Raw genomic sequence first — 53,350 nt, forward strand, 5'->3', positions numbered from 1 at the left:
CCATTTGAGAAGCCTGACTGTTTAGTTTTTTTCCATCTAGATGTAAGGCTGCTCTTACTTTGAAAAAAAAAAAAAAAAAAAAAAAAGATGCAGATGAGACATCCAGCTATCTCCCAGATGAGGTGGGTAGGAAAGAAGAAAGTTCTTGCACAAGTCTCCAGGCTCAATTTATCACCTATTCCTCTTCCTATAGTGTTTGTAGCCCCCCCCCCCCACCGAACTCCATAATTGCCTTCAATTATGCTGGACCTTAGGATATAGGAAGAAAGATGGCAGGGAGAGCAGGGAAGAGAAGCAACCTGTACGACTGATTAAAATTCCCTCTGCCTAGTTCTTCATAGTGTAGCCCTGTACTTTCTAACATGCTAGTGACTAGCCACGTGTAGTTATTAAATACTGGAAATGTGTCTGGTACAACTGAAGCATTTAATTTTTGCTTTAAATAAAAAACTGGAGGAATATAAAATATTTTTCCCTTACACACTACATCATTTTTTTGATAGGACTACATTTTACTTTGTTGAAAATTATCATCAGAATTGAGATATGCTGTAAACGTAAAATACAAACCAGATTTCATTGAGATAGAATGTAAAATATGTCATTAAATTGTATATTGATTACATGTTAAAATGATATATTGGATATATTGGGTTCCATAAAATATATGTTAAAATTAATTTTACCTGTTTTTTTTTTTAAATGTGGCTCTAAAAATATAAAATTCCATAGGTGGCTCTCATTATATTGGAAAGTGCTGTTCTTGCCTCACTACATCCAATCTTATTTTCCCTTTCTTCCTTTGGCAGGGAAGTTTCTGAGGGTCAGGAAGAAGAATCTGTACCTAACTCCTTGAACACCAAGGGAGGCATGTCTGCCTGGGTCACTGTGAGTTATGGATTCAGAGGTTCTCATTAGGGTCTTAGAGTAGTTTTCCTGATTGGGCTGTTCATATCTTCGTTTCCCATCACCCCAGAAATACTTTGATCATAAAAGTAATACTAAGTGTAGTAATTAAGTGAACTGCTTACCACCAAACAAAGTAATGATTATGCATATTGTAAATATTGATGTATTAACTTTGTTTCAGATTTTATTAGATTATAACACTGTATATTCATATACACTTATAATCAGATACTCAAATAGCAGGGTCATACATTCACACTTTAAAATTAGAACAATTTGGGCCAACCCCGTGGTGCACTCGGGAGAGTGCGGCGCTGGGAGCGCAACAGTGCTCCCGCCGCGGGTTTGGATCCTATATAGGGATGGCCGATGCGCTCACTGGCTGAGCTGGGTACGGCCGGTCACAAAAAGACAAAAAATAAATAAATACATAAATAAATAAATAAATAAAAATAAAATTAGACCAATTTATGAAAATCCTTCAAAGCACATATACTATACATTTCTTTGCTAGACTTGTTTTCAACTTTTCAGCAAATACCAATAAATGCTTATTGAATAAGTGAATTTTGTAATAGATCAAAGAATATACCAATAAGATTTTTTACCAATAAGAAGATATTATTTTGTGTGGAGGGGTTACTTTTTAATATAATACTTGATTTAATAATTAAGTTCTGGAAATAGTTTGTCTTGTTCTTTAAAAAATTTGAGGCGGTATATAACATAAAATTATGCAAGGAGGAAAAAAGAACACCACAAACAGGTTATAAATTTGCATAGTTTGTATAATTACTTTCACATTTGGTTTTGAGTTCCATAGTAGCCAAAGCAAAATGGTATACAGAATCTTATTATTTGGGAAGAGGAAGTGTATCAGTTATCTGTCGGAAGCATAGCTTTTCCCAGCACTGAATTCAAAAAGCAATTTCTAATGTGAGTCATTGTCACAAATAACATTTTAATAGCAGTAACATTTCATATGACTCCATCTGGTAGTATATCATCCAATTAGCTGTTTTTATAAAATTAATGAGTGAGTGTGATAAATAATTTTGTGTTTTATTTTTACAGGAATCTTGGGAAACCAAAATGAGGCACAATCAGATGTGTTGTGAGATGCAACCTACTGTCCCTGTTCATGTAAAATCAGGATCAAATAGATCACATCAGCCTAAAAAACTCGTTCATCTAAAGCGCCCTGATTTTAAAGATAGTTGGCAAGCATCTGAAAAAAATGAACATAATAACAGCAAATCTATACACCCCAAAGGATCTTGTTTAGTTATACAGCATCAGGAAATGATGGCTTTCTTTAAATTATTTGGTAGGTTTAAAATATTCTACTAGCAGTAATTATAAAGTCCTTCAAAATTAGAATGTAAACATCTATTTTATCATTTTCATAATGAACAAAGAGTTTGCTGTAATTTTCTGTGTCAGATTTCCCATGTGCAATCAAATTTGTTTTGTTTTATTTAGTGGTTTTTTTTGTTTGTTTCTTTCTTTTTTAATGTAGGCTTTTTGTTTGTTTTGCTTGCTTATGGATTAAAAATTCAGACTCACGTAGCTTGAGGAGAATATTTAATTCCAACTGTCAAATGTAAATTCTGGGCAATTCAGGTTCATCGCATGGTTTTGTTTGACCTATAGTAAAATACTGCAGAAAGATTCAGGTGAGCTAACTCACCCAGTGTGACAGGGTTTCCCAGGATTTTCACTGCTAAAATGAAGCAAATCTGGAATGTTGGTCAACCAAGAGAAGTTTCAGTACTACGTCTTGGGAATGTTGTTAAAACTTAACTATGCTTTATCATCATGTTCATATAATGAAATTGAGTTTGAACTTGTTTATATCATGAGATAATGCTGTTTGCTGATAAATTTTGTAACAAGTAGGCAAAAAGAAACTTCTTTATAGTACTTCAACTAGTCAAGAAAGAGATTTTTTTGTTTTGTTTTTTGAGGTAGGGTAGTAAGATAGAGAGATTAAAATAAAGGTAGATGGGTTTTGGTAAATATCTGTAGGAATGAATGAAGTCAAGCGGATATTATAGTCTGCTAGATACAGGTAACCAGCTTCCTTGTTTATAGAGGAAGGCCAAATGCGTTCAGGCAAGCTGGTTAATATTTAAAGAAAAGCAAAATGAAAAGATGAGATCAGAAAAAATTGTAAGGAATATAAGTAGAAAAAGACATAAAAATGCTGTCCCATCAGGATCTAGAATGTTAATACAAGTTTCCTTTTTTATTAAGAGTAGAACAAAATTATTACCCACAAACTATTTGAGTACTCATAACTGGTCATGCGAAATAGGAGAAAAAACTTGTCTCTAACATTATAGGTAATTTAAGACATAGAAAATGAATTAACAAGGCAGAAACTAATTATTCTCAGGAAATCAGTAGCTGTTCTTAGAATTTTCTATATATTTGTCTCATTGATGACATTTCTAGGGTGTAAAAAAGAATATAAAGTAGTTATGCTTTGGTACTTAACTTAAAATGGAGGGGAGAAATGGAAAAAAAGATTTTCCAGATTATACTGACTGCTAACCAATATATTTTGAGATTTTATATTTTAGGCCTTTAAAATTAAAATAAGTGGTTTTAACTTGTATTTTATATGTTCTTTTTAAAACTATGTATAGATAGATAGATATAATTTTAAAAAGAACTATTACATATATATATATTTATATATATTAATGTTTATTTATTTATTTATTTATTTTTATTTATTTATTTTTTGGTGGCTGGCCAGTACAGGGATTGAACCCTGGACCTTGGTGTTATAAGCACCGTGTTCAAACCAACTGATCTAACCAACCAGCCCTAAAACTGTTTTTTTGATTGTTGATATTTTTGTCCTAATATTCAGTTTTTCCAAAATTAAGTGTCAATTATAAAATACTAATGAGTTATAAACCTTTTTATGTAGATACTCGTATATATATTTGAATGATAGATAAGTGGAACAGAGATAAGTGGAAGAGAAGAATCGAAAACTAAATATACACTGGAAACTAAACAATGAAATTAGTAGAAAAAGTGAAACATAACTGGAAAACAAAGTATTCATTAAGTCATTATTTCTTAAAGACTGAGTTATCTTTTATCGGATTCCATTTCCACTTTTTAAGATTGGTTTTTGGAAAGAATGAAAAGCTAGTCTAGAGTTACCCAGGACACATTTCTCAAAAGTGTTGTTGAATATTGAATAAACCAAACACTTCTACCATTCCCCTTCCAGTCTTAGCTATATTTTAAGGCAAAGCAAATGGGAAGATGGATGGTAAGACAGTAGCTTTTTGTACAGTTCTTGCAATATACTCAAGAACTAAAAACTACACCTTAAATAACACTGTTCCAGCCATTTTTGTTTGATTTCTAAACATTTACAATCTCTGGTTATAGAAATTAATTCATCAAAAGGAAACATTCTATTTTTAAAAGACAAGTCATAGGTATTTTTTGTTGTAGATGACGATTTAATTCAAGATTTCTTGTGGATGGACTGCTGCTGTAAAATTGCAGACAAGGTAAATTTGGTAGTGATATAATAATTAACCAGCATCATTATGTTTAGTCCATCAAAACTTTAAATGGGACCTTGTAAGAATTTTCTATCTAATTAAGGTTAGGAAAAGAGCCTGCATTGCTCCTTCAAAGCAGAATTCTTACACATTAATATTTGGAATTAGCAAACAGCATAGATTCATCTATAGTTGAGGAATTGTAGAATATTACTGATTAGATTTAAGTGGCTGTAGTCCATATCTGTTTGATCGAAAACAAGAATTGTTTAGGCTGAATACATTTTCATCAGAATTATTACCTTTTATCAGGCTGTAGAGAAAAAGAATTCTGACAATTCAGGACACTAAGACAGTTTGTGTTACATTTTAATATTTTGTAAGTAATTCAGACAAAACAAATCCCAATAATCTTTAGGGTAAAGCGTAAAATGGCTTAACATGTTATTTATTTAGGAATCAGTGTTTTATAAAAAAAAATGTCTAACATACTAGGAAAGTGATGTTTTCTGTGTTCTTTAGATTTAGCTGAATAGGTACAATTTCAGCTTTGTAAATGCCATTTTGGACCAGGCTTTCATATTAGAAAATTCAGCATAAGTTCATATCACACTTAAATAGTATAGAAACCAACAGAAAAGGGAGGTTAGCTACCAATTAAATAGCCGCCAATCAAATGTTTGAAAAAAGAAAAAATTAAATAAACACTCGTTAGTATCGATGTGAGCTTTTATCTCAAGATGACAAAGATAAAATAAGAGAAGGGTTTTTTTTTTTTTATCATTTTTATTTTGGAAATTTCATTTTGGAAAATTTCAAACACACGCAACCTAAAGTAGAATAGAACAAAGAACCTCCATGTGCCTCGTCTAGCTACAGTGATCATCAACTCCTGGCTATTCTTGTTTCTCCTAACCCCTGTCCTCAAAGACTGAATTATCTTGATCAGATCCTGGACAGCCTAACATTTTATCCATAAATATATCATGATGTACTTCTAAAAGAAAAAGGATCTTTTAAAACATAATCAAAATGTTACTAACACTTTAATAATAAATAACAGTAATGCTTTAATAGCACATGTCCAATATATGTGGCATTGTGAAGTTTTAAAATTTACAGTAGTAAGTACATTAAAGTTGTTGGACAGCAGGGGGAAGTGTTTGAAAAGTAACTAACCAGAAGTACTGTAACAGCACTATTTCAAGCGTCCTTTACTGGAGATTACTGTGAATACTTGGAATCATGTTTATGGCCAGTCCTATGATGACAGGATGAATAAGTATCTTACGAGAGAGATTCTCATACATTATGATTACAACTATTTTCCAGTTTGAAAATCCACAACCTGGCATATGTGCTAATATCAGGCTAGACATATCTTATACATATATGTACCTAATAATACATTTAAAATGTTTTTCCCCTGAAAATTGAGCCATATTACTCTAATGCCTGAAGTCATTTAGAAGTAATTTTTAAAGGTTTTTTTTTGGTTGGTTTGTTTGTTTTCATTTCTTTAGAAGATGACCGGTAAGGGTATCTTAACCTTTGACCTGGTGTTGTCAGCACCATGTTCCCCATTGAGCTAACCGGTCATCCCTATGGGATCGTGGCCTTGGTGTTATCAGCACCACACTCTCCCGAGTGAGCCATGGGCCGGCCCCTTAAAGTTTATTTTAAAAGTGAGTATGGATGACTGCAACTTACTTAAAGGATTCAGAAAAAAACTTATGTATGCACATAACAAACACAAATAGAGATATCAAGCAAATGTAGCAAAATATTAACAATTGGGGAATCTACACGAAGGATATATGGTTATTTATTTTATTATTAAATTCCCTATAGGTTAAAAATTTAAGTTAGGAAAAAAATGGGATTTTCAAAGCTTATTGGCTATAATAAAGTTTAGTAGTCCATTCTAGTTACTTGTGATAAATGATCAAGTAACTATTTGTCACTGTTCATATGGATTACAGGAAACTAAAAAAATAAGTACTCAAATAGCTAATTCTATAATAAGGATAAATAGTGCTTTATTGTTTTATTGTTCATCAGAAATTTTTTAAGTTAACTATTTTAAAGCAGTTTTATTTATGAAAGCACAACATTAATATTCCTTTTTAACTTTTTCCTTATAGTATCTTTTGGCTATGACCTTTGTTTATTTCAAGAGGGCTAAATTTACTATAAATGAGTATGCCAGGATAAATTTCTTTATTGCTCTGTAAGTATGCTATTTAGTGATTTTTATGTTAATTAGTTATAACAGAGGCTGTTTGCAACTTGATGTGTATTTTGAATTGGCTTTCCTCTATAAAAGCTATGTTTTTTACTGTAATAGAATATTTTTATGTTCTTTTCATTGAACTTATAATGCTGTTTACCTAAGATTTATTGTTCAGTATTCAACTTGAATTTGTATTGTGCTTTTTACATTTTTCAGAGGGCTCCCATATAAATTATCCCAAATTCCCCTCTTTATGACTGAGATATTTTTTAAAGCTGAATATTCTTTTTGAAATTTTCAGTTAATATATAGTAAAAAACATCATTATTGCCCTTTTACATTGAACAGCTTGTGGAAAATGTTCTAGACATACTCTTTGTGAATCTAAGCCTATAACATAGGAGTTATTCATATTTAATCCCTTTAGTATCCACTGACTGTCTTACTGAACACACTGAACTCTAACAACGGAAGATAGTTTGTTTTCCATTTTTTTCTTTGACTTTATATTAGCTTTCTGATCTAAGTGTTTTTAATAACACGGTTATCTAATCTATAGTTCAGAATTCAGCTAGAATCTGTGTAATTTAAGGATATATTTTCTTTCCTACTGTGTACCTGGATACAATGCTACAGTTGGGAATACATGAATATAATTTTAAGCACTTAACTAGGGAACTATATATAAAAATATTTAAGTTGAATACTATAGTAGCTGTCAGCACTGAAGAATAAATTTGTACTTAATGTCTATTTAATTCAAAATGAAAGAGTTAAAGAAATAGGACTAGAAGAAACTGATGTTTGCAGATATTCAGGAGAATATTTTCCAGTACATATGGAAAAATGAACTCTTTAAAATTTGTGATGATCGCTAAATGGGAAGAATATAATAATATTACGTAGTACTCTGTGCAAGGCAACGCATATTTTTTTATATATTAACTCATGTACTCTTTCCTATAAAACACATCTTTTATTATCCCCGTTTTACAGATGAGGAAACTGAGACTTAGAAAGATTAAGTACTTTCCAAGATCAGAAAAGTTGGTAGGCATGAGAGCCGGGCACACATTCATGTGTGGTTTACCAATGGCGAAATTGAGCCATTGACCACTAAGTTAAATTGCTATTTACATGTCTCAGTATTGTATAATATCTGTGTGTAGATGGAATATCTATTTTGTAGTTTTTTCATCTGAGAATTAAAAACAAACCAAAAGAAGTTTAAGTTTTACTATATGCCCGAAATTGGATTTGTTTTACTTATTTTATAAAGTTATTGCCAGTGAAGCACTATTTAACTTACACTATATAGTCATCTGTAAAGTTGCATTGCATGTTGTACTATAAATTCTATAGTAAAAAATCACATGAGTTATAATTTCCATTTTATGTCTAATCATACATTTTGTAGAGCCTGACTCAATATTTCTTCTCATGAAATATTTTCTTAGCCACAGTTCTAAAGCTCAAGTTCTTCTCCTTTCTATATAGTCTTATAACATTTCTTTACTATATATTATGGTAAGACACTAAACTTCTATTACTGTTCTTCCATGTTCTTTTTCACAGTTGTTTCCTATTTACTTGCCTCCTCTCTACTTTAACTGGCGGCTCCTGAAGGGCAAGGAATGTGTATCTTACTTTTCTATTTCTTCCTTCAATGAGTAACGTATAGGAAGTTCTCAGTCCTTTATTTGAATAAACATAATGAATTGTTGTGAAAAAGGCATGGACACTACACAAAGGAAATCTGTTTCAAATCAGAGGACAAATTCCGTATGTGTGATACAGATATTTTGTCATATTGACCCTGAAAAATTGTTAATGTAGAATAGAATCATAGTGTGGTCCTTATGTAGCATAATAGCGCATTGTAGATTTTCCATATTTTAATCGTCGCAGTCGTGTTAAGGGGCTAACCTCTAGCTCTTTCCATTCTTTGCTAAGAGCTATCAGAGAAACTAAAGTAAGAAATTACTATATGTAATTTCTCAGAGGATATTATTTGATCCATATTATATAATCTGAGTTGATTTAACAATTAGATGCTTTATAACAAGGTAATATTAAAATATGTGCAATTACATTAAAGGAGAATAAAGTAATGTGTAGGTGTTCATTTTATATTACTGTGAGTATGAATATGCACATGGTGAAAAAGTACAAAAGAAGGTATACAATTAAAAGTAACTGTTTCTCCTATTAACAGTTTCCTGTGTATCCATCTAGAAATAATTTTCTATACATGATCCAATGTGTGCATTACATAAATGGAAGTGTACTATATACACTCTTATGTGCTTTTATTTTTTAATGTGTAATATGTACAAAAGACCATATGGAGTGTGTAAGGAAGAATAAAATTAAAACAAATACTCGTGTACCCATGACTCAGCTTAAGAAAAGAACATTGTGAGAATCTTAGAAGCTTCGCGTATATAGTTTCACAATCAGAGCCCCCTGCCTTCCACAGTAATTATCTTCTTTCTTTTCTTTATTCTTTGTATATATCTCAAAAAAATGTTATTTGCTTTTTTTTTTTTTGTTTTTAGCTTTATATAAAAGATCCATGTGTATTATTCTTCTGTGGCTTACTTCTTTTGCTTTATAATGTTATGATTTTCAGATTTATTTATATATCTCTCTTTATATATAGCTGTAATTCATTTTAACAACTGAACAGTATTGTTGCTTTAAAAGAAAAAAAAAAAAAAAGATGACCGGTAAGGGATCTTAACTCTTGACTTGGTGTTGTCAGCACCACACTATCCAAAGTGAGTGATGGGATGGCCCCATATTGTTGCTTTTGCCTTTTGTTTTTTTGAGTAGTCCCATTTTATCTGGTTTTTTTTTTTTTTTTTTTGGACGTATATTTTTCCTCTACTGGTTTGGAAATTATGCAGTCTATGTCTTCTCTGCAGTTATCTAGTTGTTATTATTACAAGACTGTTGAGCATTTTGACACGAATCACCTCCTACCTAACTTATATTCTCTTACTTTACAATTCTGGAGTTCTGCCTTGTGCCCTTCAACAAGTTAGACATTATTATTATTGTTTTAAATATTCAATATTTGTTCAGATTTATCCACACATTTACAAGGGTACTTCAAAAAGCTCATGGATAAATAGAATTAACGGTGTCAGATCCTACAGGTTAAATTTTTTTTAAAAAAAGATAATACAAATCTTTCCATGAACTTTTTGTAGTACCCTCACATATCGTTGCTTACCATTCCTTTTTGTATCTCAAGAATCCACTTGGGATCATTTGCTTCCTTTCTGGATGCGTTTAAGACCTCTTTTTTCTTTGGAGTTTGGCACTGGTTTCATTTTTATAAACTGCTTGGGATTTGATGAGCTTCCTTGATTTAGACATTGATGTCTTTCAACAAACATCTCTTGGAACAGCTCTTGGAAAATTCTAGCCAGCTGTCTCTTCATATATATTACTCTACCCATCTCCTCTATTATCTCCTTTTGAAACTAGTTAAACATGTTATGCTTCACTCTGTCTTCCACATCACTTATTTTTAACATTTACTTTCTTTCTCTGGGCTGCATTTTAGATAATTTCTTTAGTTTGGTCTTTCAGTTCACTAATTTGATCTCCAGCTTATGTCTAATATGCTTATGAGTTTCATTATAAACATTTTCACTTATAGAAGTTCTATTGTCTGATTTTCCAAATATGCTTATCCCCTTACCATATTGTCAAAGTACTTTAAGTTTTTAACACGATAGACATAGTTATTTCTATATTCTGTGTCTATTAATTTCATTATCTTCTGACTTCAGCTTGTTTCAACTCATGGTGCTTTGTTCCCTTATGTGTTTTGTAATATTTTCATTGTAAAGTTGTCTATTTTTCTTTTTTTTTTTCCCTTTTCTTTTTTTTTTGGCAGCTGGCCAGTATGAGGATCTGAACACATAATCCTGGTTATACAAGGCTGTTCTCTACCCAACTGAGCTAATCAGCCAGCACCCCATTTTTATTGGAAAGTTATCCGTGGGGCTTGTGTGATGGAAAATTTGCTCCATGCTTACCTCTGTTCGTGTGTTATCTAATATGTCTCTTTTTTTCTCCTACTGCTTTTAAAGTTTACTCTTTGTAACTGGTTTTGAGCAATTTGATTATAATGTACCTTGGTGTAATTTTCTTCATTTTTTTCCTTGTACTTTAGGGTTTATTGAGCTTCTTTGTGGGCTTACAGTTTTTATCAAATTTCATTTATTTATTTATTTATTTTGGCAGCTGGCCTGTAAGGAGATCCATATCCTTGACCTTGGTATTTCCACCTGTCACCATTCAGAGACTCCAATTTTACCTTTATTGGGTTTCTTGAAGTTGTGCCACATTTAACTGATGCTCTATCCATGATTTGGGGGGTTTTTCTCCGTGTGTTTCATTTCGGATATTCTGTTACTATGTCTTTAAAATCTTTTCTTCTGCTGTATTTAATCTGCCATTAATCCCATTCCATGTATTTTTCCTTATACACATTGTAGTTTTCATCTCTCAAAGTACATTTTCAATGTGCGTACTCAACATTTTGAATATACGGAATAATTAAAACTATTCTAATGTCTTTGTTACCTATACCATGTGTATCAGTTTTCGGTTGGTTTTGATTGATTGATTATTTTCCTTATTATGGGCCATGTTTTCCTGCTTCTATGCATGTCTGGTCCCCCTCAAGTATTCAGCAGAAAGCTGATTTCCATATGTGTATAAAGAAACTACCTGAGTCTAGAAAGAAAGGATTAGGGGAACAGTGCGTAACATTGACATAGGGCTAGAAATAGTGCCTGTTTCCACTAGCCAGACTAAAAACAACTCATAATTCATGGAGTATTGAAAACAGTCTTCAGGAAGGTCTTGTCTCGGTAGTGGGGAATAATTAGTCCTAGACTGATCATTGCTCCAGATCCACCAACCAGTACCTGAAAGGATTCGACTGTTTTCAAGTTATTTAACTACATCCCAGAACAAAGCTCAAGATGTTTAGAAATGCAAAATATCGAGAACTCCTCAAGGTAAAATTCATTCTATCTCTATTTTTGATCTGCATTTCTTTAATTATGAGAAGGTTGAACATCTTTTATTTGTTTATAAGCCATTTGTATTTCTTTGTGAACTGTTTCTATCCTTTACCCATTTCTTTTTTGGGTTGTTGGTCTTCTTTGTTAGGTATCTTGCTAATACGGTTGAAGAAGAAGACGAAGAATCTAAGCGTGAAATTTTTCCCTGGGCTTTAGGGAAAAACTGGAGAAAACTGTATCCTGATTTTTTAAAGTTAAGGGATCAGCTCTGGTATAGAATTGACTATAGGGCTATTGTAAGCAGGCGATGCTGTGAGGAGGTAAGGATTTAAAATTGTCTTCTGTTTATCTAATATCTTTATTTTTGAATGCGCTTCTAATGTTTCTTTTTTGGTTTTTGTTGTTGTTGTTGTTGTTGGCCTTTGTGAGGGTAGACTGTTAACCTCGTTCATTAAATTGCCATGAATACAACTTTTGTATTACAGTGTTGCAGTTTAAATTTTTACCACAAAGATTAAAATTGTCATATCTGTTTTTCAGAGCAGCCTATTTCTGTAGTAAGTATTTTTATTTTAGTGTGTTTCTCCTGTCTAAAAGATCACCAGTATGTTGGGAATGGGTGGTATGAACATAGTAAAATATCTTATTAAGGATAGTAATAACACTGCAGTTGTAAATGACTAAAATGTTCTAGACAGCTGTAAACTCAGTTGTGTAAGGAGATTTACAGAAAGTTTAGACTTCGACTGAAGAAAAGAGGGCGTAACATAAGATTATACCTAAAATACTGTATTTGGTTCTGCACACCGCACTTTTAAAGAACTGTATATCCAGAGGACAACAACTAGAATAGAGGAGAGTCTCAGAAGAAAAATTTCATATGTGAAATAAGAAAAAATATCAGAGATTTTTAGTATAAAGAAAAGATTCAGAAAGCTGGCTACCCGTTTTCAAATATTTAAAGGACCACAGTGGGGCAGGAAATACATTTGATTTGTATTTTTGACAACATATAAAGCTGAGAACTAAGATCTGTGGATGGAAAACTAAAAGAGGAAGTAATAGCTCAGTATAAAGAATATTATTCTAACAGTTATCTGAAAGTGAGATACTCTTGCAGAGATTCCTACTGCTGATGTTTTTTTTTTTAAAAACAAGCAGCTGGTTGTTACAGAGGAGATTCGTGCTTTAGGTTAGCAATAAAACTAAGGTTCCTTTTCACTCTAAATTTTGAGAGTGCAAAGTTCTAATTAATAAATTTTTACAGCCTAAGCTCCTCCAAATGTAAAAAAAAAAAAAAAGCTCCTGCTGGGCAAACTAGGTTGTTCCTTAACATTTCTTTGAATTCATTCATTAAGTACACATTGATTTGATGAGTACTTAGTAAAAAACTATTAGACACTCTTATTTGTTTTAATTTAAAACAGGCTTGCAAGAATAGCAACATTAACATCTGGGTGGTAGGTATATAGATGTTTGTTATATTATTCTTATGCTTTTTTATACTTTTAAAATTTCTCAACATTTTTAAAAGATTAATGCAACTTAAGTTTTACCTCTTCAGAAAGTTCACTTAAATGATTAATAATCTCTTTATCCTTTAACACAGTACCATGTTTGTTTCTTTCTATAGCACTGAACAAAACTGTAAATATTTATTTGCTTGTCTATTGTCTGTTTTAACTATACACTGTAAATTTAATGAAGTCAAACAATTAGTACACTTCTAATATGTCCCATCTCTGTCCTCACACTCCATTGATAACTATTATGCATTCTCTTTACTGAGAGAACAGAAGCAATTTAAAAAGAATGTTAAACATTCTTCCACCATATATACTATCCTACCTGCATGTGCACCCATATATTCTGCCCTCCCTTTGTTACTATGAAAGAATTATCTTTGGTCCTGTCCAAGTCCATTCCCTCTATTGTGCACTAGATCTCATCTTTTCTTGCCTTCTCAGGGACATCACTCCAGTAATTGTCTCCTTTTTCCACATTTTACAGATTCTATATTTTTGGATCACTGACATTAGAATACAAAATTGCTTTAAAATCTCCATCAATTAAAAACAAACCCACCAAAAAAAACTTCCAGCTATTACTACATTTCTCTCTGCTGCCTCCATCCTAAGGAAACTCCTTAAAGAGTTGTCTTGAACTCTGTCTCTACCTCCTTTCTTTCCATTGTCTTTGAACCTATTCTACAAAGTCTTTTCCCCATCATTCCATAGAGTCTTGTCAAGGCACCAAATATGTCTGTATTGCCAAACCCAAAAGTTATTTCTTCATCCTTAACTTAGCATCAGCATTTGACACAGTCCCTCATTTCTTTCTGAAACACTCTTTTCACTTGGTTTTGAGGACACCAGAATTTTTTCAGTCACTTTTGCGGTCTGCATGTCAAATTGCCTGTTCATATTTCATTGTCTAATTCACTCCTCACACTTAACATGCCTAAAATTGAACTTCTCATTCTCCCACACAGACGTCCAAACATCCTCCTCCTGCGGTCCTCCACATATTAATAAATAGCAACTCCATCCTTTTACTTGCTCCGGCCAAAAAACTGTTACCCTTGACTCTTCTTTTTCTTTTTCAACATCCATACCTTGAAAAACTATCCAGCATCCTACCATTTCTTACCACCTCCAGCCCTCACACTGTACTTTGTCATCTCTTATCTTGATTATTGTCGTATCCTTCCAAATAGTCTCTCTTATCATCTTTCTCCTGTGTAGTCTATTTTTCAAACAGCAGCCAGAGTAAATCTTTTAAAAAGTAAGTCAAAACATGACTTCTCTACTCAAAAGCCTCCAGTGGCTTCCCGTTCTCTCAGAGTAGAAGACAAAGTCCTTGTTGTGGCTCTACCTTGCCTATCAACTCTCCTCTCCTATGTCTTTGACCTCATCTCCTATCCTTGCTCACTTCACTCCAGCTATACTGGCCTTCTTACAGTTCCTCAAACATGCCAGGCACACTCCCACTTCAGGGTCTTTGCACTTACCATTTCCATTACCTGGGATACCTTTACCCCAGATATCAGTATGCTTCACTTCCTCACTACATTCAGGATTCTGCTTAAATGTTACCTCAGAGAGACCTTTCTTTACCATCCTATATAAAGTATTATCTCCCTCAATGGAACAGAATTGAATTGTCCAGTAATAACTCTCACAATTATGTTCAATTGGATTTTGACAAGGATGCCAAGAAAATTCAGTGGGGAAAGACTAGTATTTTCAACAAATGGAGCTGGGACAACTGGATATCTACATATAGGACAATAAGTTGGACCCCCTACTTTATACTATATATAAAAGTTAACTCAAAATGGATTACCTAAATGTAAGAGTAAAAACTGTAAAACTTTTAGGAGAAAGCAAAGGAGTAAGTCTTCATGACTTTGAATTAGGTTTCTTAGACATGATACCAAAAGTACAAGCAACATAAAATATGAAGTGGACATCATCAAAATTAAAAATTTTGTCTTAAAAGGATACCAAGTGAAGAGACAACGCACAAAATGGGAGAAAATGTTTGCAAATCACCTATTTGATATGGGTTTTGTATCTAGAATATATAAAGAGCACTTACATTTCAATAATAAAAAGACAGCCTGATTAAAAAATGGACAAAGTCCTCGAATAGACATTTCTCCAGGGAAGCTGTACAAATGGACAACAGGCACATGAAAAGATGTTTAACATCATTGGCCATCAGGGAAATACAAGTAAAAACCACAAGGAGATACTACTTCACAGGCTCTATGATGGACATAAACGAAAAGACAGTAACAAGTGTTGACAAGGATATGGAGATTCATACACTTCTGGTGGAAATGTAAAATGGTGTAGTTGCTTTGGATAACCATCTGACAGTTCCTAAAAACGTTAAAAAGAGTTACTGTAATTCCAGTCCTTGCTATATACCCAAAAGAAATGAAAACTATGTCCACACAAAAACTTGTATATAGAATGTTCATAGCAGCGTTATTCATAACAGCCAAAAGTGGAAACTACCCAAGAGCCCAACAACTGATGAAAGGGTAAACAACATATGGTGTATCCATACAATGAAACATTACTTAGGAGTTAAAAGATGAAGTACTGACACAAGCTACAACATGGATGAACCTTAAAAACATGCTAAGCGAAAATAAACAGTCATGTATATGAAATGTGCAGAATAGACAGATCCGAAGAGACAAAGTAGAGAACTGGTTGCTAGGAGCTAAGGGGAATGAGGAATGGAACATCTTTCTTTATGAGGTGATGGGAATGTAAATTTGTGGTGATTGTTGCACAACTCTGAATATACTGAAAGTCGTTGTATTGAAAATTTTAAATGGGTGAATTGTATAGTATTGGAGTTACAGCTTAATAAAGCCGTTAAAATAAAATGTACTACCTCTCGCTGTTACCCTTATTCACTTTCTTAGTTCCAATTTTTTTCATAGCACTCAACCACAATATAACATATTCTTTTTTACATATTTATATTGCTAACGTCTATTTCCCCTACTAAAATATAAAGTCCAAGATGGCAGTTTCTTAATTTTGTTCTTATTGTATCTCTAGTGCCTAGAACAGTGCCTGGCACATAGTAGATACACAATAAGTACTTGCTGACTGATAGAATGAATGGAACTTAAGGGTTCCAATTCTTTTTCATGCCATATGTATGAAGTAGAAAAACAAACTATAAAAAAATTCACTGAGGGCTGGCCATTTAGCTCAGCTGGTTAGAGCACAGTGTTATAACACCAAGGTCAAGGGTTTGGATACTTGTACCAGCCAGTTGCCCCAAAAAGAAAAAAAATAATAATTCACTGAGCTCACTTTACACTGCCCCGTACTCCAATGCATGTAGATAAGCTGCAGGGTTTTGGCTATTCCCACCAGGTACATTTGAGTTGTGTTGGTGGATAGAAAAGGCAACTACATAGTAGATTTTATCTTGTTCTCTTATGTATTCATTTAAGAGCTAATCGATGAGTAACATTCCAAGTTCAGTGCTGTGGGGATTTATTATAAAGAAGTACATCATCCCTGCCCTGACGTTTGCTGAAGTAGCAGGACATGCTGTTAGAAATTTAGTTAAGCAGTATATGCTTTTGTTATTGAAAGCCTGGTATTGGCATACTGCCAAACAAAATATGGTTTTAGTCTCATATCCAAAAATAAACCCCAGTTTGGATGGTAGCTACAAACTGGTTTACGTTAATAATACTTTACATTTGCATAATGCTTTACAAATTGTAAATATTTTCATGTAAATTATCCTCACAAAAATGCCTGTGAGAGTGATGGCATTCTCATTTTACAGCTGTTGAAGCCGAGTGCCAAGTAGGTTGGGATTTACTCAAGATCATACAAGTAAGTGGCAAAGCCAGAACTTGACTTGACATCTAATGACTTCCCAGTGTTCTGTTTTCTCTGTGACATCTAGCCTCCATATAAACCTCTCATATTGGCTAGTTTAGAAAATGCATTTATATCTTTTTTCAGATATTAAATAGCATCTAATTCTTATTTAATTAAATTAAATAATTTAATTCTCGAGAATTAAATTAAGTATTCTTTCCATTTCACAGATGAAAAACCTGGCCTAGAACGGTTATGACTTGTCCATGGCCATAAAGTTAATAAGTGGCAGAGCCAGCTTTAATTAAGCTCAGTCCTTAATAGAGAGGACATGTGCTCTCCTTTGAGATGATAACGAGTTTTGTAATTTGTTTCTTCGTTTTTTAACCTTGGCTGCAAAGAAGCTAAGAGCCAGGTATTATCCAGAACCACATCAACTCTATTATGTTTTATTACTGGCGTGTCTGCTTTCCCCCTTTACCCAATTTTTCCTTTTGGGTCCCAGTTTAATTAATTTTTTTTTTTCCCTCTTTTTGTCAGCTGTCTCAAATGCTTTTTGAGAATGAGATGGAGTATGGTTAAATTGAAAAATACATGTAGGGCTTCTCCAGAAAAGAGTAAAGTCTATTCCGCTGCTTACTCTGCTCTTATCATGTAAGATAAGGTTACCTTCTTGCCATCAGCGCCTTTAAGGTGGGATGTATGTATGTTGGTGATGGCTTTGTTTCTAGACTGGTTCACAGATAATGGAGGATGCCTATCTAATGAGAGTTAGACTCCAATACTAGTCCCTTTCATGCATCATGGAGAATAGTAGTTTAATCAAGAGGAAGCTTTTCTCTATTCCTGTTACATACTCTGGCCTAGGTGCCACAGAATCATCATAGGTGAGTCCTCTGTTAGCTACTACTTGATTCCAGATTAGGAATTTAGAAAGCAGTGATGTAATATAAGCAGTGTTTTTGGACAGAATAACCCAAGGACAGTATGCAGAAGAGAGCCAATATAGGAACTGTACTGGGAACTGCTAGACTTAGCTCAGGAAGCAAGGGTGTGAACTGGGTTAATAGCAGTGCTGAAAATAAAATTGATGTTCGAGATGTTACAAAATTACCAGTTATTACTTGGTGACCCCTTGGATATAGGGCATATGGAAGAGGGATCTGGAAGTTTCAAATTTATATAACCGGAAGAGTAATGGATTTCTTAATGGAAATAGGTAAGGTTACAGAAGCAAGCGGGTTTATTGGGAAGATAAGGAATATGGTACTTAGACGTATAAATTTAAGGTGAGAACTGGATAATTAAATGCATGATCGACAGGTATGGTAGATGAGTTACCATATATAAGTGATGTTTAAAGCTTAATAAAGTAGATAAGAGATTTAAGGCGAAAGTAATGCCAATGTTGTTTGAGGATTGCAGTACACTGAGGTCCACAGAGACAGCGCAGGGCAAGTGAGAGCCAGATGGGCCCTGGGCGACTCTGTGCCTCGCTGAGGAAAAATAACTAAACATGGGCAAAGGAGATCCTAAGAAGCCGAGAGGGAAAATGTCATCATATGCATTCTTCATGCAAACTTGTCAGGAGGAGCACAAGAAGAAGCACCCAGATGCTTCAGTCAACTTTTCAGAGTTTTCTAAGAAGTGCTCAGAGAGGTGGAAGACCATGTCTGCTAAAGAGAAAGGAAAATTTGAAGACATGGCAAAGGCGGACAGAGGTCTGTTATGAAAGAGAAATGAAAACCTATATCCCCCCTAAAGGAGAACCAAAAAGTTCAAGGATCCCAGTGCACCCAAGAGGGCTCTTTCGGCCTTTGCCTTGTTCTGTTCTGAGTATCGCCCAAAAGTCAAAGAAGATCTCTGCCTATCCATTGGCGTTGTGAAAAAGAATTTGGGAGAGATGTGGAAAAACACTGCTGCAGATGATAAGCAGCCTTATGAAAAGAGGGCTGCTAAGCTGAGGGAAAACTATGAAAAGGATATTACTGCATACCGTGCAAAGAAAAGCCTGATGCAGCAAACAAGGGAGTTGTCAAGGCTGCACAAAGCAAGTACAGGAGGATGAAGACGAGGAGGATGAAGAGGGTGAGGAGGAAGAGGAACGTGATGATGGTGAATAAGTTGGTTCTAGAGCAGTTTTTTTTTCTTGTCTGTAAAGCATTTCACCCCCCTGTACACAACTCACTCCTTTTAAAGAAAAAAATTGAAATATAAGGCTGTGTAAGACTTGTTTTTAAACTGTACAGTGTCTTTTTTTTTGGTACAGTTAACAATCTACTGAATGTGTCTTTAGATAGCCCTGTCCTGGTGGTATTCTATAGCCACTAACCTTGCCTGGTATAGGATTGGGGTTATAAATTGGCATAGAAATTTAAAGTAGGTTCCTGTTGGTGCCTAGCACAAATTAGTTATAAATGGGGATGGTAGTTTTTTTCATCTTTGGTTGTCTCTGATGCAGCTTATACAAAATAATTGTTGTTCTGTTAACTGAATACTACTCTGCAATTGCGAAAAAAAAAGTTGCAGCTGTTTTGTTGACATTCTGAATGTAATTACAATTTTGTTATTTAAAAAAAAAAAATATATATATATATATATATATATATATTGTTTGAGAACTTGCCAGGCACTGTTCTAAGTACTGGATATGTATGAACTCTTACAATTCTTTTGTTTAAATTATTTTTTAATTGAAACGTATTGATTGTAGATATTTATGGGTTGCATAGTTATATTTCAATCCCTGTCTATGATGTGTAGTGATCAAATCAGGGTAGTCAGTAAAGTCATCATCTCACAACAATTCTGAGAGCTAGCCAGGTAATCCTAGATAAGGAAACTAAGGCACAGAAAGGTTAAGTGCTTCTTCAAGGACACATAATTAGTAAGCCAGCACACTGGTATTCAAATCTAGGCAGCCTGACTCCAGAGTCAGTGCTTTTAGCACCTACGCTATACCTCAAGATCACAGAGAAGTAGAGTATAAATAGAGAAAAACAGAGGGCCAAGTATTAAATTTTAGGAACACTCACCAAAGGCACCCCCCATTACTAAAAATGACAGAAGACTAAGATAAAGTAAAAAGGAGGATAACATTTCTAGTACGTAAGCTGCTACCAGTGCTTTAGAGCAGTCACATTCATGAATCATAGCATATGAGGACTGAAAGTGACCTGTTTTCTCATGTAGAAAAGACATTATGTGACCCAGAAAGTTGTATGATTTGCCCAAGGTCATAAAACTGATAGTATTAAGACCAAAATTCAGCTCTCAACCCTGGTACATTTTTATTTTTAATTCACTGCTTTTGTCACAGTAATACTCTAATTATATGATAGAGGGGAGAAAGATTATTGCATATGAGTGTATAAAATATATACAGACATATTAAAAAATAAACACGTGTGGGTATGTATTTTTCTACCTGGGTTAGCATATGGACAGACTATAATACCTAGCTTATTGCAAAAATAACAGTTGGTCAAACGTTCCATTTTGTGTCCTTTGCTTCCAATTTCCCTCCGCTCTTCTTGCTAGACTCTGCTATAGGATTCCTACAAAAATCATGTTGTTGAAGGTCCATAATGTCAATGGCCTCTAATTCTTAATTATCTTCCTCAATCACTAAAAATGATCTATCATCTCCACATCAGCCAGCTGCCCCCCCCCAAAAAATACTTGAAAGCTGGAGTTTTTGGAAAGTTGTGATTTATGCTGGGTCTTGAGGGAATATAATACTAAGACAAAGGGAGAGGACATTTCCAGACACAGGAAATAAAGATATAGAAGTGTTGAAGAAAAAACAGTAGATAAATATGGAAGGAATAAGAAATTTGAATTCTACTTCCTCATCTTAGGAAGCTTTGAAACTAGTTGTATATTGTTATAGAAATGTTTACAGTTAGAGTTATCTTTATTTTCTTCTACTTTTTTTTATATATGAAACTTTATTACGTGTCTTTAGTTGAAAACTTTTTTGAAGGATTATAAAATCAGTTCCAGGAAAAAAAATAGGATTATGTCATTATCTTGAGGGAGACCACATTAACCCCATTTTCTGGGAGAAGTAGTCTAAATCTGGAGTTTTTTCAAAAGGTTTTTACTTTTAACAGCAAAAGCTTTCTTTCCAAACAAAATTGTAGCCACAATCCCCCAAACTGAGCTGCTCTGCCTGCTCCATCTTCCCTTTCCCCCTCCTGGGGCCCCTAATAACACCTCCATGAAACATTAGGGCTCTCAAAACAATTTGCAAATCACTAGTCTAAGCAATTGAAAGTCACTGTTTAGCTCTCACATAATACAATTCTTATTTACTTTGTGTTGCTGATAACTGCAACTAGAGTTTTTGATTAGAATGCTTAGTTTTCGATTCCATGAGGTCAGCACATAGGTACAGTTTTTTCTAGCTTTACTTCTTAAATGGCTATCATTTGCCAGATGCTTACTAAGTGATAAGGATTGTACACATATCATCTAATCCTTAGAACAATCCTGTGAGGTAGATAGTATCCCAATGTTACAGATGAAGAAATGGAGCCTCAGAAAGATTAAATAACTTACCCAGTGTTATTCAGCTAGTAAGTGACAGAACCAGAATGAGAAACTTAAGTCTATCCTAACTTAAAGCCCATGATTTATTTAACAGATTTTACAGAACAATGCCTTAGTGAGGACTCTAAGTGTTTTATAAATAATACCTCATCTAATCCTCACAACAATCCTCCAAAATAGACACTCATTATCTCCGTATTACATATGAGGAAACTGAGCAAAAGAGAGATTAAGTAATTTACATGTGTTCTTATTCACCATATCCCTTGCCATAACTGCAAACACTTTAAGATTAGCCTAACATACATACGTAGTTGGGAACCTCAATTAAATTTTTTTAACCCAACGCATTCCAAAGTATTGTTCTGGCTAACAGTATTATCTTTCCCAAACTTAGAATATTCAGAATTAAAAAGAAATACAGTCTGCAAGTTTGCTTCAGTCCTTTTTCCTGTTTGGAATAATTTAAATGCTGTCAGCCCTCCATATCTGAGGGATCCCCATCCGTGGATTTAACCAACTGCAAATTGAAAATATTCAGAAAAGAAATTGTGTCTGTACTAAACATGTAGACTTTTTTTCTTGTCATTATTCCCTGAACAATTCAGTATAATAACTATTTACATAGTATTTACATTGTATTAGATCTTATAAGCTAGAAATGATTTAAAGTATATGGGAGAATGTGTTTAGGTTATATGAAAATACTGTGCCATTTTGTATCAGGGGCTTGAGCATCCATGGATTTTGGTATCTGAGAGAGCTCCTGGAACCAATCCCCCATGGACACCAAGAGATAGCTGTACTTTGTTAATTACTGTTTTAATGATCCAAAGCAATGAATCACTTTACACTTATCTGAGGGGGATACGTTTCCAAGACCCCCAGGGGATGCCTCACACTGCAGATAAAACTGAACTCAATGGTATTTTTTCCAGTATGTACATACCTATGATAAGTTTAATTTATAAATTAGGCACTATGGGAGATTAACAACAATAACTAATAATAAAATAGAACAATTATAACAGTATACTGTAATAAAAGTTATGTGAATGTGGACCATTTCCCTCAAAATATTTTATTGTATGAAATATTTGCAGACTGCAGTTGACCCCGGGGAACTGAAACTGTGGAAAGGGAAACCTCTGATAAAGGGGGACTACTGCTTACTAATACTGCCTTATCTGGAGATTTTTTTAAAAATCAGTAACTTAGATTTTTATCTTACTTTTAGAGACAGCTGTTCTTTTTTGTTATAATTTTTGTACTTAGTTTTACTAAAATCTTACTAAAATTCTAAAAGTATGCTTTGCACTATAGGTTATGGCCATTGCACCAACCCATTATATATGGCAACGAGAACGCTCTGTGCTTCACAGTGGAGCTGTCAGAAGGTACAACAGACTTGAAGTTCAATTGCCCCGGGGACCTAGTGCCAAACTAGTAGATTGTTCACGCTGTGGTAAAACAAGAAGAAAAAGATATGTTAGACTGGGATTGTCTACATCATCATCATCCAGTGATACAGTAGAGGTGAGGGAAAAACATTCTCAGGAGTTACACAACTCAATCTCAATGGACATAATAGTTGATCCTTCTCAAGCTTGTAGCTATTCTCAAGGTATGATTTAGTGATACACCAGAAATGGATTTATGCTTTTTCGTTATTGAGCTCAAGTTAGTCCTTACAGGCATGGATACATAAAAATTTATGTACTACAACAATATAAGTTAGGTTAGTCTTGGAATTTTTCCCCTTTCAGTTACCACTTTTTGTCTTGTGTCCTTATCTGTTTTGTGGTAGCGTACATATACAAAAAGGATTAATGTGATATATTAAATTGAAACCTAATGTAACATAAGCCTCAAGCAGTTTAAGAATTAAGTATTTTAAGAGACTGAATCATTACTTTGAAATGTTTATTTTATTAAAAAGGGGTTTCAAGGACAGGCCAGTTAGCTCACTTGGGACAGCATAGTGCTGGTAACATCAAGGTCACAGGTGTGGCTCCCTGTACTGGCCAGCCGCCAAAAAAAAAAAAAAGGGAATTTCAAGAAGAAAATTAATTTACTTGTAATCTCATCATCTAACTATTTGTTTCCTTTTATATACTTTATTACTAACAAAATCAGAACCATACTATATCAAGGCCTGCTTTTTTTTTTTTTAATCTTAAAGCATTTTCCCATGTCATTGTTTAGTCTTTGAAAACCTAATTTTTAATCTTGACCTGTTATAAGAACCATAATTTATTTGCATATTTCATTTTTGTTGGGGTTTAAGTGGCTGTAAACAATACCATATTAATTAGAAAATAATTATATGAATTGGAAATACAACCACACCCTAATTTTCATTCAAATTATTTTTATATAAATATAGTACTCTGACATTTCTAGATTCAAAACAGTACTAGATTAATATTCTACTATCAGTGATCCTTTTAACATCTTATAAAGCCTTCCAGATTTCCAACCAACTGAAGATAGGACTGACAGATTTCTCATGATCCTTTCTAACTCTGTCATGAGAAATTAGCAGACCCACAGTATTTCAGAATTTCACCTATTTATTTTTACCACGTCCCTATGAGATTAACAGTGGCTACCGAAGCTTTACTAAAGGGGGAAACTAGACTCTAAGACTTTTGAAGGTAGGTGTCATGCCTAGTCATTGTTCCCTTCCCTGGCAATAACAATCACTCAAAAAATTTGACTAACAAGTATAGTCTCTTCCTTTTCAACAATTCCAAGGATAATGTTTATTTTTTCACTCATGTTTGAAGGTAAATAGGGTCCACCATAAGCTAAATTAAAAGAATTGCATTTTATTATCCCTCCCCTTTCTCCCAGCTCCTTTAGCCTTTACACTCTTTGATCCTCATAATAGGTAAGATTTACTGGATATTTAAAATGCCACAGTCAATACAGCAAGCACTTAACATTCATAATATCATTTAATGTTCACAGCTAACCATAAGGTAAATAGTATTATCTCCATTTGGCAGATAAGAAAACCGAGACTTCCAGAGGTTAAGTAATTTGCCCGAGGTGGTGGAATGGCATTTGAATCCACGTCTGACCCTTGACTAGAACCAGAATTCCTAACTATTATGCTCTACTATGCTTCGATGAAATCCTGCCTTTGGCAGTGACAGTAAACTGCTACAGAAGTCGAGTGGTGAAATTAAGAACCAAGTCCTTGATGAAAGGTTGTATTGAGGGAGTTGAGGGAGAATTCCAAAGACAATCTGAACAGATATGTACAGAAAGCAGAACAGAAACAGTTACATTTTATTCACATTAGCTCCTGTAGATAGATATTTACAGTGGTAACACTATAATCTAGGCCTTGACATCACAACAGGAAATTGGAGCCCACCCAGGGAGTAAGAGACTCTGCCAGTCAGTGTGCTTTGGGAACAAAGCAGGTCTTTGACTATGGATGAAAAGTCAGGTGTTGATTTTAGAAGGAACTGTGATTTCATCCTGCCCCTGGATAAAAGCCTTCATTTAGGATTCATAGGTCCTATACAGGAAGCAACAAGTATTTACCCATCACTGTCTTATTCTCAGTATTAACTGAAGGTTAACTGTAAAAGCTTTTGTTTCAGAATACAAGTATAGGCAACACAAAGAAAAAGTATTGATCACACACACATTTGACCAGTAAAAATTTATATTCATTTTCCTCCAATAGGCTTAACAGAGAGTGAACTAATCGGGGTCGGGGGGAGGGAACAGTGGAGGGTAATAGGGACACATGATGTTATCGAGAGTGGGCTCAGTCTCTCACTGCCTAAGCAGCGTCAGATTCCCAGTAGTGACCTCTGCTAGCAAATTTTTCTTCCTTCAGTCCACATAAGGTTGGAATTACCTGATGATTTGTGGTTGCAGAAAACTTAATTCAGCATTCTCCAAGAGAAACAGAAGAGCTGATGCTCTGCTCCAGGCTTTTATACTAAAATTTAGTTTTGTTTCAAACACAAGCAACTTCTTCATTTTCAGGTAAAAACATGTTTTTCTACCCTTAAAATTTTTTTCTTAAAAACAACATGTTCAAAACACAAGTTTTACATAAACATGTTTATGACATTAAGAATAAAATGTTTTTTCAATTTGACAAGGTGGGTTGAAAACACTGTCAAAACATCTCACTTTGGGGGGTGAGGAAAAGCTGAATTATTCTTTACAAATTTACATACATCACAATCACCAATCATGTTCCAGGCGTTTATAAAGGTAATCTCACTTAACACTCAACCCCCAAAGAAATCTTGAAGTGACATTATGATGCTCGTTTTACTGATGAAAAAAACAAACTCAGAAAAGTCACACCGTTACCAGGTAAAAAAATAGCAATAACAAAAACAGGATGGGAACCCAGTTCTATCCGAATAAACAGCACATTTTTAAGTTAACAACTTTTGTTTCTCTTTACCTTATGCTGTCTTACGCCTTATGACACCTAGGCTGGTCCAGGTGAAACATGGGTTTCTATTATGTATTATCCTGGGACAACTGACATTTTAGAGTGAAGTCAAGGGAAAAAAAAATATACCAAGCCTTAGCCTGGGTCATGAAGGTAGTCACGGACCATTCCAACTATTAGATAATCTAAAAGCAAATACGTTTTCCTCAAAAATAGATCCTGCTTTGAACTTTCTCATTTATTTTTGTCATTACCACCGTCCTAGTTATCCATGGTTAGGATCTTTATACTTAAGGCATAATCAGGAAATATAAATTAATAATGTGATAAGGGCTATGCTAATTATATGATCAACACTTAGAAGCACAAAAAATTGCAGAATTAATTCTGTGAGATGTGTGATTTGGTGAAGCTTTTCAGAGGCAGTAATAAACGAGCTGGGCATTGACTGAGTCCTGTTATGCCCAGAGAAGTAAGGGAAAGGGCTTCTGAATAGCAGACGTCTGAAAATACTTTTATTCTTTCCCTCTATATCCAACAAGTCACCACCTTAGTTCTTCTACTCTCTCTCTTTCTCTCTCTCTCTCTCTCTCTCTCTCTCTCTGTGGTTTTTTTTTTTTTTGGTGACCGGCGCTCAGCCAGGGAGTGCACCGATCATTCTTATATAGGATCCGAACCCGCGGCGGCGGGAGCGTCGCCGCGCTGCTAGCGCAGCACGCTACCGAGTGCGCCACGGGCTCAGCCCTCTCTGTGGTTTTTTAAAAGATGACTGGTAAGGGGATCTTAACCCTTGACTTGGTGTTGTCAACACCACGCTCTCCCAAGTGAGCTAACCAGCCATCCCTATATAGGGATCCGAATCCATAGCCTTCGTGTTATCAGCACCACACACTCCCAAGTGAGCCATGGGCCGGTCCTACAATATGTTTTCTATCTGCCCTTTTCCCACTACTAATCCCGTAGTTATGTATAAGAGTACTTAGAAAAGTTCAGGGCAAGATTCATATTATCTTTTAATTCTATTTTTCTTCAAACATTTTGAAGTACCCTTGCATTACTATGAAATCTGATTAAACAGTTTTTTTTCCTCCCTTTAAATACTCAGACACCACTAACAGATCAACTTACTTAAAATATCTTCTTTTAAATGACCATGAATCTTTCAAAAGTTCCCACTGCCTCTGAAATATAAAGTTCAAAATCAGGGCTGGCCAGTTAGCTCATTTGGTTTGAGTGTGGTATTGTATCACCAAGGTCAAGAGTTCGGATCCCTGTACCACCCAGCCACCGAAAACAAACAAACAAAAAGCAAAGCCTTCCACAATCCACAATATACACAGACATCTAAATCTCTCCCTAGACCAACCAAGTCAACAGATGATATAACTCATAGTCCAGTGTGGGCTTAAAGCAATCAGCAAATGTTACTGGTCATTTACTGGATGGAAAAGGCAGGGCCTCTGGAAAGCATTGGAAAGACAGTTTTGAGACAGTCCCAAATCTCTGAAAGTTTACAGTATGATAAATGAGAGTCAGACATGGACAAAGAAGGCTAACATTAGAAGGCATCTGTCCTGTGAGCCAGATCATAAATATACGCAGTGTTCAGAGGAGGGCCAGAGAAAGGGCTCAAACCGGTCCTTCATTAAGTATATAAATAAATACTTAAGTAGTTTGGTCTTCAACTCCACTTAAAGTTAGAATGAACACTGTTAGAGAGGCCTTGTTCATTTCAACATCCACTGAGCACAATGTGCTGAACAGAAACTAAGTATTCTACATGAAACAGGAGTAAAGGGACGAACTTTTCTTTGCTCTTAAGCCATTCTCTCTCCAAGTAGACAATTAGGATCTGACGTATAACAGGCATTCAAAACAATAAAAGAATAACATAATTTTGCTAGTAGTTAAATAGAAGGCCAGAAAAAAAGGGAGTAGTCCATGATGGAATTTAAAAATGTACTTCACAGCTTCTATATATCTGGAGATGTTATGAAAACTTTAAAGGCATAATTATTGTATAGGTTTTCAGGTAGTTATACAGAAATGTAACACCGGAAAAATACTCTGCTACTGATTCAATTAGATCTCCAAATGCAGCTAGAGTGATTTTTTTGAAAACAAAAATATAAGCTTATTATCTCTTAATTAATTCAATGGTGCCCCATTTTTCTTAGGATAGACAATCTTTCCTTTAAAGGCCTATAAGATCTTGCATGGCCTGACGCCCATCTATCTTTCCAGTCTTTTTTCTTAACCGCAACATCATTGGCCTTTTTTGTTCTCATTTTCTGTGCTGTAGTTAATTCCTACTTACCATTCGGGTCTCAGCTCAATTGTCACTTGCTACAGCAAAACCCCTATTTTGGTTACTCATAGTATCCTGTACTTCTTTGGAGCATTTAAAACAATTTTAGTCTTATATTTTTATGATTCCTTAATGTCTAGTTCTATCAGATTATAAGCTATATAAATGCATAGATTTTAGGTTAAATTTTCCATAGTCTGTAAAATATTACTAAAAAAATTACACACACACACACATATACAATATATATATATATATATATATATATATATATATATATATATATATATATATATATACACACACACACACACATATATATTTGGGCGGCTGGCCAGTACGGGAATCCAAACCCATGACCTTGGTGTTAAGGCTATATATAATTTTAAATAGTTCTAGACTAAGGGATAAATTCAGGAATAGCAGCACATGTCCTCTCAGGCATTACTACAGGTTGGGCATCCCTAATCCAAAAACTGGAAATCTGAAGTGCTCCAATATCTGAAACTTTTGAGTGTCAACATGATGCTCAAAGGAAATGCTCATCAGAGCATTTCAGATTTTGGATAAGGGATTCTCAACTGGTCTGTATTCTGCAAATATTTCAAAATCCAAAAAAATCTGAAGTCTGAAACACTTCTGATCCCAAGCATTTCGGAAAAGGGATATTCAACCTGTATTTTAAAACCTTTAAAAATACCTCTATTTAAACAACAAACTAACCATTCTAAGCTTCTGTTTGTTTACCTGTAAAATATGGACGACCTTAAATATGAGTTGCTCATATTAACTAAAAAACATACATAATGTATGGTACATGGCAAATGCTAAATAACTGGTCCCTATGAATAATAATAAGCCTATTCTTATTAATTCATGTTTCCCCAAACATTTGATTTATATCATAACATAGAACAATTCTGAAGTTATTTCAAGCTGGTTCAAAAGAGGAATAACAGAGATTCACAGATTGTTACATCTTTTATTACATTTTTAAGGTGATTTATCATTCTTATCATTTCCCCCCTATTATTTACTATAACCCAAGATACATACAACCATTGAAATATGTATTTAAAATATACAGATACATAAAATTAATCTTAAATTGCATACTTTATTTCAGTAGCCAATGACCATCAGTCAAATGAAGAAAGGAAACCAATTTCATGAAGACAGACAAGTCTATGGAGTGGTTTACTGGAAGTGAAGAAAGAGATGGCTCAAGGAAAGCAACTTGGAATCATTCACTGCAAGATGTCAAACTGCAAGACAAGTGTCCAAATGAGACATTTAGGCAGTTCTGAAATGTTACATATCTTTCTTTAGCTTTTGTTACTTTTTCAAAATTGTATGTAAAAGCTATAAACATCATTGTAATAGTTAAAAATACCAATCTATGAAAGTAGTGGTTTGCAACACAAAGTTCTATTCTGATCCTCTTCTGTCTTCAAATCAGTTGCTGTCATCTGGGGTACTCAGTTAAATTGTGGTTTGAACTTCCTCAACTTGACAAGAAAAGCTGATTTAAGAGAGGAAAAAAGTAAGTCATGAATTAGAAGAAAAAACACCGTTTAATATAAATAGTCTGAAAACATGACTTACCTGTATGACCAGTTTGCCAGTGTTTAGGTCTAGCAATATAGGGAAATGATCCATATGGAAAATCAGAATGGGATTCTTCTGTTGGAGAAAAAAATATTTTATATCGTTCACAAAAACTGTTAAAATAAAAATTACTGTCCCTTTACACTAAGTTTTTTTCTCTCAAACATTTTTTCTAGTGTTTGTTCTGGAGCCACTCTGCCATTTATTGTATAGAAACAATTTGTCAATGATTACATGATAAAGTTATCTATGGCTTTATAACCAAATGGATAAGCCCATATCATAAATCAATGGATATCTGAAAACTTTTTCATGGTTTAAATAATGCGTGCACACAACAAGGACCTACTCTTAGTCCTTTGAAGAATCCCAGCAGCATTTTAGAAGTTGCTTTTTAGAATACAAGCTATTGGTATAGCAGATCCTATTAAATTCATTTTCTTCACTAATGATCACTGATTTAAATTAAAAACATTCCTTAGTGTATTTAAATTATTTCACAAGCCAAGATCCTTGTGACAAAATATGAATATAATAAAAAGCTCAATTCCTCAAAGGTACCAGATTTTTACAAAAACGGCAGGAAAAGTCATTGTTCTATCCCTTAGACGTTTTCCTTTAACAGAATAAACACCACATTTCAATTTTATTGGGGAAAAAATCGCTGAGGAATATTTTTATAATCTATTGGTCCGTACACTCAGGAAGACATTCTCCATTTATTACTGCAAACACATGAATAAAATAAAATCAAAGCTCACCATGATCATCTTCTTGAAACATCTCACCTTCAAATCCAATTTTCTTTTGAGAATGTAATTGTGAATTTGTGTTGATTTTAGGTTTTACTTTTTGAGATAAAATTCCATATTTTGTTTTGCAAGGCAAACCAACCAATGTCTGACAATGACCTCACTTACCTTTTCACATGAGAGTTCACAGATGCTTATTCCACAGATGCGGATTCCATCTAAAAGTTCAGTAACCTGTGTGATGCTTTCAGAAAAGGGAAAAATATACTTTACATTTCTAGTAAAATAATAACTTTATATTTATTTTCACTATACCTCTTACCCACATTTAAATGCTATAGTTAAATTGGGGGGAGTAAAATGCAAATTAGGGCACACAATAGTAATTTCACAGGATATTAAGTAAAAAAAAAATACAGAGACCATAATTTAACTTTACACTTTAAAAACTTCTCTTCAAAATTGTCAGATGAAATATGCATCTGATATTACTATTTATGCAAAGGATGATTTAAATAGCAATATATATAACTGAATTTGCGACATGTGTGATTTTATAACAGTTTTATGAGATGTCATATGGACTTTATTCAGTTACAAAATGAAATTTTAAAAAAAATCCTTTATATTATTTTTATTTCATTATTTTATTTTACTTTATTTTGCTTTATTTTATATTATTTATTTTATTTTATTTTATTTTTGTTTTTTTAAAAAAAGACGACCAGAAAGGGGATCTCAACCCTTGGTTTGGTGTTGTCAGCACCACACTCTCCCTAGTGAGTCACGGGCTGGCCCTACAAAATGAACATTTTAGTCTGGTACTTAGGCAAACTAAAAGAGTATTTAAATATCACGTTACACAGAAAAACGGCTCCATAGGCCGGCCCAGGTTTTCTTTTCCTATTGTGGTGAAATGACACACGTTTGGAAAGCAATTAACCAGTTAAAGTATTTCATTTGTTAGAATAGTCCTATTAACTGTCATTTTACTGCTTCCCAAAGGGTATGTTTACTGTTATACAATCTATCATAGTACTTGACTGTATATAAAAAACATCATGGCATGTCTTGCACTTGGCAATACTGATAATACAGTGATCTTTCTTTGGCAATGTATGTGATTATGAATATAGTCAAAGAGAGATTCCTGTATTATCAAGATTGCCAAGTGCAAGACATGCCATTACAACATAATACATTAAAACATATTTGAGATAATGTGAATTTCTACTGCCAAAATTTTATAAATTTAAATCTTTAGTCCAGCTTTGGTAATAAAAATTCATATTATTTCAAAAATGTTTTTATTTTTTTATGTTCAAAGGAAAAGCTCTGGATATTAATTTTAGAGGGTCTAATATGCAAGTAACATGTCCCTTGTTTCTTCCTTATTCTTTATTCAATTGCAGAGTTCAGGGCTATTTTCACGAAAGATGCCAAATAAGTATAATGAGTAAATCAATGACTGAACTTTTCAAATAAAAAATGAATTGCAAACAAGTCTGGTCAAAATAAAAACTATAGTAACATTTATTATTGAATAACTACAGAAAGCTTAGAGTTGTTGGCACATATATTTACTAAATGATAAATTATTCTTTGCTTATGTGTTTTTAAAACAGTATTACTGGGTCTAGGGACACCATTCATTATTAATTTATTCGCCAAAAGTTTATTAAGCACCTTCTACGTGCCAAGTGTTTTACTAAGTGGTAAAGATATAATGGGAACTTATATTCTAATAAAGGGATAGACATTAAACAAAAATCCATCAAATACAAGGGTACTTCAAAAAGTTCATGGGAACACTGAGTTGAAAGCTAATACAGTAACAGCCAGCAACCAAAAAAAGATGATACATGATACTTATCTTTCCATGAAGTTTTTGATGTGCCCTTGTATATAAATACATAGCACAGAGAGCAATGAGTGACATGGAGAGCTATGGAATTATAAAGCAAAATAAGAGGGACAGAGTGACAGGGCAGGGGAAGGAGGTTCCATTTTAGACATGGGTTGTCAGTGAAGAAACCTGAAGAAAATGATTAGCTTACCCTGTGGAAATCTAGGGAGGAGCAGTGCTCTAGGCGCAGAGAACAGCAAATACAAATGCTGGAGGCAGCAGGCTACCTGTGGAGGCTGAAGAGACAGAAGGGCAAAGTGGTAAGAGGTGAAGTCTAAGATATTGGGGATGTGGTGGGACTAGGGGAGGGACAGATTATGTAAAGTCCTGCAGGCTTTTGGAAGATTTTCTGTCTCCAAAGAGAAAAGCAACAGGAGAGTTTTAAAGAATGACATAACTTGAATTTTTTTTTTTAAACTTTTTTTGTGTGTGGTATCCTACAACTTTACCAAAATTGTTTATCAACTCTAAGAGTTTTATAGTAGAGTCTTTAGTTTTTTTCGTATAAAGGATCATGTCATCTGCAAACGGGAAGTTTGACTTCATCTTTTCCAGCCTGGATGCCCTTTATTTCTTTCTTTTGCCTAATTGCTCTGGCTAGTACTTCTAATACTACGTTAAATAGCAGTGGTGGCAGTGGGCATCCTTGCCTTGTTCTTGTTCTTAAGGAAAAGCTTTTAGCTTTTCCCCTTCAAGATGATTTCGTGGTAGGTTTGTAATATATGGCTTTTATTGCTTTGAGGTATTTTCCTTCTTTCCCTAATTTGCTGAGAGTATTTGTCATGGAGGGATGTTGAATTTTGTCAAATACATTTCTGCATCTATTAATATAATAGTCGGACATTGTGAACCATCTTCTCTTTTGTCTTTTGTTTGGATCTATGTACTCACATCCTAAGTTTATTTCAAATTGTGCTGTTGCCCTCTCTTTAGGACGGCTAACTACAGAAAGTAGAGATTTGACTTTTTTGGCAAAGTATTTAAGAGTTATACTTTTTAAAGATTAGCAGATATCTATAATTACAATGAAAAGGATGGGATTTGATTTAATTACTTAAACTCTTTTTTACCCCCGACCGCTTCTTCAGAAGCAATCCTGAGCGATGGGGTTCACCCTTAGTTCTAACTCCTACACATAGCGTAAGCACACCTGTTAAGCATAAACTTTACAGCAATTTTAACTCATCTTAATATTAACTTGTCAAAATTCAAGGGGTAAATGAAATATAATTTATGTTACTACAACATTTGAACATTTTTTCCTTATGCAACAGTTGATTCCAAACAGAAAAAAATTCTAAAACAATGAACTTGAAAAGAATGCAATATTCTAATTCTCATTTAATTGATAATAGAAACACTGCAGTATTCATTAAATCATGTGATTCTTTATAAGAAAGATATCCTCATTTTCAAAAAATATCTTTCTCCGAGGTTATTCTTTACTTCATGATAAGGAAGCCTTTCTTCATGAAAAGGGGAACATATACAGCTTAAATCATGAGATAATAATCCATGAGATAGAATTATAGAAATCACATAATTGCCCTCACGTGTCCACTCTAGAGCTCATCAGTCTATATGTATGCCTTATTTGAAGTAGATTCCACATATGATAAATGTTATGATTTTTAAAAAATGATTTCCTGTTGGATTCCCCACATAGCAAGTGGCCTAGGGTTTTTTTTTGTTTTTTTTTTAATTTATTTTTTATTTTATTTTATTTTATTTTATTTTTTTGTCTTTTTCGTGACCAGCACTCAGCCAGTGAGTGCACCGGCCATTCCTATGTAGGATCCGAAACCGCGGCGGGAGCGTCGCCGCCTCCCAGCTCCGCATTCTCCCAAGTGCGCCACAGGCTCGGCCCGTGGCCTAGGGGTTTTAAAAACTATTCCACTTACACAATACTAGTTAATATATTTTCCAGGTATGCAGCTAGAGTATAAGGAAGTATAGACTTGTCATGTACGTTTAGAAACAAATCATAGAATTTTATTTCCATAAAGGATTTTACGTCTACAAGGAAGTATAAAATAACATAAAAAATATCAGTACATGCATCATTCACTTTTGACAAGGATGGCCAACCAATCATACTTAACATAGAACAGGAACTTCAAGCTAGAGTAGTTAAGCAAGAGAAAAAACAGATGGCATCCAGATTGGAAAAGAGGAAGTCAAATTGTCTCTGTTTGTAGATATTAGGATCTTACATAAAAACCTAAAGATTCTACCAAAAACTCTGAGAACTGATAAATGAATTCAGTAAAGTTTTAGGATACAAAATCAGCATATAAAAATCTGTAGTGTGTCTAAGTGTACATACCAAGAATGACCTAGCTGAAAACAAACTCAGAACAGTAATTTCATTTAGAGTTAGCCACCAAAATAAATAAATAAATAAATAAATAAATAGTAAAGTAACTAGGAATAAATTTAACCAAGGAGGTGAAAGATTTCTACAATGAAAACTACAAAACTCTGATGAACGAAATAAAAGAAAACACACATAAAAAATGGAAGGACATTCTATGTTCCTGGATGGGAAGAATTAATATACTCAAATGAGTGTACTACCAAAAGTGATCTACAGATTCAATGAAATTCCCATCAAAATACCAACAACATTCTTGAGAGAAATAGAAAAAAAACAAATCCTAAAATGCATATGGAACCACAAAAGACACCAAATAGCCAAAGCAATCCCAAGCAAAAAGAGTAAAGCTGGAGGCATTATGCTACCTGGCTTCAAAATACACTACAATACTATAGTAATCAAAACAGCATGGGGCCAGCATAAAAACAGAAACATACACCAACGGAACAGAACAGAGTACAAAGAAATGAATCCTGTTATCCACAACCAATTTTTGACAAAGGCACCAAGAACATATGTTGGGAAAAAGACAGCCTCTTCAATAAATGGTGTTTTGAAAACTGGATATCTATACAGAGAAGACAGAAATTAGACCCCTGTCTCTCACTATACACGAAAATCAAATCAAATTAGACCCTTGTCTCTCACTATACACAAAAATCATATCAAATGGATTAAAGACTTAAGTGTAAGACCTGAAACTGTAGAACTATTAGAATAAAACATAAGAGAAACACTATAAGACATTGGTCTGGGCAAACATTTTATGGAGAAGACTTCTAAAGCACAGGCAATAAAAACAAAAATACACAAATGGGATCACATCAAACTAAAAAGCTTATGCATTCTTGATCTCTTTCTCTTCTAGTTTGTTGTTGGTGCATAAAAACCCTACTGATTTTTGTATGTTGATTCTGTATCCTGCAACCTTACTGAATTCATTTGTCGGCTCTAAGAGAGAGATCAAGAAAGTAAGCTCATTTACAATAGCCTCCAAAAAAATAAAATACCGAGGAGTAAATCTAACAAAAGAGGTGAAAGATCTCTATGATGACAACTACAAATCACTTCTGAAAGAAATTACGAAGACACTAAGAGATGGAAAGGCATTCCTTCTTTGTGGATTGGAAGAATCAGTGTGAAAATGTCCATACTACCCAAAGCCATCTACAGATTCAATGTGATTCCCATGAAAACATGAATGACATCCTTCAGAGAAAAAGAAAAAGCAGTCCTAGCATTTATATGGAACAAAAGACCCTGAATAGTCCAAGCAATCCTGAGCAAAAAGAGTAAAGCTGGAGGCATTAAACTTTCTGACTTCAAACTATATTACAAATCTGTAGTAACAAAAACAGCATGGTACTGGCATAAAAATCAGACACATGGAACGATGGAACAGAATAGAGAACTCAGAAATCAGCCCACATATTTACAGCCAACTGATCTTTGACAAAGGCATCAAGAACATACATTGGGGAAAAGACTACCTCTTCAATAAGTGGTGCTCAGAAAATTGGTTATCCATTTGTAGAAGAATGAAACTTGATCTGTATCATTCACCGTATACCAAAATCAGTTCAAAATGCATTGGAGACCTAATATTAGGACAGAAACTTTAAAACTCCTAGAAGAAAATGTAGGCGAAACACTCCAGGATTTAGGACTGGGCAATGACTTTATGAATAACACTCCAAAAACACAGGCAACAAAAGAAAAAATAAACAAATGGGATTATATCAAACCAAAAAGCTTCTGCACAGCAAAGGAAACAATCAAGAGAGTGAAAAGACATCCTACAGAATGGGGGAAAATATTTGCAAATTATGCATCTGACAAGGGATTATATCCAGAATATACAAAGAGCTCAGACAACTTTACAGCAAAAAAACAAACAATCCAATTTTAAAATGGGCAAAGGAGCTGAATAGACATTTCTCAAAGAAAGACACCCAAATGGCCAGCAGGTACATGAAAAAAGCTTTTCATTTTAGGAACGTTTTAGATTTAGAGGGAAATTACACAAGTAGTTCATAGATTACACATGTACCTTGTACACAGCTTGTTTGTTATCAAGTACTTTTCGTATGATATGTATGACAAAATAAATAAACTGATAGTGATACACTATTATTAACTGAAGTACGTACTTTACTTAGACTTCCTTAGTTTTTGCCTAATGTTTTTTCCTCTTTTGGGATCCCATCCAAGATACCATATTACACTTTTTCGTCTTGTCTCCGGCTCCTCTCAGTTGCAACGCTTTTCTGACTTTCCCTGTTTTCAATTACCTTGAGATTTTTAACGAGTACTGGTCAGGTGTTTGTAGAATATTCTTCACCTGGCAATTGTCTAATATTTTATCAAGATTAGTCTGGATTTATAAGTTTTTGGAGAAGGAAGACCACAGAGGTAGTGGTGCTCTCATCACATTATATAATGGATACGTCCTAACAACAGGAGTTATCACATTTGACGCTAACCATCTTCGGGTGGCTCAGGTTGTGTTAAGTTTGTCCATTGTAAAGTTCTCCCACAACTTTTCATACTGTGTTGTTTGGAAGGAAGTCACTATGCACAATCCGTATTTAAGTGTGAAAAGTTATATTGCGCATCCTTGAGGGGGCAATACCAACATAAACTTTTGGGAATTAGTATACTGAATGAGAAATCTATCTATTGTACTCATTTATTATTTTCATTATTTAGTCATTTATTTTTATCAATATGAACTTGTGAGTGTTTATTTTATATTTTGGGTTATAATCCAATACTACATTATTTATTTTGCTGCTCATATTTTCCAACTTTGGTATTGGAGTTCTTTCAATCAGCTACTATGTCCATTTGGCATACTTCAATACCATATTTTTCTTTTTCTTTTTTTGAATACTTATTTATATTTTGACACTACATCCAGGATCACCTTGTATATTTCCTGTTACAGTACTGGAATCAACCATTTCTCCAAGGAGCACTGATTTCTTCTAATTGGAGAATGGTATTAGAAACCATGATCCAGGCCCTGGGTGTACTCATTGCTGCCTATGTCTTGTTGCTTCTAGGATCTCTTAGCAACAGACTTTGGAATTATATTTGTGTATACTAACCTGTGTATACAAATATGTCTATAAATATTCCTACATTTATCCATTTGTATGTATATTAGGCTAAATGTAGATTCATACTAATATCTCCAGCTCTAACATAGTGCCACATGGCTCATTCTAGTCTTCACCTTTTCCTTACATTCAACATCGACTCCAACAGTAAACAATCTGGCTCTCACCATCTTCAATCCATTTACCAATTTATTTGATCCCAGAATACAATTATACCGTTTCCAGAGTTGTTAACCCATACACCAGTTAGAAAACAACTTTGCCGACTGGAGGACAACGCTTATGAACTGTTCTTGTCTTTAGTTTTAAAGTTTACATGGATTTCCAAACTTACTTAGGTTAGCACCATTTTCACCCTACCTTTTCTAATGAGGTACATGAAACATTCATCATACAGCTAGATTATTTTATGCCAGTCTGCATTTCAACATGGGATTCCCCCAATGTCAATCATTTATTTTTTTATTGCCTACATTAAGGCTTACTCTCTGTGCTGTAAAGTTTTATGGGTTTTGACAAATGCATAACACCATGTATCTGCCACTATCGTATCATGCAGAATAGTTTCACAGCTCTAAAAACAATCCCCAAAATCAAAACAAAAAATAAAATGACAAAAAAACATACTGCTTAAATTATTTAAAACTACACATCTACAAATTCTTAGCAGCTACTAATTTCTTTTCCATCTACATAGTTCTGCTTCTCCTCGAATGTCATATAAATGGAATCTTATGGCTTCTTTCACTTAGCAATGTGTGTTTAGTATTCATCCATGTCATTGTGTGAATTGACAGTTCATTTCCTTTACCTGCCGAACAGTATTTACTTGTATGTATGTACCACACTTTGTTTATCCATCCACGTGTTGAATCGTATCTTGATTGCTTCAATTTTTTTTGATTAGTCTGAACAAGGCTGCTATTAACATTTGTGTTTTCTGAGTGGATATAATCCAGACATACCCCAATTTATGATGGTTTGACTTAGAATTTTTTGACATTATGATGTTGTGAAAGAGATAAGCATTTAGTAGTCTTTTCGACTTATGATATGGCTATGTCCAGATGAAAAGGACAGAAATAGACCCATACAAATACAGCAAACTGATTATTGACAAAAGCAGAAAGGTTCAATGGAGAAAAGTGAATATTTTCAACAAAAGTTTCTAGAACAATTGAACATTTACATGCAAAAATTTTAACCTAGACATAGACTGTAAGTTGAATGTAACGTAAATCAAAAACGCACTTTTGGAAGCCCTGGGCCAAGCAGCATCTCACCGCCTGAGCAGCAGGCAAGCCAGCATGCAACGCAACTGAGGGTCCAGCTGGAAGCACCCAGCAGCCTGTCCCACCACCCTGGCAGGAGGTGAGGGTGTGTCCCACGGCACTGAGGACCCAGCCAGAAGCCCAGGGCAGCCCATCTCACTGTCTGAGCAATAGGCAAGGCAACAATCTGTATGACAGGGGCCCAGCTGGAAGCCTCGAGCAACCCATCCAAATGTCTGAGTAGCAGGCAAGGAAGTGACCTTCATGACTGGGGCCCAGCAGGACGTCTTGGGCAGTCTGTCCCACCACCCAGGGAGCAGGCAAGGGAGCATCCTGTGACCATGGGCCCACCTGGAAGCCCCAAAGTGCACTGCAAAATACATGTCAATGCAGGTGTTCCACCACAGCCACTAATGTAGCTACTACTGCTAAAAGGACAACTCACTGACACAAAGCAGCCAGTACTAACCTCCACGCAGCCCATCACACACTCAACTGCATTGACACAAGGAGAGTCACCAGCAGAACCTGCAAATGGAGGAGGAAGTCTTTCTCCTCAAAGCCCACCCCAGAGTAATAGAAGAAACAACTACTCTACCAAGTGACCAGAGATCAATGGAGAGATACTAGAAATACAAATAAACAAGAAACATGACACCACCAAAGAAGTACAGTAATTATCAAGTACCAGACTCCTTAGAACAGGAAACACTTGAAATTTCTGAAAAAGAATTCTGAGTAATGCTCTTAAGAAATCTCAAAGAGATAAGAGAAGACTCAATTAGAGAACATAATGAAATGAAAAAAACTAACAAGGATATGAAGGAGAAAATTTACAAAGACATTAATACGTTAAAAAATGTAGTAGAATTCTTGTAATACATTATAGATAAGAACCCCAAAGCACAAGCAACAAAAGAAAAATAAGCAAATGGGACTATATCAAAGTAAAAATATCTGCACAGCAAGGAAAACAATCAACAGAGTGAAAGACAACCTATGGCATGGGAGAAAATATTTACAAACTATACATCTTACAAGGGATTAATATCCAGAATATAAAAGGAGCTCAAACAACTTCATAGTAAAAAAACAAATAATCCAATTATAAAATGGGCAAAGCAGCCAAACAGACTGTTTTCAAAAGAAGACATACAAATGGCCAACAGGTATGTGAAAAAATGCTCAACGTTACTAATCATCAGGGAAATGCAAATTGAAACCGCACTGAGATATCATCTCACTCCAGTTACATTGGCCATCATTAAAAAGATCGAGAATAACAAATGCTGGTGAAGATGTGGAGAAAGGGAAACTCTTCTATGCTGTGGGTGAGACTGTAAAATAGTACAGCCATTATGGAAAACAGTATGGAGTTTTCTCAAACAACTACCGATAGAACTGCCATATGATCTAGCAATCCATACATACCCAAAGGAATGGAAATCATCATGTCTACAAGATACATGCATAGTCATGTTCAGTGCAGCTCTATCGACAGTATCCAAAATACGGAACCAACCTAAATTTTCAACGATGGACAACTGAATTAGGAAAATGTGGTATATATACATAGTGGAATACAATCCAGCCCTTGCAACAACCTGTATGAGCCTGGATAATACTATTTTAAATGAAATAAGCCAGACACAGAAAGAGATGTCCCCACTCATAAGTGGGTGCTAAGAAAGGAAAGGAAGAATGAACAAAGGAAAGAAAGAAAGACGACAATAATATATTGACCTTTCAGAAGAAGACAACAAATGCATGTTTACTAGAGGTGGGAGTTGGGAAGGGAAGAGGGGATTGGGGAGAGATTGAGTAATGGAAAATAAATAAATTCATTAATTAAAAAATGCAGTTTTAACTTATATTTTCAACTTATGATGGGTTTACCAGGATGTAACCCCAATATAAGTCAAGGAATGTGCACTTTAAACCAGTTGGTAAATACCTAGTAGCGTGATTGGTGGATTGTATTGTAAGACTATGTTTTGCTTTATAAGAAAACTGTCAAACTGTCTTCCAAAGTGACTATACCATTTGCATTCCCAACAGCATTGAATGAGGATCCTGGTGCTCTACATCTTTGCCGGTAATTGGCCCTTTTAAATTTTTTAATTCCTGCCATTCTAGTAGGTATACGGTTATGTAATTGTTTTACTTTGCATTTCCCTCCTGACAAGTGATGATGGGCATCCTTTTATATGCTGATTTGTCACCCGTTTATCTTCTATGGTGAAATATTTGCTGCAATCTTTTTCCCAGGTTTAAAATTCTTTTTCATTTTCATAAGGTTAAGTTTTGTAAGATCTATGTATATCATGGATACAAGTCCATTATCAGACATGTAACTTGCAGATATTTTCTCCAAAGGCCTTTCACAGAGCAAAGTTTATAAAAAAAATCTAACTTCTCAAATGTCTCTTTCATAGATCTTACTCTAACTATGGTTATCTAAAAAGTGATCCAAATACCCAAGGTCACCTAAATTTTCTTCTGTGTTATCTTCTAGAATATTTTTAAGCCTATGGCCCATTTTTGAATTATTTTATTTATTTTTATTTTTTTTCAAAATTGTGAGGTCTATGTCTAGGTTCAATGTTTGCATGTAAATGTTCAATTGTTCTAGCACCTTTTGTTGGAAAGATTCACCTTTCTCTGTTGAACTTTTGTGCTTTTGTCAATTATCACTTTACTGTATTTGCACGGATCTACTTCTGGCCTCATTGTTCTGTTCCTTAGATCTATAAGTCTATTATTGCACCAGCAGCACTTTGTCTTGATTATCTAGCTATTGAGTCTCGCAATCACGTAGTGTTAGTCCTCCAACTTTCGTCTTCTTTTAAAATATTGAGTTGGCTATTCTGCTTTCTTTGCCTTTCTGTATAATATTTTGAATCGGTTTGTTGATATCTACAAAAGAAGCTTGCTGGGATTTTGACTGAAATTGTATTGAAACTGTAAATCATGTTAAGAAGATTTGATACCTTAAAAATATTGAGCTGCTCAATCTGTGAATACAGAATATCTTTCCATTTATTGAAATTTTCTTTGATATCTTTCATAATTGTTTGTAGTTTTCTGTGTACAGATCACGTCATCTGCGAATAAAGACAAGTTTGTTTTTTCCTTTGAATCGGTTTGCCTTTTTTTTTTTCTTATCTAGATGGGACTTCCAGTTGATGTTAGATAGGATTGCTGAGAGGGGATAAACTGCTTAATTCTTGAATTTCAGAGGAACACATTTAGTCTCTCTCTATGAATTATGATGTTATCTACAGATATTTTTATATATACCCTTTGTTAGCTTAAAGGAATTCACTTCTATTTGTAGTTTTGTGCCACATTTTATCATTAATACATAATAAACTTTATTGAGTGTTTTTATGCATCTTGTAATATAATCGTATTTTTCCATTTCCAACCTGTTAATATGATGGAACACAATAATCTGAGAACATACTTTGTGCAATTTCTATTCTTGTAAATGTAACAAAGTGTTTTTAGTGGCTCAATGTAATCTCCTCGTGAGTGTTACGTGTGTGCTTGAGAAGAATGTGAATTCTGCTTTTATTGGATGAAGCATTCTACAATTATCACGTAGATTAAGCTGATTGATAGTGCTATTTAGGTCATCTATTTACTTATTGATTTTCTGCCGACTTAATCTATCAGTTATTGACAGGGAGGTGTTGAAGTATTCAACTATATTAGTTGATTTGTCTATTTCTTCTTTTAGTTCTATCAATTTTTGCCTCATTTATTTTGATTCTCTGTTGTTAGGTCCTCATACATTTAGGATTGTTATGAGTTTTTGAGGAAATAATCCCTTTATCATTATGTGCCTCTGTTTATTTCTGATAAACTTTCTTGTTTTGAAGTCTACTTCAAATTAATATAGCTACCATAGGGCTATTTGGATTGGTGTTATATTATTATATCTTTTTTTTATCCCTTTACTTTTAACCAAAGGGTTAATTTAAATTTAAATATAAAGATATTTTATAAATGACTTTAGACTTCTTGTAGTAAACATCCAGTTTTTAATGCAATCAAATAATCTGTTTTCCAACTGGGTGTTTAGACCATTCACATTTAAATTGATAATTGATAGAGTTGGATTTAAATCTACCATCTTAAGAATTGTTTTCTATCACTGCATTTGCCATTGGTTTTCTTCTTCCCCCCCTCTCATTTTGATTTTCTAGATTTCAATTGATCACTTTATACAATTTCATTTTGTCTCCCGTCTAAGCACATCAATTATATTTTCTTTTTTTAAAAAAATAGTGATTGCCTTAGTTTACAATATACATTAAAATTAAGCTAAGTGTACAATAAAGCTATCCCCCCTCATGTGTACTGCAGGTACCTCATTACAGAGTAGACCAAATTCCTTTCTCTCATCCTTTGTGACATTGCTGACTTTTGATTCACTTATCCATTTAAAATAACCAATACATTGTTAATATTATTACTTTAAACAGCTGTTTTAAATCAATTAAGAATAAGAAAGATTAAATATTTTATTTTTCCTTCACTTGTTTCTTCTCTGATGCTCTTCTTTTCTTTAGGTAGATTCTACTTTCTGAAGCCCGAAGAGCTTCTGTTAACATTCCTCACTGTGCAACTGAGGCAGCAACGAATTCCCTCAGTTATTTTATTTTATTTTTCACCTGGGAAAGTTTTATTTATCCTTCACCTTTTAAGGATAATTCTAAGTTTGCAGGGTTATTTTTTTCTTTGAAATATTTCTTTCCGCTCTCGTCTTGGTTATATGGTTTCTTACTGTCTGAGTCTCTTCAGGCAGCTGCTTTAACAAAATACCATAAACTGGGTGGCTTTTAAACAACACAAATTCATTGCTTATAGTTCCAAAGGCTGTGAAGTCCAAGATCACGGTGCCAGCACTTTCAAAGTCTGGTGAGGACCCACTTGCTAGACAGACATCTTTTTGCTGTGTCCTCACCTGGTGGAAGGAAGGAGGGAGCTCCCTGGTGTCTCTTCTGTAAGGGCACTAATCACATTCATGAGGGCTCTTGCCATATGACCTAATGGCCTCCCAAATGCCCCACATCCTAATACCATAATCTTGAGGGTTAGGATTTCAGTGTATGAATTTTGGGAGAACATAGACATTCAGGCCATAGCACTTTTATTCTATGAGTGAAATGTTTTTCTACCCTTTGGCTTTTTTCAAAATTTACTCTTTTGCTAGGCTTTTTTAAAGTTTGAATATGATATACCTAGATGTGGTTTGTTTTGGTATTTATCCTGCGCAGTTCTCTAAACTTCCTGAATCTGTGGTTTGTTGTCTATCACCACTTTGGGAAAATTCTCAGTCTATTATTCCAAATATTTCTGTCTTATCCTCTCTTTTGTCTCCTTCTGTTAATCCAAGTTTGTTTCTTTTACACCTCAGTTCTCAGATGTTCCGTTTTGGTTGTTTCATTCTTTTTTTTTTTTTTTTTTTTTTTTTTCCTGTTTCATTTCAGTCTGGGAAGATTCTATTGATCTATCTTCAAATTCAGTTTCTTTCTTTGCTTTCCTTACATTTATTTATTTATTTATTTATTTATTTATTTTTTGGCTGTGTTGAGCCAACTGATAAACCCACCAAAGACTTTCTTCATTTAGTTACTTACAGTTTCCAATCTCTGCTGTCATTACCCATTTGGTCTTGCATATTGCCTACATTTTGTATTAAAGTTCCTGTCTATTAATCATAATTATTTTAAAATTGATTGTCAGATACTACTGTGTCAAGTCTGAGTCCTGGTCTAATAATAGCTTTTTGTCTTCAAACTGTTTTTTCTTGCCTTTTGGTATGTCATAATTTTTTATTGAAAGTCATAATTATATGGGTTATGGGTGTTGAGGTAAATAATCCTTTACTTAAGAATTTATGTTGATCTTGCTAGGAGTTCTGATTACAATTCTTCTTATATCCTTCTCTCTCTCTTTTTTTTTTCTTTTTGTACAGTGGAGGTCTTCTGTTTGTACTGTTCTTCACATAAAGTCTGAATCTTGCAGCTGAAATCCACTGGAGGTTCTGTGGTATGGTGGTAGAGTGTAGGAGAGGAAATATTTCTGTATTTTCTGATTTAGTCTCAGTCTATTATTGGGCCTCTGTCTTGGGGTGTGTGCTTTACCAGTATTCCTCTTCTTCCTCCAGGGATATGAGGTTTTTCATTCTCTCTCTGCTCTCTGTTCTCTATTCTCTGCTGTTTCCTGAAGCTACAGTAGTCCCAATATATTTCCTTCACATTTTGTCCCCTGTTGTCTAGGATTTTGTTGTTGTTGTTGTTGTTGTTGTTGTTGTTGTTGTTTTTCTTAGGTGACACAAGTAAGCTGGAGAGGGCATGAGAGAATTTGTTCACTCAGGATCCCAGATCAGATAAGGTTTCCCTATTATGCTCTAAGTATTTTCCCCTGCAGAGTAGGCCTTTGCTTTGGAGAAAGATCTTGGAGAGTTTCACAGTGGTTTTTCTTCCCCTGTCCCTGCCAGGTCCAGCAGGAGATTTTTCTCAGATTTTCACTGTGAGAACCTGGTGGGTTCCTTAAAAGAAAAGCTAAGAAATTGTTTGGACCACTCCTATGATTGTGACCCTAGGCGTTTCAAGCTATCAAACTTGTCCGTCCATAGGCATTCAAGAAATTTACTAGTGAAGTAAGTAGTCTTATCACGTATTGTGTCCACTGGCTTCTGCTCTAGGTAAGCAGATCCAGGGACGTATCTGTCTGTCTGTCTAGGCTTTGGGGTGTGGATTTGCTCTGCAACTTTGATTTTCTTATGGATCCATGTAAGTTGCTGATTTTCAATTTGTCTAGCTTTTATCTATGGTAAACATGGAGTGTTCATTTTCCAAACTCTTTACATATTGAAGCTAAAAATGCATTATTTATTTTCTGTTCCAATCGTTGTGGCTTTGTAGCAATATGTTTTTTTTTTTTTTTTTCAGTCTTCTAAGACTACTCTTTGGGTATGTAAATGTTTTCAATATTTGTCTGATTGGTATAATCTGAGAGACAGAGAGAGGGAAGAAGGGGTGGACGTAGAGAGAGACAGAGAGAGAGAATGTTGTGTATATCATTATAATTGAAGTTTTTTGATACCTGGGTATAGAAAACTATAAAGACAAGGGTTAAGTATTTTTGAGCACTTATTATGTGTTAGTCATTGTGCTCAGTGCTTTACATATGCTATCTCATTTAATTTTCCATTAATTTGGGATGTTGGCACAATTTTAGTCTTAGATTACATGTAAGAAAACGAGGCACAGAAATGTTCAATGTGTTTCTCAATGACATACAATTAGTAAGGAGCATTAAGAGTTCAAACCCCGAATTATCTAACTGCATAGCTGTGCTTTTAAAGCTCTTCACTCCAACTACTGACGAGTGAATTTCTCCATTTAGAATATTAATGTAAGAAATGTATCCTTAATTGTACATTTCAGTTATTTTGTGTAACACTGATCTTAGATCCTTCTTCTCTGCCTAACTGACGATAGGCAATTGGCAACAATTAATAAAATGAGTTTCAGAGGAGTTTGATGCAGGCATAGAGCTAAATTTTATCTTTTCTATACTTGTGGTCCATAAAATGAAAGGGTAAAAATACTATTATCATATCCTGAAAATGTAAGAAACAATAAAGATGAGAAGGTAGTAGAATCGCAGTAGATTTTTTGAAAGTAAATGCATATTTATCAGGTGACATGGGTGTTGATATGGGGGACAAGAGTTCTTGAAAAGTCAAGATAATTGAAACAAAGAATATAAGAGTGAGCAGAAGACGGTAACATGAAACAAATAGACACGGAGGGTGAATATTCATGCTTTTTAAAATGATATCACTGGTGTTTCAAAAGTTATTATGTTTCTTTAAAGATACCAAAAGATAAATGCACTTCAGAAAAAAACGTTCTTTTCTGATAGTCACACTGGGCATTTCACTTAACATTACAATGATTCAATAACTACAAAGTTAAAAACCCGTATCAGAAGAGATGAAGTGTTATGCAACACAGGTCTAATTTCAAAGAGAATGGTGATACCAATCTCGGGAATTGTTACTTGTCAGCTTAATTCATTTTATGATAAGAGGCAGTAAGAATTATTGACAACTTTTAGCAGATTTAATTTTCTTGGTTGATTTGTTGTTAGTTTTCTTCCTACTGGATAATTTGCTATATACTGAGAAACTTGCAACCAGTTTCACAGGGTGATTGTGGATTTTATTAGATGGAAACATGCATGGATAATACTGAAAATTTTTAAAAAACTACTCACAATATTGTAGTTGGGTAGGCAGATACTTATGCTTTGGAGTGTGGGCAGAAGCCATTGTCATGGGGAAACCCATCTACGTCCAATATGAAGTAGTTACATAGGTTTTTATTTATATTTTTAAGTATTTTATGTTTTTCTTAAAAAATTGCGTTTTGAATGAATATTTAATTTCAGATGCATAAGCCTTTTTTGATCGAAAAAGTTGAATGATATTCCTGTTAAGTGATGAGCACTGCACTATGTCTAAATTGATAATAGTACAGAAATAAGTAGCTAATATAACCATTCCTTACTGTGAGTGAGTTTAACATTACATGGGTAGCCAAAATAAGAATAAAATAATAATTATGATCTTTCATAAAATTCGTTTTTAGTTACTGCATTTAACATTTTATTTAGCTGCTGTGTAATTATATTTTTCATTCTGGGATGCTCTTCTGCACCTCCTTTTCTCTAAAGATTCTGTGCATTTCTGACACCAATTATGTTTAGAAATATATTTTTCAACTTTTCTAAAGTTAACAATGAGGAAGTTCTTCATGAAATCAAAACTCAAATATGTTCTTGTAATAAAAATGTATGTTAGAATACAAAGATGTGTTTTATTACACGTGTTGACCCTTAAGCCAGGATTGATAATCATATTATCTGTATTTTGTGTTCGAAGAAACTGAGATGTAGAATAGCCAGCTGTTCAAGATTTACATTGATAACCTCTGCCGATAACACACTGCTGTCTTTGAGTACCATGGTTTTGGGAGCAATAAGTCAATTTAGCATATCTTATTAGTGACTAATTAGATCATTATTTCTAAAACAGGCCCAAGGAATGTTCTTTAGACTTCTGTGAATTTTTTATGAAAATAATATTTTTCTCTTCAATTATAACCTAACAAAAATTAATCATTATTAAATTCTGCACACCCTAGTAGCTACTTTGCTCTTTGAGGACTATAATATGCTTTCAAGGCCCATCTCATTTGTGTAGACTGTTGCATTGGTTCCAAGCCCTATTGCTTAGTTATGATGGGCTAAAGAGATTAAAAATTCAGGCCTATTTTGTGTGTAAATAATGCATTAAACAGAGAATTTTGCAGTAATTCCAATAGTTAAATTTGGTGGTAGAATGGAAGTTTAACAAGGTAATAAGGAAATGCCAGAGGGAGGGAAAAACAAAAACAAACAAAAAAAACCCTCTTCACTTGAAGGCATTAATTTTTCTGATGAAAATGGCATGTTATTAGTAAAACACCGTTAATTATGTTTTTTTAATATTATTAAGTTGAGATTTTATTATTTTGTTTGCTTGTATTTCATTCGTCAAATAGTTTGGGTTTAACATTACCAAAGGATTACTATCATAAGGAACCTATACCTAATTTTTTGCCTATGATTGAGATTTGAGTAAACAATTCTATTTAGGAAATTTGAGGGATTCAGTTGTATGATTCTGCCATAACCACACAGTTACATTCTATGAGAGCAGTAGTTAAAGAAGCAGCAGTTTCTAGCACATACATTTTATAGCACATCAAAAAAATTGCTTTTGTTGTTGACTGAAAAAAAAAAGGAAGCAAACAAACAAACAAAAAACCATCAGGTCAATAGTTTAGTGATTAAAACCTTATTTTTAGCTTTATTTTCAAACTAGAAAGAAAAATGCTACTTCATTAGGAAATCAAAGCTATCAAATGTGAATTAAACTGTTGCTCAGTAAGTTCAATTTGGTCACATGCATTGATTTTTTTTTGAACTGGCCAGGGCATGAATAAAGATTTTGGTTCACATGAAGACTTCGTTGTTAAATAAACATGGGCTAGGTAAAATAGCTAGGTGTATATTATTAAAGAGAAATTATGGAATAATTTAGTTGCCTATTTTACCTTGGTCATACGGATATTTGAAGTCGTAGATTGTAGCTTATTTCCAGGTTCCAAAAGATATAATAACCTCATAGTTTTCTTATTCTATTTGTGTGACAAAGTGTGTCAATATTATTTAGAATGCTAAGCCATACGCTAGTTAGCAGTACCATAAATTACACATACATCCCACCTCCATTAGGCCCTTCCTGTGTTCAGCAGTTCTTGTATCTTCCGCACATGGCCTCCTGTCTCTTTTTGCCTGAATCTATTTTCAGACCTTTTTTAGTGTCCCATGTCAGTGGTTCCCAACTTTGACTTCACCTTAGAATCACACCAGAAGCTTTTAAAGATCTCGATGCTCAGGACACAACACAGACCAACTAAATTTGCATCTGTGAGAATGAGCGGCAGTTGTCAGAAGTTTATAGAACTCTCCAGATGATTGCAGTGTGTAGTCAAGAGGATAACTCTCCCCAAAGCCATGTTTTCCTCAAATGGAAGATTATTTTGTTACTCTTAAGAGTGAGAAGAACCAGACTCCATAGACTTTCACGATCCTTTTTAAAATCCAGAACAATTGTTCTGTCTTCTTTATCATCCTCCTTCTAGCTTATATCTGCATCCTAGTACGTCATGACTCTTCCAGGTCCTTGGAACATCAATTAGCTCCACCCTCATTTGCAATTTTTTTTTTGTCCCTTTCTTATGATATTTTTCTGCCAAGTTCTTTCCTACATACAATATAAGTAATAATAATTTTTTAAAAGTTAGCAAAAGGGTGGATTGGAAACCAATTGGCAGCAAAGTATATAGATAAGAAATTTGAGTCTTGGCCCTAAGCTAGCATTGGGTTGTGAAAAGAATATACTTTCCTTGAGCACGTTTATCCCCAGTACTGCTCTCATGCAGTGTGGGCGGTGAAATTTACACGAAATACTTGGTACAGAAAAGCACGAGCTAAACAAACTAAGGAACTAACTACTTAATTGGGTTTTAGATTGGCAGATCACTGAAATGCCTGTCAACAGCAACAACAATAAAGCCTTTTTGTAGGAGGACACCATCAACTTACATACTGCAGGATACTCATGGAGAAGTTTAATGGAATCACAGTCAAAACACTGGCCAACAAACGGAGTGACGTCGTTAGAGCCGGCAGTACTCTTAGATTGCTTTCAAGAAATGATGCGCTACATTGTTCTTTCAGGAGAAACTATGAAACTACTTAGTGGGAAGAGGACCCAGAATCCTCTCAGCCTGGAGCAGTTCCACTGTAGTAATCCATCTTCTGTGCAGAGTGAATATTAAGAACCAAGTTGTCTGCAATGGCTAGAGAGCACAAATGACCAAAGAAAGGGTTATATCCTCTCATCTGTGATTGAAAATGACAATTATTTGGGTTTTCCCCCACCACTCCCCCAGCCCCCCAGACTCTCATATGTTCTCAAATACACCTTGATGTTTATTTTTCGTTGCATTCCTTTACTCATGTCTAGTTAAACTAGTAGGAACATTCCTCAGAATAGAGTCTTTGTAAAGCAGGCCTCAGAAATGAGAGGTTTTCCGACAATAAGAACAGGATCTATGACGAAGAAATGGAAAGTAAAGACAACCATGTTGTGATAGGTGGAGGGATGCATTGGGACCAAGCAGAGCTCCACATGACAGTGCAAAGCCCAGGTGAGCATGTGCCCATCCAATCACACATCTGTGCCCTGAGTACCGCTCTGGTCGAGGAGCAAGAGGAGCACTTCCACAGTGCTCAGGCGCAGACACACTCCGGGGACAACTGGAGCAGGCGGTAATAAGACACACTCTTTCTCTGGGCCCATCTGAGCAGATGGAACCCACCAGCAGGAGTGGCTGGAAGAGACCAAAGCAGGAAAGAGATGGGGGGAGAAGACGGACACCAACCAAGACTAGATTTCACAGCCTGGTAGGGACCACCATCTCCTGGGAGGTACAGTCTCCCAGGGGCCCAGCTGACCCAGACAGTCCTGGCGATACCCAAGTTTGGACTAACTGGGGACTGGCCCTTGAGCAAACCAGAGAGGCCAGCAACAGGCCTCCCCTGTCTTCAGGGGTGCGTGTGGCCATGGGATCAAGGCTGCTCAACTCATCCAGGGTCTGGCGCTGTGAAACCATGTGTCTGTCAGCACATGGGAGACATTTCTGGGAATCTGAACCACCCTTTCTACAATTTGAGAAAAGAGAGAAGCTGGGGTGCCCAGCTACCTGTCCCCTTACCTACACTTGGCCAGGACTCAATCTCCAGACTGGCTGTGAGCCACCTATGTGACATCACATGACAAATAAAGAGGACAATGACTTCAGCAGCCTGTTGCCCCCCTACCAAGATTCTAGAATCCTGTGGACAGTATTTATTGGGCATCGCCACTGAGACCAAAGGCAGTTTGTACTTACTGGGACAGTGGTTAATGGTGTGGGGTACAAAGTGCTCCTGATGACAGTGTAGCCCATGGATAGTCAGGATACTGACGACAGTGAAACCGAGCTCGCCTCATCTTCTGGTGGAGAGCCAGCAAGCAGGGTCCCACGTGATCCAAACCTGGATCCGAGGGAGGTATCAGACGGCCCAGGTGACCAAGCTGTGGGACAAGATGCAGACTCCCAAAATGATGAACAACCAGCAGATCAAAACCAACGTGCGTCCAGTGTAGAAAAAGACAGTGACCCCAGAACACTCTCCTTCCCGAGGAGGCTCTGGAAGATTGTTGAGGATGACGCTTTCGAGTCTGTGCACTGGGATGACGATGGACACACTGTGATCATAGAGCAAGACCTTTTCCAGAGGGAAATTCTTCGCCGGAGAGGCGTGGACAGGATTTTTGAAACAGACAGCATGAAAACCTTCATTTGCCAAATGAACCGCTATGGATTCAGCAAAATACGCCCAAAGGCCTCTTCAGCTGATTCTCGGGGGAACAAGAAACTTATGTTAAAGTAGAAAATGTTCCTCTTACACCTTTTCTCTGTTACTCAAACATCTTTACAGGATGCCAAGATGAGTGATATACTACAAGAGTTTCATTTGTGAAGACAACTTTAACATGACCTATTATTCACTGAAAGATCAAAATCAACACTTTGAAAGCACAGATTTTGATATGAAACTACTGCCCCCTTAGAGATACTCTGTGGGTAGGGGTCGAGACTCTGAGAGCCAGGGAATGTCAAATGAACATACTGCCACCCTCACTTATGAATTGTTTCTCTTTAGTGAGGTCATGCTATAGGGCACAGTGACACTTGCCAGCCCCTTAAACATTTCATTTCTCCATCATCAAATATGACCCTTGAGATTCTGGGGGAGAAAAGGAATGGACATCTAATCTCAGAGTAATTAAAATGTTTCCTTTTGTTTCAGCCTTACAGGAACCGCAATTTTCAGAGACCAGCCTGGGCTCCTTGAGAACATTCACAGTAAAGGTGACCTCAGAAACACTGCTCCTCCAGCAACCTGTGCACCAACCACAAAGAGAAAGAAGCTGGTACCTACGAGACAATCCCTACGAATCCAACACATTAACGCCAAGAAAGAAGCCAACAGCAAGTCCCAGGCTGAAGCCCCAAATGTCCAGGGACCCAGTAACCCTCAGTTCTCCATGTTCCGTGGGGGTACACGGTCTAGGAGCAGTGTTGCTAGACATCCCATAGGAAATCGTCCCCCTCAAGAGCCAAATGATCCCAGTAGGAGGGAAGTCACCTCTGTGAAAGTTCGGTGTGAGCCCAGGGCCG

The 53,350-nt window shown here is 34.9% G+C and overlaps 2 protein-coding genes across 2 annotated transcripts in view; both read left to right on the forward strand.

The window, feature by feature from the left end:
- The first annotated feature begins 2,001 nt into the window (after window positions 1-2,001).
- Window positions 2,002-29,565, forward strand: LOC134367515 (speedy protein A-like). Its single transcript, XM_063084257.1, has 6 exons — window positions 2,002-2,236; window positions 4,393-4,451; window positions 6,590-6,675; window positions 11,875-12,046; window positions 22,973-23,273; window positions 29,519-29,565. The coding sequence occupies exons 1-6, from the start codon at window positions 2,002-2,004 to the stop codon at window positions 29,563-29,565; spliced, it is 900 nt and encodes a 299-aa protein (XP_062940327.1).
- Window positions 29,566-52,020: 22,455 nt separating this feature from the next.
- LOC134368527 (heat shock transcription factor, X-linked member 3-like) overlaps window positions 52,021-53,350 on the forward strand; it is a 1,548-nt gene continuing 218 nt past the window's right edge. The window contains exons 1-2 of the mRNA XM_063084965.1: window positions 52,021-52,555; window positions 52,980-53,350. The exon at window positions 52,980-53,350 is cut by the window's right edge and continues 218 nt beyond it. Of these exons, the coding sequence (XP_062941035.1) occupies window positions 52,071-52,555; window positions 52,980-53,350 (856 nt within the window). The 5' untranslated portion in view covers window positions 52,021-52,070. The remainder of the gene's footprint in view (window positions 52,556-52,979) is intronic.

Source organism: Cynocephalus volans, chromosome X (genome assembly GCF_027409185.1).
Source record: "Cynocephalus volans isolate mCynVol1 chromosome X, mCynVol1.pri, whole genome shotgun sequence".
In the NCBI taxonomy this organism is placed as follows: domain Eukaryota; kingdom Metazoa; phylum Chordata; class Mammalia; order Dermoptera; family Cynocephalidae; genus Cynocephalus; species Cynocephalus volans.

Coding starts and splice junctions, on each gene's coding strand:
- LOC134367515 (XM_063084257.1), top strand. CDS start 2,002: ATGAGGCACAATCAGATGTGTTGTGAGATGCAACCTACTGTCCCTGTT. Junction 2,237..4,392: donor GGCTTTCTTTAAATTATTTG/GTAGGTTTAAAA, acceptor TTTTTGTTGTAG/ATGACGATTTAATTCAAGAT. Junction 4,452..6,589: donor GCTGTAAAATTGCAGACAAG/GTAAATTTGGTA, acceptor TTTTCCTTATAG/TATCTTTTGGCTATGACCTT.